We start from the raw sequence: 71181 nt of genomic DNA, 5'->3' as shown, positions 1-71181 counted from the left end.
GTGACTTCAATCCTGGCATTTAAGATGCTAAGCAGGAGACAGAAGTTGGAGGAGATATAAGCATGGCCTTGACTAAAACAATCAAAAATAGTCACAACTGTAAATCTGTGTCTCTTGCAGCTTAAGAACATGTTGCCAATAATTGAGAAACATCCCCAAGAATGTTACCATCAAGACCCTGTCTCCAGACAGATGGTCACGCCTTTAATCCCAGCACTCGGGAGGCAGGGGCAGGCAGATCTCTGAGTTCCAAAGCCAGCCGGGACTACAAAGTGAGTTCCAGGACAGCCAGGGCTACACAGAGAAACTCTGTCTCAAAAAACAAACAAACAAAAAGAAGGAAGGAAGGAAGAAAGAAAGAAAGAAAGGAAGGAAGGAAGGAAGAAAGGAGAAGATGAGGAAGAAGAGATAAAGAGGAGGAATAAAGGGGGATACCCTGTTTCAAAAATGAACAAGACTTGTTTCTAAGATTCCATGGGAGCCCGGACTCCTAACTTTGATAGGGGTCATCCAACACACACAAAGCCTACTCTTACCCTAACCAACCTTTCAAACACCCCCTTAGCCGTTTTTAATTGGATCTTGAGATGACAAACTCTAGAAGCCACAGCTGACGTATTCTGAGTCTCCCGCAGGCTGCACTGCAGACAGACAGCACCTCCACATATAGGTGGTGATGCCAATGGCCCCTTGGATTACTTTCCAGGAGCTTTAAGGTTGCTTGCATTGAAGTGATCTGACTTTTTTTTTAAATCCCTCAGAGGTTCTGGTCTGTGCCCTTTTAATGTTTGAGAGCCCCAAATTCCACATCGATACCATGCTAACCATCGTCTGAACATGAATTTAAACCTCCCTGCTAAGTTAACCCGTGAACAACCCTGACCTCGATTCTCCCCCTCCATGCTTGGCCTCCTTGCAAACAGCTCTGCTGTGAAGCTTGCTGGAGTGACTGTCGGATAACGCAGAGCAGAGCCCACGGGTTGGAGACACTGCTCTAGTCACAGCTGGAATCCCAGCTCTCCTTGCCCAGGGGTAAAAGCTTTAGAGTTATCACAGGGAACCAGAATAACAAAACTGAAAACCTCAGCAGAATATGAGGAACGAGGTGTTGCTGGCAGTGAGTTTCTGGTTCACATGGGTTTGTTGGAGATAATGCTGCTTTAACCTCTTCATAGTTACACAAAAAAAAGTCTCTTAGGCCTCCACATCCCAGCCCCTACCCACCTCCACAGTCACACTTGTCTCAAGTACTATACACTGTGTTATGACAAACGACAATATTCTTGTGTCCGTCTGTTAAAGTGGATTTCAGATTAAATGAACAACAACAGAAAATAACCAAAAATCCTAGGGGTGGAAGACAGGGAGCTTCTAGTCAGAGACTTGGATTAACTCGCTGGTTTCTGCAGCTAGTCCTGGCCTCTGCTCTTCTCCAGGGTCAACAGAAGGAATGAATTTCTACAGCTGGCAACCAAAGAGTCCCTGGGGCCACAACAGGCATTAAGGCCTGAGCAACGGCAGGTGGGCATTTATTTCCGAGACTGAGAAGTGCTTGCACTGGTGTACTCTGACTTGACCTGCAACCTGTGGTAGCTTACTGTTGTTTCCATGATGCTGTCCTGTCATTCACAGTCATTAGATTCCCAGCAAGACTCAGAAACATTAGTAGATCCTCACAACGTTCTTTTATTGGTGAGAAAAAGCTTTAGGAGCTGCCTATGATAAGTAACTTGCTTAAAGTCTATGAGATATCAAACAACAGATGTGACTCCAGTGCTAGTACTTTCAAACCCTGTTATTTTTATTTTTGTACTGATATAAGAAATAACATAAAACTGCCGGGTGTGGTGGTCCACACATTCAACCCCAGTATTTGAGAGGCAGAGGCAGGCAGATCTCTTGAGTTCCAGGACAGCCCGGACTACACAAAAAAGCCAATCTGGAAAAACAAACAATCCCCAAACAAGCAAGAAATAGATCAAGACTGAGTAGCATAGGAGTTTCATATTTTGTTTGTGCTTGCTTTCTCTTTCCTTTTTCTGAAATTGGGAGAAGGGGGCTCATGTAACTCAGGCTAGCCTATATCTTGCTATGTAGTGGAGGGTGACCTTGAACTCCTGATCTGCTTGCTGCTTCTACCTCTTAAGTGCTGTGTTTACAAGCATGTGCCAGTATGGCTGCCTGGTTTGTTTCTTTTTCTTTCTGTCTTTCTTTCTTTCCTTGTTTCTTTTTTTTTTTTTTTAAGATTTTACTTATTTATCATAGATACACAGTGTTTTGCCTTCATGTACACTAGAAGTGGGCACCAGATCTCATTATAGATGGTTGTGAGCCACCATGTGGTTGCTGGGAACTGAACTCAGGACCCTTGGCAATGCTCTCAACCCCTGAGCCATCTCTCCAGCCCTTGGTTTGTTTCTTTTAAGGCAGCGTCTCTACATGCATCCCAGGTTAGCCTCAACAATCTCTAGTCTCAGCTCCTGAGTGCTGGAATTGCAGGCAAATAGCAAAGTGTTTGTCTTATGCTTTAATGTAACCACAATGCAACAGCCTTTGGTTATAAAGTAACATATTCACAGATTCGAAAATTAGGAGCTGACAGGCAGTTGTGACACATGCCTTTAATCCCAGCACTCAGGAGGCAGAAGCAGGAGGATCTCTGTGAGTTTGAGGCCAGCCTGGTTTACAAAGCAGTCCGGGACAGCTAGTACGGCAAGAGAAAACCTGTCTCGAAAAACAAAAAACAAAACAAAAGATCAGGCTGAAGGCAAGCCTGTAGGGCAGTATCTTAATGAGTTATTGATGCGGGAGTGCCCAGTCAGTGGTGGGTGGTACCACTCCTGGATTGGTAGTCCTGGGTTCTACAATAAAGCAGACTGAGCAAGAGTCAAGGCCAGCCTGGTCTGCAAAGGGAGTCCAGGGCAGCCAAGGCTACACAGAGAAACCCTGTCTGGAGTGGGGTGGGGAACGGGGCAGAATTAAGTTTCATATGAAACAGCTTTCTTTAAAAATTCTTAAATAGGTACTTCAATGGCTGGTGTTTGACAGTTTCATAAGACAGTGTCTTTTGTTCTGTTTTTTTCAAGACAGGTTTTCTCTGTGTAGCCTTGGCTGTCCTGTACTCACTTTGTAGACCAGGCTGGCCTTGAACTCACAGAGATCCACCTACCTCTGCCTGAGTGCTATGATCACAGGCGTGCGCCACCTCCTAAGACGGTGTCTTAAACCCAAATGAATAACTGAACAAGTAGACCCTGTCACTACTGTGCATAATTCAGCTAAGTATTTTGTTACAAATAGGACTAGCTTTAGACTGGACAGGGATGCCGAGGTACCCACATTTAATCTATAGGTGCACTACCTGAGTGAACGAATCCTTCTCCATTTTGTAGACATTCACACTCCGTACTTTTCTCTGCATATGTGACTGATTCTCACTAGTTGTTTCACTCAGAACTAAGTGACAGCTGACCTTTGCTTTTCATTTTAGAGATGCCTGGCTTCAGGCTCTCATCTAACCTCATAAAAAACTTGATTACTGTGGCTTCTCTCTTTTTACAGGGCTCCTGGGATAAAGATACTAGAAGTCTTATCTCTGCAGAACTGAAGGCCAGTCACCACGTGCCCTAGGGCTGTAGTAGCAAATGGCTACAAAGTAGGGGATCAATGAAGTACACTTTTCCTTACTGTTTAGGGTTTAGATCTCCAAGCTTCACTAGGCTGAATCCAAAGTGTCCCCAAGACCAGACTTCCTGATGTGGCCTATGGTGGTCACGTACTCAGGCTGTCTCTTTACTCACGAACTGACTAAAATCCACACTACATGGCCAATTTCTGACATTAAATACCACCAAGAATGGACAAACCCAATGCCTGGCTCGACTGGATTATCTACAGTCCGCAGTGTTTATCTTCCTTTTGGGACTTGGCTTTCTGTGTGTCAAAAACAAACAGTTGGACTAGATAATGTTAATTCTAATCCAGTTCTAAAAACAACTTGGTGGGATGGTTGGCTTTGCGGTTTATCAAGAATAGGCACCTAACCTGTCAGGAGCACATCTGATTATAGATATGCCTCCAACTGCCCCATAGCCTGTCTGCGCTCAGCCTCTAACACTTCTCCCCATTTTTGTGTGTGTGTGTGTGTGTGTGTGTTGTCACTTCCTCCAGAGGGGAAGTACCCATTCCAGTAGGCCTCCTGTTAGAGTAGAGGTGGTGGACTACTCATTAACTTTAAGGACACAGAATAGAGCAAATGTACACGCCTGACAGCTCTGCCTCAAAATGCTGTAAAGAGAATATTCTGGAAGAAATGGGGGCCCTGGAGCTTTCTACCTTGTGTTCATACAGTCTAGAAATGATACAATCTAAGGGTCCTGATTGTGTTTTGTCTGCCAGTTAAAGAATTAAAAGGCTAGAAAAATCTGGTGTCGACAATTAGCAACAGGAAATCTCAAGCCCCACAAACAGAATCACCATTTATTGACAGTGAGGAAAAACGTGTGTTGCAGACTCCGAAACAGACAGACTTCTGCAGAGCAAAGACAGGACTCTCTGAAAATAAAGTCTCTTCTTGGGTCTGGGGGTTTTAAGGCCACTGTTTGAACACAGATACATGGGTTGATTGGTCTAAAAACATAAGTGACATGTACTAAAACTTGTCGAATCAGACCATCAGTAGGGGCCCTGCTGGTGGGAGACAAAAGCTGCCAGGCTTTTGTCTCAAGTCTTGAGGTGGAAGAAGAAGCTGGCCATCTTGGAAATGTGGCATCTTTAACGTCTAGCCATGGCACCTTTGTCTACCGACCGGAAGTCTGTCTAACTTTCGTCACGCGACTAAAGGAATCATTTAAATCCTTGAATAAAGGTGGCAAGTTGTCTCAGTGAGTAGAGGTGCTTTCCACCAAGTCTGACAATGGGGGTTCAATCACTAAGACCAACATAGTGGAAGGAAAAAAAATCCCTTCAAGCTGCTCTTTCACCTTCATGTTTGCTGTGGTAGATAATAAAAATCAACTACATGACTAGTTAATGTGTATGGTCAGATTCCCTGTTCTCTGCTACCCCAAAATCTGGCTCCTTGAAGCTCATATTCTCCCTGGTGGTATCCTTTATCATGGCTTCTGCATCTTTTTTGCACCTATTGGTCATTGAAACACTTTCCTAGGAAGTCCTCCATCTACTGAGATCATAGGCTCTTCTTTTGGAGCTTTAGTTTCATTTGATTTAGGCTCTATTTGTGTGTGTGTGTGTGTGTGTGTGTGTGTGTGTGTGTGTGTGTGTGTTATTAAATTCCTGTAGTCTGTTGGTGAATGACTGATGACTGAAGAAATAAAAATAATAGCACCAATTTTGGTGTCAAGACTTAAAAACTGGTATGAAAAGCACACTTGCCAGGACGCTGCACCTAAAGGCACGAGAACAATTTAGGCACAGAACATATGATACTTTAGTGCCCCAGGAAAGACCTTAGTCTTTGTGGTACCGTCTGACTCCTGTCTATCTTAAAGCAGAAAAATGGAACTTTATTATCACTAGGTTTCCTTCCAGACACACACGAACTCAGGCTGTACTAGCAGGCTCCCTGTCTAAAAAGATAAGAAAAGCTAGGTGTGGTGGCTCAGGCCTGTAGTAGCAGCACTTGGGAAGCTGAGACAAAGTGGTTGCAATGAACTCACGGTCAGCCCGGGCCACAGTGTGAGACCTGGTTTCAGTAATAAATAATAACAATAACAGTAGACTATGCAGTGTGTGTGTATGTGTGTGTGTGTGTGTGTGTGTGTGTGTGTGTGTGTGTAGCTCAACTCAGTCACTCACCCCTCAACAGCCTCATTTCCAGGATTCATTTCCACTAATGCTTTTCTATGAATAAAATGTGTCCAGCACCCGGGAGGCAGAGGCAAGTGGATCTGAGTTTGAGGCCAGCCTGATCTACAAGGCAAGTCCAGGACAGCCAAGGCTACACAGAGAAACCCTGTCTCGGAAAACCACAAAAAATTAAAATAAAATAAATAAATAACATAAAATGCATTTTTACGCTTCCTCAAGCTGAATTCTTGTTAATTATAAATAAGCGGATAGTAATTTAGAAACAAAATTTTCTCCATAATAACCTAGAAACAATGTAATGGTTTCCCCAAACAAATTATATCACAGAAAGAATATGAGAGTTACTTTAAAAACAAACCAACAAAGACCCTTGTGGAGTAGGGTCACTAGACTATTACCTTCCATCTTCTGGATTAGTCACAGACTTTTTTTTTTTAATGAAATAAAAAGTAACAGTAGTTTGGTGACTCAACGAGGAGCAAATATATATACAATGCTGAGCCATCTCTTCTGTGGGAGGAATGAAGGTCCTTGTGCTAACAGGTAAGTGGTAAAGGAACTAGGAATGTTTTGTCTATTTTTCAAGACAGGGTTTCTCTGTATAGCTCTGGCTGTCTTAGAACTTGCTGTTTAGACCACACTAGCCTTGAACTTAAGAGCCTCTGCCTCTCAAGTGCTGGGACTATAGGTGTGTACTACTACCATTCCCAGCTAGGAACCAGTAATGTTAAGTACAGGGTTGTCAGCGGGGCGGGGTGGCGTACACTTTTAATCCCAGCACTCGGGAGGCAGAAGCAGACAGATCCTGTGAATTTGAGGCCTACAATGCAATTCCAGGACAACCAAGGCTGCACAGAGAAACCCTGTCTCTAAAAAAACAAACAAATAAACAAAGACACAAACAAACAAACAAAAAAACCCCAGGGTTGTTCATTCTAAGGAAGGGATACATAACCTGTTATCCGCCCAGAAAGCTGGGAGCAGATGTGGCTAATAGCCCGGGTGACCTTTCCCCTTGTGGCCAAGGCCACTTGAGATCCTCCTCCACACCTTTATCATGAGTGCGTCAATCTACAGAATCATTATGGAAAGTGTCACATGTAGTCAATCTATAGAACCCATCTTTATAGAAAATGTCACATGTACTTTACAAAGAGTTTTGATGAAGTCACATCTTAAACTTTATTGTTCACATAGGATTGAGTTATCACCAGGAAAGTTTTCACCAAATTGTACTGAGGTTAAAATATGCCTAAAACTGGTGGTGTGGCTTGAGTCATTTCTGCTCATGTGAAAGAAGCCCCTTATCCATATTCCTGCAAGTAACCCGAATAACTCATTGGTGGCGCACATCTTCAATCCCAGCACTCAGGAGGCAGAGGCAGGCAGATCTGTGGGTTCAAAGCCAGCCTGGTATACAGAGTAAGCTCTAGGACAACCAGCACTACAGAAAAACTCTGTCTTGAAAAACCAAAAATAGAGGCTGGAGAGATGGCTCAGAGGTTACGAGCACTTGGCTGCTTTCCCAAAGGTCCTGAGTTCAGTTCCCAGCAACCACATGGTGGCTCACAACCATTTATAACGAGATCAGGTTTCCTCTTCTGGCATAAAGGTGTTACATGCGGGCAGAATACTGTATACAAAATAAATAAAAAGAAAAAGAAAAAGAAAGAAAAGGAAAAGAAAAACCAAAAATAAAACTCATTGGTTTACCAACTTGGGTAGTATCCACACTTTGGTCTGTGGTGGGTTCCGTATCTGGGGTAATAGCAGGTGTGTGTGTGTGTCACCAGAAGTTTTGTCACACAAGTTCTCTTCCCTGGACTTGTCTCTCCTATGCCTGCCACAGACCATGTGTTAAAGACCTTTTCCTTAGCTAGTGACACTAAGAGATGGTTTAATCAGGAAGGCACACACCTCATAAAGGGGTTAATACGTTGGTGAGTTCATAGCTGGACAAGCAATTAGGAGTTGGCAACCTATTTGAGGAATAAGGTCCCGGGTTATATTCCCTCTCCTCCCTCCTCTTCCCTTTGTTGGTGGCAGTATTTGATTTTTTACCAAGTTCTCATACCATAAAATTCTGCCTAGACACAGCCCTACAAGTATAGAGCCATGTGACAGTAGCCTGAAACCTCAGAAATCATAATAAACTAAAATAAAGCCTCATTGTGAATTTTCTCAGTAACCTGTCAGTGACAAAAAGCTATTGCAATCATGGAGTTTTTGTTTGGGTGGGTTTCAGTCGCCACTCAAGAGGTTTTATTTTGTTTTGAGGGTTTTATTGTGTAGCTCTGATTGGCTTGGAACTCCAAATGCAGAGCAGGCTGACCCCTCAACTCAGAGATCCACCTGCCTTTGTCTCCAGAGTGCCGGGATCACAGCGTGTCCCAACACAGCCAGCTGGAAAACCCAGTTGTAAAAATATCTTGCTTTGGTGACGTCACTAACAAGTATTAAGATGTATCCAATTCTTAGTAGTCCAAGATTAAGGCAACTTTCCTTAAGAAACTAAGCCTTCACAGAGTAATAACCCCAAACTGTGTACTGAGACAAAGAGATTTTTTTTCTCCCTAGAGGGTTTCTCAGAGGATTGAGCTGGAATAAAAAGACCCTTGGGAGGGCCAGAGGGGATCAGAGATGCATGCAGAAGGATCTGTACCAAGGTCGACCTTGGAAGTTTTAACGTGGATGTAAAAACTACAGATCTCATCTTAAAGGCGATAAGAGATGGTTTATTCTGGAGCCATTTTGATTGACCACGGCCTGGGGAACACCGATTTAGGTTACCTCAAATTTTTTGTAAAATGAGAGCAGTGTTTTTTAACGTTGACATAGGAGTAACTACAGCCCCCCTACCCTCCCCTCCGTCCCCCTGCCAAACTACGGCAAACATTTACGATTAGACTCCATAGAGCCCGTGTAATGTCCTCACCCTAAATCTATTTTTGGGACTAGGGATTTTCCAGATTACTGTAAACCCCGGCGAGGTGAGGTCAGGGCCAGGCATGCATTTCCAGGGCTCCACCCCGACACCCACGCACGCTCGGAGCTTTCCGTAAACCCACGCGCTCGACCTCTCCCTAGTTTCTGAAACTGTGCAGCTGCCCTGTTTGAGAATCACTTTTGTTAACACACCGGTGTCGTCGACGGCCGGACGCTCCCCAACACGCAGACCGCGCAGGGGTCTCCGGGGCCGATGCACCTGGAGAGGCTGCGGATTATCCGGTGCCTTAAGTTATATTACCAGCCCCGAACCGTCCAGCAAGCAGCCTCCACGCCCGCCAGACTCCCCAGCCCTAGGCGACCGAAACCCGGAGGAACTAGTTGGCGCGCGCCGAGGTGGGGTGGGGTGGAGTGACGGTGAGGGCGTGGCGGCGTGGTGACGTCAGGGCGGAAGCGCACGCTGCGTGCAGCGGCCTGGAAGCCGGCGGTCACGGGAATATCCGTCGCGCCGAGGACGCTGGTTAGTCTCGTTTTGGGTTCCGGCTGCGTCGGGCGTGCGTGTAAGCTCGCTGGGAACTATGGCGTCCGGGCCTCACCCGACCTCGACCGCTGCCGCCGCCTCCGCCTCGTCCGCCGCCCCGAGCGCGGGCGGCTCCAGCTCGGGCACGACCACCACGACGACGACGACGACCGGAGGGATCCTGATTGGCGACCGCCTGTACTCGGAGGTGTCGCTAACCATCGACCACTCGCTGATTCCGGAGGAGCGGCTCTCGCCTACGCCGTCCATGCAGGACGGCCTCGACCTGCCCAGCGAGACGGACCTGCGCATCTTGGGCTGCGAGCTCATCCAGGCCGCCGGCATTCTCCTCCGCCTGCCGCAGGTGAGAGTCCCGGTTGGGTTACCGGCCTCGGCCGGGTTTCTCGGGAGCCGGCGTCGGGAGCTCGGACGGGGAGGGGTGGGGGATGCGGGGGCCGGCGGCGCCGCTCGGCCGGGGCGGGGGTGGGGGGGTGGGGTGGAGGGAAGGGAAGCGAGCGGCCGCACAAAATGGCGGCGGCGCCTGGTGCGGGCCCGCCTGACCCCGGCGCTTCCGTTCTCCTCTCTTGTCTGCAGGTGGCGATGGCAACGGGGCAGGTGTTGTTTCATCGTTTTTTCTACTCCAAGTCTTTCGTCAAACACAGTTTCGAGGTGAGCGCGGCGGAGGCGGGCGAGAAGGGAATTTCTTCATCCGGAAGCGGGAAGGGAAGGGGGGTAGTAACCAGCTTTTCCAGAAAGCGAGTGTGGTTAGCTTAGGCCTTTGTACCTAGTTCCCCACCCCTAAGGAAATGGGGCCCTTGGAACATGTCTCAAGAGCTAGCAAATGGATTCTGAGCCCACGTGCTCTGTAACCAAGAACTACATTGGCAGGCCACTGCACAACTCTTGTGGGAATGCAGCTTGATTCTGGCCCCAAAGTTAGGAGCAGTTGAGCAAAAAGACGTTAACAGCTGGTAAGCCTGTGCTCAAAAAATGTCAGGCTTGGGTTTATTTCGCCAAAAGCCCCGTTGTATCCTAGACTGTCTCTTTTAAGAATAACAAAACAAAAAGACAAAGTTTTCTTTTTTTTTATTTTAGACTTTGGGCAGTTTTAACTTCATCCTTCACTTTAGCTTTTGTTCTTTGCCGTGCTCTTTCAGATTGTTGCCATGGCCTGTATTAATCTTGCATCAAAGATCGAAGAAGCGCCAAGAAGAATAAGAGATGTGATTAATGTGTTCCACCACCTTCGCCAGTTAAGAGGAAAAAGGTAAGATTGGCCTGTTGACCTTAGTACCTCTTGATACTGCTGTACTGTGCACCAATCATTGAGTCAAAACATCTCCTCCCCTCCCCCCTCAAGTCAGTATGGATGCAAAAGAAAACTGACATTAGGTGGTGAAATTCACATAGGAACACTGAATGAAACTCAAGCTTTAAAAAACAAAACCCTCCATTAACCAGCTATCTAAAGTTTGTAGAGGCAGTTGCTTTGGGGACAATCGTAGCAGTGCTGTGAAGCCAGTCCCTTGGCTTAAGATAAAACAAGAAAGAAAGGCAGTACGTTGGCTCAAGTGGGAGTGTATTCTGTAAGTTACTTTCCCCCTCCCCTTTTTGAAAACCGAAGGGTGGACACGAAGCGCTGTGGTTGAAGTTAATATCGTGGCAAAGTTCTGTAGGTTGTTTCTCTGCTTGGAGCCCCAGTTTCTTCGTCACTTGAGGTTGGCTTTTGTTAGAGTACTTCTCCGCATTGAACTGCGCTATATCGCTTAATACCGGATCTGAAAGGACTGGAGGATGGTAAAGTTGGAAGTCAAAGGGATTGAACAGGTATTTTGTTTTGGTCAGACCACTCTGAGTGAGTGGGTTAGAAGAATAATTCATTGCTGGAGTTGCCTTCAGATAGGGCTCCTTATTTGCTCTTGGAAGGAAATACAGTCTGAAGCAGTCTCCTTGAGGTGTAGTGATCACCTGGTACCTTTATGTGTTCATCTGCGGCAGTACCAAGGCTTGTTGCAGGACTCCCTGTTCTCCAGGTGATTCTAGGACACGCTGATGGATGTTCATGGTGTAGGTTAGTTTCTGAGGGATTGTGAGTTTGAAAGAAAGTTAGCTGTGAAAAGATAAGTTGTTTTGGGAGCTGGGTGTTGCTTAGTCTGAGTATCAGGCACAGGTAGTCTTATTGTGGAGTCTATAAGTTGGTGGTAGTGGGGGTAGCCAGATATGCAAATATTAATGTGAGTTCAAAATGCATAGCATAGTCAAAATTGCTGCCCCAATTTTTATAGCATTTTCCTCCATACTATCTAGCCTCATCTTTTCTCATTGTGTGCCCAGATACAACTTCTTTTGTTTGAAAACACTTAGTTCTTTGTGAAAAAAGTCAAGAAATGGGGAAATTCAAACTAGTGTTTAGTATGGTCTGAGCTTGTATTCTAGATACATGGCTATTTTCCCTTCGAGGTGTTTTTAAATGAAACACTGATAAAATACAGAATTCTTATCTTAGGTCAAAGGACTTTGCTTTAAAAGGACATTTTCTAGTAGTATATGAGTTGTTGAGCCAACTATATCACATGATCTTTTGGCGGTTTTCTTGGGGGCTTAGCTTTCCTTCCTCGGTGTCAGAACAGGATCATCTTAACTGTAAAACTTCGGAGTTTAAAATAATCCAATCTGTCTGACTTGTGTTGGATGTAACTTCATTTTCCGTCATCAATAAAGAGGAAGTGATTTTTGTTTCAATGTTACAACTTTGACTATAGCATAAAAATCTTAAAGAATTAATTGCATGGAAGTGCCCCCCCCTTTTTAAAAGCAGGATATAAGTGTTTCTATGCATATTACAAGTTTACTCAGACATGTAACTTGTATATGTTATTAACTTCAACTCTTTTTTCCCTTGCAACCGACTATACAGCGACCAGCTACATTTACCAAAGCCTGGGTGATGTGGAGTGGTACATAGAGATGAAGCTGTCGTCATGGCAACAGTGAGTGAAGTATCGAAAATCCCCAAGGAGAAGCCAGTGTTCTGAGAATAGGTCACTGGAATCGGGGACTAACAGGTTGGCCACTGGTGAACCATTTAGAGAAAAACAAAAAACAAAAAAAAACTCCTGTTTCTTGTTATAAGCTTTTGTCTTTGCTGTCCAAGTTATTGAGACTTGTAGCGTAGATGTTTTTGCATGGTATGTTTAGAAAGTATTCATAAATGTTATAATCTGATTAGTTTCTTGAATTTTAGTCCAATTTGTGTGAAATAACTAGATTAATGTATAGACTTGACAGTTACAGGGGGCACATTCATGTAGCCTTAAAGTAACTGTTTGTAGTCAGGGCTGCCTACAAATAGTAAAATCAAATGTTTGAAGAAAACAGTAAGTACCAATCAACGTCAGTTCTCAGTTTAACTTGTCCCCCATTAGTTTTTATATTTTGATAATTCTTTAGAAAGGTTGAATTTAAAGGAAAAGGAAAGCTCTTCGTATCAGTAGTTTACAGATTAAATTGGTGGTTTATATGAAATATTGCCAATATGTTAAGGGTCTTTAAAGATGACTGTGTTCATATCTTTTAAGACTTGTGTTAAAAGAAGATAAACTTTTAAAAGATTTAACTATTACTGGTGACTGTTGATGTTATTTTCAATGTATAAAAATAAATTGGAAGGGTCAGGTCAGTACTGGCATTTTATCTACTCATCTGTACTTTATTTCTGTGGTTCTAAGGTAGTGTCATTTTGTTGACATTGAAAGAATGTTCCTATTTACTTCAAAATAAGTATTAGAAATTTCCGTGTATTTGGAAGCAACCTTGTCTCTGTGTGTGTATTTGCCATCTAATTTATAGTGTAGTTCCTTGAGTTACTTTCACAAAGTACCTGTCCTTGGAAGTCATGAGTAGGACTAACCATGTTCAAACGCCCCCAAGTTTTAAGATTTTGTAATTAGTGTGCTATTTCCATCACACTACAGAAAGTAGCCGTCATACAGACTTCTGATGGCCGTAGACCAGGTTTCCTAAAGATTGAAGTTTGTTTTCAGATAAGTCAGTGAGCAAAGAATGGTAAGAAAAGAGCTGTCGGGGGGGAGTTTGCTAGGTGTCCTGAGTTCAGGGTAGATGCGTGTTTCCTCCCTTAGTGTTAAGTGCCAACTCCTGGTCTTTGTGCTGAGTAAGGTTGTTTACCTGATTGGGAGGAAATTCCAGCAAGCCTTGATTCAACTTAATGTGTTGCCAAAAGTACTTTTAACTGATAAATTTGTTACTGTAAAAAACGTTTGCTTAAATGCTTTTTTAGACTCTTCACTCAATGGTTTATGGAGACGTTTTTCTGTGTTTCACCATGGTATAAAATGATTTTGTATTCATTGAGCCTGCTTTGTTTGATTTATAAGGTAAACTACGTTCTGAACAAAGTGAAGAGAGTATGCATTTACAAAGCTAGTAGTGGCATGACTGAGCAAAACCTCGGATGGTTAGGTTGTGTAAGGAATGAGTGGGTTTCTTTCTTGGCCTGTTTTAAAGCAATTGAGAGTTTTGGAATTTTAAGATTCAAGGTCTCACTGTGTGGTAGCTCAAGGTGTTCGCTAATTTATGATCCTTGTGCTCAACCCTGTGACTTTAAAAGAAAAAATAAAAGCCTGTGCCTTTACAGGTTTTTTGGGATTCTGATAGTGTGGAAAATGTGCTTATGGCAGAATAGTAAATCTAAGATACTTGCTTAATCAGAATTAATGATGAATCCTTAAACTTGGCACCAGTTGGTAGCCACAGTTGAAACAAGTGTTCAGCTGTTTGGTTGAACATTTTATATAATTTAAAAATAACTCCATAGAGCAGTTTTCTTAGTAAGAGTTGGTAGGGGCCGGCCGTGGTGGCGCACACCTTTAATCCCAGCACTTGTGAGGCAGAGGCAGGCAGATTGCTGTGAGTTCAAGGCCAGCCTGGTCTACACAGCAAGTCCAGTATAGTCAAGGCTAAACAGAGAAACCCTGTCTCAAAAAACCAAAAAAAAAAAAAAAAAAGTTGGTATAAATTTTAACAGATGAAGTGAGACAGCTTGGCTTTTGTGGACTATTTATATAGGGATTTTTTTAATGGTCCTGTTTACTGTCCGGCTTTCAGGAATTAAGAGCTAAACTGTACTGTGTACAGATAAAACACTGGAGCCTCTTTGACTCCTAATATCAATTGAAGGAGAGCCATCTAATTAGTCTATAGTGGGATTGCCGCCAGTTTTTCTTACGGTGCATATAAAACCTGAAAAATCATAAGCCCTAGCATCTTTAGGAGTATGTTTTCTTATATTGGTGGCTCCTATTTGAGTTGTTTGACTCTTTTTTTTTCCCTGTAACGTGTAATTGGTAGGTATTGTCCTGATAAAACTGATTCAAAATAGGCCATTCCCCACTTAACTAACTGCCTTACCTCTCACGGTTTTTGAAGCTAGTAGGAATTGGACTCAGGGCAGTTTTTCATCATTACTTTATTATTGTTTGTGATGTTACTTCTGCCAGCTATTAGTAGTTTAATACAAAGTTAAAAACAACAGTAAGTGAATTTTGCTTTTAAATGAAAATAAGGAAAATAAAAATAGCTAGTGTTTACTGATAGCCTGCTACCCGGGAGGTAGTTAATATACTTCATTTCAGATTGTTTTTCACTCCTGTGTAAAGTCACGTTTGCCTCAACTCAGCTGATACAGTGGAGGATGTTCATGAACTGTTTATCTTCATGAAGTCACTCGACCTCCACCCCTCTAAATGCTTGGATTATTAATATGAGCTCAATATTATAGATTGGGTTGTTTTATTAACTTTCAAGTGGATATACTTATATAGATTTTTTTTTGTTTTAAGTTACTCTTTTTTCTTTTTTAAAGGTTGTATTTGGGTAGTGTATTCTTCCCTTGAGTATGAGACTTGGCTGAAAATGAACTGAGTATTTGGGAAAGCGTTTTAATGTTACTTTGCCTGTATAGTTATTGTACAGTATTTAATAAAAATGTATATCTTGCTGGTTAAAGGTAAGAATGTATCAGAAAGCATGGCAGATTTCATAGTTTACATTAACATTACTTAACTGCCAGATTGTAAGAAACACCAAATCCTGGTTACACTTGCCTCTGACATGAATAGCTTCAGTGGGTCAGACAGGATGAGCTCTGTAGCAAGACTTCATATTTTTTTAAAAAAGAGACAAACTTATGTAATATACATAGTACCTCTATATTAGTGGTTAGGTATCCCTTCTCCTGATACGAAAAACAACACTGGGGCATTTCTTCACAGGCCTCAAACATGGTGGTGAGAAAAACAACACTGGGGCATTTCTTCACAGGCCTCAAACATGGTCGTGAGTCTTGGCTCCCTCTCTGGCTTTACAGTCTCTTGGGAACTATATTAACTAAGTTACCTAATTCACTCTTGACACCTGTTTTTAAAGATTTATTTCATTTGGCAGTTGAGCTTTTGTTTTTTAGTTTTTTTTTTCATGGAGGGTGCTAGTTAATCAGAAAAATATTTTTTAGTGTATTGTCACAAAAAGGAAGTCATAATTAACTACTGTGTTTATTTTAGCAAAGAGTTTATTCAATTTTTAAAGCCTTTGTTCATATTAGAACTTTATAGTAAATCTTTTCAGGACTGCATTAGTTCTTGTCATTGGGAAGTTTCTGGATGGCTGATGAGGTTTGTTGCCAGAAGTCCAGTATGTAAGTTCAAGAAGAGAAAGTCACATGTGTTTTTTGTTTGTTTTTAAAGCTGTGCTTTTAGGAGTTCTGTCTAGTTGTATATAGTTAGCATAACTTGGACAGCATAAGATTAATGCTTTAACTTGTTAGCAGGAGTTTAAAAAGCTGGTTTCTGTTGCCAATAGTTGGTTGGAAGGGAAAATGGAGATGCCACAAATAAAATTTTTTGGATGTGCAAAACAGTTTTGATTTTATTTCTTACAAACTATAGGACTCCGAGCCCCCTGATCCTTGATCAGAACTACATTAACACCAAAAATCAAGTTATCAAGGCAGAAAGGAGGGTGCTAAAGGAGTTGGGATTTTGTGTTCATGTCAAGCATCCCCATAAGGTGAGTTGTAGAGTCCAGAAATTCGTAAGTATTAGGGCCTTTCCTACAACTGTAAATTCAGTGTGGAGAGTTAACCTTTCTTTTGCTGTTGATATTTGTCAGTAAAATGGGGTGCAACGGGCTTTATTTTTCATGAATTTTTTTTTTTTTTTTTTTTTTTTTTTTTTGCTTAAGTTCTAATTTTTCCACCTAACAAGCGCATATGGAATTCATACCTGTGGAACCTGACACGTTGAAAGTAGTAGCTGCTCACTCACTGTGAACCATTAATAAAAGCTTCCCTCTTGGCTTTTATATTACTTTTCTAAGCAGGGATAGTGGCAGTAGGAGCTGTGAGATAGCTAGCTCTGCTTTTAACTGGATGAGATGACACTGGCTCGTATCGTCAGACTTACAGAATGAATGATGTGTGGATCCAGAAACATTGGGCGTGAACTGAAGTAGTTCTTTATATCTACTTGTGTGTCTTACTGGGAACCAAATGCGAGGCAAGCGTTTCATCACTGAGTTATCATTTGTAGCTTTCACTTACACTTCAGTATGCTAAGCTTTACTGCAGAAATACTGCTCGCCAGTGTATAGCCTCAGCATAAAGTCTTTTATGAATGTCTTGGAAAATTAAACACTGAGTTATTGTCCACCGCTTTTAAAAGCATATTTTTAAAGAACTAAGTAATGTAATAATGAATATTGAGTCTCAAGTATGTTTTAGATTGGTCTGTATTTGCAATTTTATAAGAATTTAACATTTTTCAATTGCTTTTTATTCATTGAACTCTGCTGTGAGAGAACTACCAATATGCTAAGTGCTTTTTTCTCCCTTGTCCTCAGATCATTGTAATGTATTTACAAGTCTTAGAATGTGAACGTAACCAAACCCTGGTTCAAACTGCCTGGTAAGTTCCTTTTTTACAATAATTTTTTAGTCAGGAAAACAGAAGCAGAAATAAAGTAAGTTTCAATTTTCTCTTTTCAAAAATAAAAAAAAATTAGTTTGTTTTGGGGCATTTTGTGTTTTGTTTTTTGTTTATTTTATGTTGTTTTTTTACCAAAAGGTAAATAATGCTTATTTCTGCTTCCTGTTTTCTTGGCTTGACTAATTATTTTTAGTGGAGAACTCAATTTAACTTTGTTCTTTTTTCTACTCTTTAATTAAAGGGTAGTCCATGATGGTAAGTCATAGAACTCTGCCCTCTGCACTTCAGCCCATGACCTCAGGATGGCCTGATTGGCTAGCCTGCTCTCCAGCCAATCCAGTGCAAGCTCTCATCCGAGATTCACTGAAGTGGTCCATATCCATCTGGCAGCATCTTCTAGTTCTGTCGGGGTGTCAAAAGGATTTGTATATTTGCTTCTAGAAGTAACTGTGCATCATGCCTATGTATTTATTGTATACCTGTAACTATCAAAATGAATATTTCATTTTTGATAGATTGTTGTCCAGCCATTATGAATTGTTTTTTTTTTAATTGGGTTCAGTTAAATTTCTACTTGCAGTGTGTATAGCATCCATTATACAAAGGAGGCTACCTTACACTTGGAGCTATAAACGATACCTGTTGCCATTTTAGGTTACTCCAGCTATTGAACTATTACAGGCAATGATAGAAGAAGCAATTATCTTTAAAAAGAAGTTAATGTTATTTAAATATTTTTGACCTTGGACCTTTGAGCTACAGAATGTTTAGACAAGGAAGTTGTAGTCTATGCCATAAATTATATACAACTGCTGATAAACAAGATTAAATAATTCTGGACTTTTCCAGAAGTACATCTTTTGATGTCTGCCATGCTTCTCTTGGATTCAGTAGATACTGGTAACATTAGAAAAGCCACATTGCTTTATAAAATGCATGAGTTTTTAGTGGGTTCTGTGGAGCAAATACAGCAGTTTCTAACAAGTGTAAGGATTTTATAGAAATAATCCATTTAATTTCCAGCTCAGGCTTTTCATCAAATTGTAAAGTTTTTTAAATTAAGGAATATCAATCATGGGGAAGGTTCACTAGAAGTTTGAGAAGTTTATTTAATTGATCTTAGGTCACTGCTTTTACTTGATTGCAACAAGGTATGTAAACAGACATTATGTATTTATTGCTCACTTCTCTACCTAGATTTTTTTTTGAAGTGTTTTTTTTTTAACTGTAAGAGTAACTTGGTGGGTTCTTACTAAACATGCCTTTTTACCCCTGTTCATGGTGTTTTGAATTTTTAAAAAGAACTTATTGACACTGCTTTTCATTATGGATAAAGGAGAGATGGTCAGTAACTAAGGCTTGAAGTATTGTTGGGAGTGGTGAATTCTGAAACTCATGTCAGAATTGACTTCTAAAATGTTGCTTTTTATAACTGTGTTAACAGATTATTTTGGGGGAAGGACTATATGAATAATACAGAATTGCTTAGAAGTGCTGTGGGGGAAGGATTAGAAGTTGTTACACCTGGTATAATTTAAGATGCGAATGTAAGGAGAAGAAAAAAGAATAAAGTAGATTGAGTCTCCATTTTTATGTGTACTTAAGCATTGGTTTGCTCGTGGACCTAAGCTGACAGCTGAAATGTCTTTTAGGAATTACATGAATGACAGCCTTCGGACCAATGTTTTTGTTCGCTTCCAACCAGAGACTATAGCGTGTGCTTGTATCTACCTTGCAGCTAGAGCACTTCAGGTAAGTGTGTGCAGCCTGCTGTGCTTTACAGGGTAAATTCCAAGGGTTTTTAATACTACTGAGACAAGCATAGTTTGAACCATTCTTTTTTTAATTGTTTAGATTCCATTGCCAACTCGGCCCCATTGGTTTCTTCTTTTTGGTACCACAGAAGAGGAGATTCAGGAAATCTGCATAGAGACACTTAGACTTTATACCAGGAAAAAGGTAATTTCAGTTACTCAGGTTGGTGGTGCTGATGTCATTTTCACTATGGAAGGAATACTAACTTAATTTTCATCCAACAGCCTAACTATGAATTGCTGGAAAAAGAAGTAGAAAAAAGAAAAGTCGCCTTACAGGAAGCAAAGTTGAAAGCAAAGGGATTGAATCCTGATGGAACCCCAGCCCTTTCAACTCTTGGTGGATTTTCTCCAGCCTCTAAACCATGTAAGATATGTTCACAGTTGAATGAAATGTGAGCCCTGAAAGTGTGTCCCTGTTAGAAAGTTTGGCATTGGTCAGTTTTGTTTTGTTTGTGACAAATAGGGTTAAGGGTTAGAAGCCTAGTACATTTGGGTTGTGTTAGAAACTTGTTCTCTGCTAAATCCTGTCCTTGTCCATTAAAAGCATCACCGAGAGAAGTAAAAGCTGAGGAGAAGTCACCAGTTTCCATTACTGTGAAGACAGTCAAAAAAGAGCCTGAGGATAGACAGCAGGCTTCCAAGAGCCCTTACAATGGGTAGGTGTCATCGAGGCAACAGGGAGGAGTTGTTATGCCTTTGTGCGCTTCCTAAAACAAGTAATAGAGCTTGCCCGCTTCTTTCTTTTCTAAGTGTGAGGAAGGACAGCAAGAGAAGCAGAAACAGCAGAAGTGCTAGTAGATCAAGGTCGAGAACCAGGTCACGCTCTAGATCACACACCCCACGAAGACAGTGAGTAATGGGCCAGGGTGGTGCAAGCTTAGGACCTGTAAAGATTACTATGGGCTGCTTTCATAGTTAGGTATAAGCATTTGGCGGCTGGTTGGTTGTTCTGGGGTTTTAAGATTTTCTTTCAGTTGTTTTGTTTTAAAAGTAGGTTTTACTATATAGAACTGATTTGCTAGGATTATAAGCATGCTTCAGTATTGGGCTTTTAACATAAAGAGAAAAATCCTAGGGACACACTTTTGCTGTATGTGGTGCTTGAGTTTTGTGTGTGTTTAAACATACATAGGTGTGATTATGTACAGAAGTTAAGAAAAACTTAGAAAAATCAGTTTGCTGCTTTGACTATGTGGGTCCCAGATCAAACTATGGGCTTTGGGCTTGGTGACAGGCACCTTTACCTGCTGAGCCATCTCACCAACTCTAGTTGTGTGCCTTACAGCATTTTTTTCTGGTTGTGGTCCTGTGCCTCACCCCCTTCCCCCCTCCCCCTTTTCTTAAAAAGTGTCTAGAAGATGCCATGGGAGTATGGGTAAACCTATATTGCCAAAGTATTTGTTAGATCCATTTTGTTAGAGATGTGGTACAAAGCCTAAGACTCTTCCAGTCAGCTTTGTAATTGGATCGCAGGTTTCTTGTGACACTTCAGTGGCACTTTGAGCACAGGAGAGATACTCTAGCAGGCAGTTAGTGGTCCACTTCTGGAATACAAAGACTTGTCTAACAATAAAGGTTCAGTTGGGAGATGAGGATGGGGGGAGACTAAGGAACATGGTCAGTTCAGTTCAGGCTGTCACTGCTCAGAGCTGATTGTTGTGAACTTGATTGATCTATTGCAAGTAGACCCTGAACCTAAACTTGACATTTTTATTGTCTAAGTTACAATAACAGGCGAAGTCGATCTGGAACATACAGCTCAAGATCAAGAAGCAGGTCTCGCAGTCACAGTGAAAGCCCTCGAAGACATCATAATCATGGTTCTCCTCACCTTAAGGCTAAACATACCAGAGAAGATTTAAAAAGCTCAAACAGACATGGTCATAAAAGGAAAAAGTCTCGGTCTCGATCTCAGAGCAAGTCTCGGGATCACTCAGATGTTACCAAGAAACACAGGCATGAAAGGGGACATCACAGAGACAGGCGTGAAAGATCTCGCTCTTTTGAGAGGTCCCATAAAGGCAAGCACCATGGTGGCAGTCGCTCAGGACATGGCAGGCATAGGCGCTGACTTTCTCTAACACTGGATGGTTGGTTCCTGGTGTTGCCTATATGCAGTGTGATATATGGACTCAATCAAAACAAAAAGCAAACTGATTAGGAATTGATTTATGAAAATTGTCTAGGTCTCTAGAAACACTGAGGACATTTTCTTTGGAAAAGAACTATGTTAAGGTTTTTTGCACATTAAAATGCCCTAGCAGTATCTAATTGAAAACCATGGTCAGGTTCAATTGTACTTTATTATAGTTGTGTATTGTTTATTGCTATAAGAACTGGAGCGTAAATTCTGTAAAAAATGTATCTTATTTTTATACAGATAAAACTTGCAGACACTGTTCTATTTAAGTGGTTATTTGTTTAAATGATGGTGAATACTTTCTTAACACTGGTTTGTCTGCATGTGTAAAGATTTTTACAAGGAAATAAAATACAATTTTTTTCTAAACTGCTTCAGATACCTTATTTAAATTACTAAGAAGCAAAAAATTTAAAGTCTCTCAACCTATATTATGTAAAGCTTTATGGATGCCGGAAAAGCAAATAGTGCCCTGATAGTGTTAAACGAACCACTAAAATGGAAAACCTGATTTGAGCTTAATGTATCAAGATAGTTTTAAATTAATCTTAACTATTTGTGTGTGCCCTCCCTTCAATCTTAAGTATTTATAATGTGAATTTACCAGTTGAACAAACCAAGATAACAGCACAATGCTAAGACCCAGATACAGACGTTTAAAATGTTTTAGCATCACTGACATTCAGTGGTACAGCTTAATCTAGGCTGTTCTGATTCAGTGAACTCATTAATGGTCACAAAGATGTGATGAAAAGCAATTCATTCACAAATTACTGGGGGAGATGCATTTGCAAAGAAGGGTATCTGGTGTGGTACTTAGATTGGGTTATGTTCAAACACCAAAAGGCTTAGTGTGCATAAAAGGTACAGTCAGTTCTGGGGGTCCCAGCCATTGGGCACATAGCACTGTTCACACTGTGAGCCACCTCACCAGCTTCTACTTAATGTCTAAAAACTTGTAATAATTTTAAAAGTTGTACATAGTTTTTCAAAACCAGCTCTTGTGACTTCCCTTGGCAACCATTGTAGTAGTGATTCTGCCAAGGGTGTGTCCTTAGGGGCTCCTTTGCATAAATCTTAGGACATCTTCCCTCACCCCCACCTTACCTCTTCCCAGCTCCACATCCTTTCTGCCATACATCTACTGCTCCTCTTTGGCAAAAAAGAGCAGGCTTTCCCGGCATGCCAACTGAACATGGCATAAGCATGCACCAAACCAGAATATCAAGGCTGGACTAGGCAACCCATTGGGAGAAAGAGTCCTAAGGAGGCCGAAGAGTCAAAGACACTAACGCTCCTCTGTTAGGAGTCCCATAAAAACCCCAAGTTAAGCCGATCACAGCATGTATGTAGAGGACCTAGCACAGACCCTTACAGGCTCTGATTGCTGCCTCAGCCCCACTGAACCTGGGTGGCCTCCCCTCGCCCACATCCTGTTTCCTTGGGTCCCCCAGAGCTAGGTCTCTGTGTCTTCCCATCAGCTACTGGGCATCCATAAATACAGCAGAATACCAGGAATCTGGAGTCATTTTCTTAGCTTTCCCCGGATGTGCTTGGTTCTACATCCATCCAGTTCCTGGTTATTGACCCTCCAGGCAGTGTCAGAGGTGTGGCCTCCTTGGAGTGGACCTCGATGGCTCAGAGGTTAAGAGCACTGTTTGTCCTAACAAAGATCCTAAGTTCAATTTTCAGCTCACAACTATCTATAATGAGATCTGGTGCCCTCTTCTGGTGTACAGGTGTACATGCTACTGTTCAGTAAATTTAAAAAAAGAACGAACATTGGTTGGCCACTCCCATAAGCTGAGCCACTATTGCCCAACTCATCTTGCAGGGAGGACAGCTTGTAGGTCTTGTGGGTCTTGTGGCTGGGTTGGTGTCCCAGTTCCGCCACTGAAAGCCTTGCCTGGTTACAGAAGATGGCCAGCTCAGCTCCATATCCTCCATTACCTCCTGGCTTGATCACCCTCATAGGTTCTAGGACGTTTCCACTGCACTAGGTTTTCTTATCATCCCCCAAGTGCCCCCAGTTCCAGTCCTCTTCAGACGTCTCCATCCTTCTCTCCCTGACCTGACCCCTCTTAGTCCCATCTGCACCTGCAAAATCTATCCTCTGCCCCCTTCCTAGGGAGATCATGCGTTTCCCCCTCTGGGTCTGTGGATTGTTGTGTGATTGTCCTGAACAGCTAATACCCACTAATAAGTGAGTCATCATGTTTGTCTTTCTGGGTTTGGGTTACATGACTCAGGTTCTATCCACTTAACCAGCAAATTTCATTATGCCTTTTTGTTTTGTTTTTCTTCAAGACACAGTTTCTCTGGGTAGCCTTGGCTATCCTAGACTTGCTTTGTAGACCAAGCAAACCTCAAACTCACAGCAATCCACCTGCCTCTGCCTCCCGAGTACTGGGATTAAAAGCGTGTATCACCACGCCTAGCTGATGCCATTTATTTTAAACACCTAAATAATACTCCATTGTGTAGATGTACCACATTTTCTTTACCCATTCTTTGGTTGAGATACATCTAGGTTGTTTCCAGCTTCTGGCTATAATGAATAAAGCCTCTGTGTACATAGTTGAGTAAGTGTCCTTGTGGTAGAATGGATCTTCTTTTGGGTATATGCGCAAGACTGGTGCAGCTGGGTCTTGAGGTAGATCTATTCCCAATTTGAGACTCCTGTGTTGAGGATTCTCAAGATCTGTACCACTTTTAAAATTGGATTAGTTCTTCATGTATTTTGGATATTAGTCCTCGGTCCAATGTGGAGTTGGTGAAAGTCTTTTCCCATTCTCTGTGCTACCATTTTGTTGTATTGTTGGTGTCCTTTGCCTTAGAGAAGCTTTTCAGTTTCATAAGGTCCCATTTATTGCTTGTTGACCTTAGCACCTGTGCTATCAGTTCAGGAAGTTGCCTCCTGTGCTGATGGCATTCAAGAAAAGCCATACTCTTATTTTGAGCAGAGTGCATGCAGAACTGTGGGTGGAGCTTGCTTGTATCAAAATCTGTACCTGAGTTTAGAGTACATATGTATGTACACAAACACACACACATCGGGTGGAGTGGGTATATTCTTGGTCACGTATTTTACTTTGGTCAATATAATACATTACAGCAATCCTTGGGGCCAGGGATGCTGGGAAGTAAATCCAGAACTTCCTACACCCAAGCAAGCGCTCTTATGACTGAGCTACAAGCTCAGTCCTAAAAGAATCCTTGTGTTCCATTAATAGTGAACTTTATTTAAAAAAAAAAAAAAAAAGGAAACAAAGCAAGTTGCTTAATGCATGCAGTGCCAGCATGCAGGAGAAACCTACAGACTAGAACTCTTGAGTGGTGGCTCGGAACATAGGGTCACACAGCATCCTCACTAAAGAACAGGAGGCTTTTAGAGGTGGGGGGGTAGTGGAGTAGGGGAAGGAACATCAGGTTTAACTTTTGGCTTCCACTGGTGGGGCCTTATGAGAAGTGAGTATGGAAATAAGTGGGGGGGGGGGGCTTGTGGGGTCCCCTGGGACTGCATCTGAACTGCTAGGAGGTCCTCTTTAGTCACTGATTTCTGTCCCTTCTTTTAGACATGGGAGTACAGACCCCTTTATAATTTTATGTCCTGAGTTTTATTTATTTTGGTTTTTCAAGAGTTTCTCTGTGTAGCTGTGGCTGTCCTGGAACTTACTCTGTAGACCAGGCTAGCCTCGAACTCCTAAAGTTCTCCCTGCCTCTGTATTGGGATTAAAGGCGTTTGCTACCACTGCCCCAGTGGTAGAGTTTGTTTAGTAGAGTTTGTTTTTGTTTTTTGTTTTTTACTGCTTCTTCACAACTGCCTCAGCTCAAAAGCATTTATATTAAGGAGACATATCTTGGAATGATATATTCTGGCTTTCTGCACATTGCCCAACCACTGAAGAATTGCCAACATGCAAGAGACAAGAATTCTTTCAGGATATACCTGATGAAGAAAAGCCACCTCACATCCTGTTTGCATATTAATTATAACCCACAGCCCTAACAGCATTCTGGACATTCTGTTCTTCCTTTTCCTGAGGATCTCCAGGCACTCAGGGTAAGTCCTTCCTAGCTCCGTGTTCCTGTGTTCATTTAAGAGTGAGGGAATCATAAGCGGGCTCTCAGTGCTTAGGGTCAGTGTAATGACCACAAACTGCAATCTATCACCATCACGTGTTCTACTTTCTATTTCGAGTTGATCTTTCTACAAGTCTACTGGTTTCCCCAGCCAGTTCAACTTCTCTTCATTTGGTTTGTTAGCAGTGAAAATGGCTTTTTTTTCCTCCTAGAATATTTCTTCTTAAGATCCTGTATAGAAGCCTGGCTTGGTAGCGCACACCTTTAATCCCAGCACTCGGGAGGCAGAGGCAAGCAGATTCCATGAGTTTGAAGCGAGTCTGGTCAACAGAGTGAGTTCCAGGACAGGCACAAAGGCTACACAAAGAAACCCTGTCTTGAAAAAACAACCACTCCCACCGCCTCCCCCCAAAATCCTGTAATTTTCTGTCAACATATCCAAATTCCTGCTTTTTGCCATTTACCTCAGCAAGCATCTGTATTAAGTTATCTTTCTTTTTTTGAATGAGCTTTTTCTGCTTGTAGACCTGATTTTGATAGTCTAGAAACCTCTCAAGCGTTCTTTTTTCCCTATAATTTCTGACTCTGTTTTCCTGGAGTCCTTGTAGGCAATGCTTAGCCCGGAATCTGACTGGAGTTACCTCAGAGACTGTTTCAGAACTAATTCCCTAAATCACATATGTTCTTATCAAAGACATCTAGTTTATCGCCAGTCATTGTGAGAAATGCTCAGAGGGTCCAGATGCCTTCTCTAAACCTGACAGGAAGCACATCTGCCCACAGCCCTATGCTGCTTCATAGCTGCTGGTTTGTTTGTTTAATGTAGCCCTGGATCAAATTCTGCCAGCCTTCCTGTGCTGGAGTAGCATGCACACATCACAACACCAAGTTAAGACGAACACTTTAACACTCGTTTCACATGTGTGACTTTAAAGGATTTGTGCCATCAGTGTGTTTCTCTAGTGCGTGTAACTAGATCTCTTAGGCGCTTCAGTACTGGCCTGGAAGGGGTCATCACACGGCTTTAGAGGTCATGATAGCTCTGCTCCACATGGATGGGACTTGGTTACTGTTTTCAGACTCGTCTCAAACATAACCAGTTTACATGTGGGCAATCTTATTTCATTGAGAGTGCAATAGAAATTTGTTATAAGTACCTTTGCCACTAGAGGTCACCATTAGGCTGAGTTTCAAACCTGCTGAACCACAAAGCCTTGCTCTGAGCACAGTAGGAAACTATTTCCAAAGAAACACAAGTGTCTTTAGACATGTCTGTCTAATCGTTTGCTAAATTCTTCTAGCTGAAGATACACTTGTGGCCCTTTTTAATATAAGCAGTGTGTGCCTGATGGCACTCCATTTCACATATAACTTTTTTACTCTTCCCTCCTCGTTTTATTATTTACTGCATCGTTGAGAATTGAACTCAAGGCCTTATGCATGCTAAACAAGCACTCTGCCAGGGAGCCGTGTCTCCAGCCCTTTTTGCGTATCTTTCCAAACCCCTCTTATAGAGGAGAAATCCCTAAGATTGTATTGTGACACCTCTAGTGCCAGCCACTCTGAAACCCCAGTTAGCGAGCCACCAACATCATCACTTCTGGGAACCAAACTTGGATCTTCTCCAGCCCCAGGGCATCTGATGTTTTCTGAGGGCACCCGTGTTCGTGTGTACATACCCACATGCTGCACACACATAATTTTTAAAAAGCTTTATCTTATAATTTAGTGATTTATTTTTAACTTATGCACATTGATGTTTTGTGTAAGTATGAGGGTGTGAGGGTGTTGGATCCCCTAGAACTGGGGTTACAGACACATTTGAGCTGCCATGTGGGTGCAGGGAATTGAACCCCGGGAACCCTGGAAAAGCTGTCAAGGCTCTTAACTGCTGAGCCATCTCTCCAGCCTCTCAAAAAAAAAAAATTTTTTTTTTTAATTTTTTAAATCCAATTTGTTGCAGAGTCCAGATTCTGAGCCACTATACTACATATCAACCTACTGGCTTTACTAGAGTCCCCTTATAATCTGCCTTTCCATTTCCTTTTTTTTTTTTTTAAGATTTATTTACTTTATTTATTGCATATGAGTACTTTACAGAATAGGGCAGCAGATCTCATTATAGATAGTTGTGAGCCACCATGTGGTTGCTGGGAATTGAACTCAGGACCTCTTGAAGAGCAGATGGCACTCTTAACCACTGAGCCATCTCTCCAGCCCTGCCTTTCCATTTCCAATCCAAGTTTGCCAAGCTCTTTAGGAAGAGTCTTTATAACAAGGCTGAAAACTGTCAGTGGCCTTTTGGAGCTCAGTAATAGATACTGCTCCCGGCCTAAACTAGTCCTTTGAGCCATGCAAAGGCCTGTCTCTGAGCACAGCCTCTCCTCTAGGTGTCCAGGTCTTGAGATAGCCCATCCAGTGTTGGGCTTTACAGACTGGAGGACAACAGCTTTCCGTGCTCAGTCACTTGCTTTGGGAACGGCTCAAGTTAATTCCCTAGCTACCTGACAGGGTGTGATGCTCCTGCAGGAAGTAGCTATGGGAGTCGTGAGGGAGGAAGCAAAAGGGGCGTGGCTCTAGTTGGGCTGATCTTCATTAGAAAGCAGCTGTCCTACTTGGTTTGGCTGTGTGACACGGTTTCTTCGTCTGTGGATTAGCTAAGATAATGTTCCCTTTTTATGATTGTGGAGTTAGCAATGTGCGTAGAGACACTGAGCACAGGAGGAGGTGCTCTGTCCTGTCGTCACTTTTTTTTTTAATTTTATTTTATTAATTTATTCATATTACATCTCAATGGTTATCCCCTCCCTTGTCTCCTCCCATTCCTCCCTCCCTCCCATTTTCCCCTTATTCCCCTCCCCTATGACTGTGCCTGAGGGGGATTACCTCCCCCTGTATATGCTCATAGGGTACCAAGTCTCTTCTTGGTAGCCTGCTATCCTTCCTCTGAGTGCCACCAGGTCTCCTCATTCAGGGGACGTGGTCAAATATGAGGCACCAGAGTACGCGTGAAAGTCATACCCCACTCTCACTTCTTGAAGTCTCAGCCTCATTGCCAGCAACGAGAAACGCGGCCTTCCGCCATCATGTGCTAAGTGCAGTATTATTCATTGAGTATTTAAAAATTGTTGCTCCATGTCAGTGAGCATTGCATCTTGTGTTAGTGTAGTATGTGCTTGCTAGGCAACCGTCCAGGTCTGAAAATGCCGAGGTGAAGGAAAGCCCACTAGGGATTTGCTGCAAACTAGAACTTTCTGGAAAGGCCTAATATCCTGTGTTAAAGCAATCTGATCAACAGTGTCCCAAATGAGAGAATAAAGTCAAACACACCACCTGAAGCCTTTTTACCCCAAGGAACACATCTCATGACATTTAGTGCCAGGATCCCTCGGACCATGTGGGACCTTGTGACCAGACCCTCCCCTGGGTAGGCACCCAGGGCACTGGAGACAGCCTGATGTGCCTCTTATCACCTGGTGTCGGTGCAGGATTTCCCCGGCTATCTAGTGGCTGCAGATTTGTTCTTGGGTGAAGGAAAGGGGAGAAAATGGGTTGGAAGAAACAAAACCATCTGTTGAATTCACTATTTGCCACAAGTCATGAGTTCCATCTATGCAAGTATTTTTAGTCCAATGAAGAAAGTAATTTTAGAGTTTCAGAAAAATCGTCCCAGAAAATCACGATGACAGAACGACACTGCACACCAGCAAAATAATACTCTTTAATTTGCAAAAACAAATTGAGGTTTGGGTTTCTTGGTTTTTTGTTTGTTTGTTTTGTTTTGTTTTAGTTGAGGGGGGGGACTGTTAGAAAATTTTAAAAATGTACTTTACTAACGAAATACTCCTTCCCCCAAACAGAAAAAAGACCTCCCCTCTTATCTGGGTTCAGAACTGGCAAGCAACCCTGTGTGAGCACTTCATAAATATTCATGGCAGAGGGAACTGTCAACAGAGCAAAGGAACCATTTGCCAGTGCAAGAAGCCTTTTTGAAATGCCAGTGACTGAAGCGGGGTGGGGGTTGGGGGTGTCTCTCTGATGATTCTCTGCAAATCTTGTAATTAGCTCAGCTGGTTTCACAGAAGAAATGAAACAAGGACACCGGATTAATCGATCCTGGGGCTGTGACTGTGCATACAAAGAGTGGAGCCCTCTGTACTGGGTGTGTTTGGGGGGGGGGTGGTATTTAAGCAACCGTTCCTCAAACTTCCAGCAAGTGAGATTCAGCAGCGTCACCTTGTGGAAAAGCACCTCACCTCCTTGCCCTCTGTGTTGGCTCCAAGGCTGTGCCTGAAAGCAGAAAGGGTTAAAGTTGGAGTGGGTGCAGAGGCCGTCCCAGTGGAGACTGTCAATCCAGCTGAGGGGCATTAGGAGGGAACGTGGTGAAACCAATGCTTTGGTCTGTTGCCAGGTCAAGGTCTGCTTGTTTTGGCCTGGCTGTCCTCAGCCTTGGTCCATGTGATCCAGATAAACAAAAAAATGAGTGTACTTCAGCCACCGTTGTCATCTTGCCTGGGGCAGTAACGCCAGGTCGTGGCTTAGGTCTACCAATATGGTTTGGAGACCTTCCACCAAGAGACCTGTGCTAGCTATGTGTCACTTTCCCAAAACTTTTTTTTTTTCTTTCTGGGTTCCAAGAAACACTTTCCACTTGGTGGTGGTTGACTTGGCCAGGGCAGGGGTGGGACAGTCGCTACTTAGATGTGGGCCTGAGCTATCCTAGGCCTAGCATAGAACAACCCTGCTACTCTACATCAACCCCCAACAGACCTCCCACTCCTACACAAACACACACACACACACACACACACACACAGAGCAAGAGAGAGAGAGAGAGAGAGAGAGAGACAGACAGACAGATAGATGGATAGACAGATAGAGAGGACTACTCTGACAGTTTAGTCCTGTCTTCATATGAAAGTCCAGGCTTTCAGGCTACGTCCATATATAAAGGCTGTTCATTGATTTAAGTCCCCTAAACACACACACACACACACACACACACACACACACACACACACACACATACACACACACCATAGATCTTTCTGGAGGGAGGCAAGGGGTAGCTGACTCCTCAAAAGGGAGAAGGTGCTGACATGAGTCCTTGCTTCGTGCCAGATGTTCTAAACATTCAATCTCAGTTAATCCCACTCTTGGGCCTAGAAGGAAGATCTCCACTCTCACGTGCCAGGATTGTGTCAGCATCAAGAACAGGACACCGCTGAGGCTGGTGGTGGTCACGGAGAAAGCTGCCTCAGTTGGCCTGGCTTTAGGGATCATCAGCTGTGAGCTGTCTCTATTATTGTACCCAAGGGCAGCCTCACTAGACCCAAGCCTTGTGTCTGAGAGACAGGGTTGGCACCATGTTTTTTTCCGGCTCCCGAGGTCTAGCTCTTCAGATGGCTGGTAATGCCATTGTCAAGGTAATCGACGCCTGGAATGGCCTGAGTGTCACAGTGAAGCTGATCGCTTGGAACATACATACCCAAGCTGAGTGCTATATTTTGCTGCTTCCCTCACCATCAGTGTCCCCCAAGCAACCACGGAGAGACAGAAACATTCAAAATGGTTAAACCCAGTGGAAATGCCACTTTTGAGGAGGTTATCAACATTGCTGGACATGCACAGCACTTATTGGTCCTTAGAGAGCTTTCTTAAGTTATTTAAGATGGATGTGGTGGTGCATGCCTTTAGTATGAGCACACGGGAGGCAGAGGCGTATCTCTGTGAGTTTGAGGACAGCCTGGTCTACAAAGTGAGTCCAGGACAGCCAGGGCTGTTATACCAAGAAACCCTCTCTCAAACAAAACAAAACAAAAAGAAATCCTAGGCCCAGCCTAGTTCAGACTCTGTAAAGTCAATGGTTGCCCCCCTCATGATGTCAGAGATGACATCAACAAGTGGAAGAAACAGCTAGTTTACAAAGTATAAGAGAAATGATTTCAATAAAAGATCATCTAACAGCCGGAGGAGGAGGAGGAGGAGAGGACACTTCTATCAGATTTCAGAGCAGGACTACTCACTCTGGCTCTGACTAGTTATGACTATCCCACTGGCCACACGGAACTGGGCCATTGCAAGCGTCACATGAGATCAGAGATAGGGAAGGTGTGTAGACTGGTTCCACAGAGAGTTGCATTATATTCAAGTTGGCTGTTCTGTGACAGGCTTAGCTGAGACCCTATGCACAGACAGAAATCCCCCTGCTTCACAACCAAGGCTCCCTCCTTCCCCCACTGACTCTCTAAACAGTGTGAAGAATCATCACCTCTTAGGGATGGTTGTGTTTTATTCATGGTTCATGGCCAGCACCTCCAAAGCCAGTTTTACAGCACTGTATGGGGCAGAAATCAGGGAATTCCCTGAGCCTTTTTGGACCTCTGCAATTGTGTCCCTTGCACTGAATATTGCCAGCTCCCAGCCCAGGGCCTGACTGTTTTGCAGATGCTGGTGAATTGGACATAGAGCAGTGGCCCTGGCGTTCACCAACCTGCTCTCAGTCTCTCCTCCTATCCCATCCCTACCCTATAATTTGGGTAGCTCCGTCCCCTTTAAGATATAGCACAAGTGGATTTTATATTGTTTTGGGCCTTTGTTTTTTAAAAAAGTTTTATTGGCCTCATTTAAAAAATTTTATGTGTCTATATACTACATGCATTGCAGTCCCTGGGGAGGCCAGGAGAGGGCGTTGGATCCCCTGGAACTGGACGTAGAGAAGGCTGCGGGTGCTGGGGATCAGACCCAATCCTCTGGAAGAGCAAGTGCAGTCTCCCTGAAGAGGAGCTAGTGCTTTTAACTGCCGAGCTATCTCTCCATCCTTGCAGAGGTGGGATTTAAACCCAAAACCACCTAGCCCCCACAGCCTGGGCTTTCTCCACTCTTATCTCGGTAGATTAGCCCACAGCCACCCACACACCTGCGGTGGACAGACCCATGCTGCCACAGGGATGACGTGGTCATGACTTGGCCTTTGACTACAAGAAAGGAAGGGACTGAGAAATTGGGACAAAGGGCAAGTCTGGGTACAGTCACACTTATGCACAATTAAATTATCTGATGGACTGAGTTGCACATCTATTCAGTGAAAACAAGACACGTCCTTGCCTAAGACACTATTAGGGCCTGCCTTTACCCCCAAGCAGAAGTGTCCAGAAGTGTCCTTGGTCAGACCCACTGTCATTTCCAGGGTGGACCATTTTCTGGAGCTCACGTCCCTCCTCACCTTTGTGATCTTGTGAAAGCCTGTTACCCTGTCTGAACTCAGTGTACTGACACCTACAGCACAGCAAACCATCCTACCCTGCAAGGTTTTCCTGAGCGTTCTGAACCAGTGCCTGTGAAAAGGCCAGTGCCTAGCACCTGGATGTTTGTGAAATTTGTGTTTTCCTGGACTGAGTTAAAAAAAAAAAAAAAAAGAAAAAGAAAAAGCAAATGACTTCACTAAATGCTTCTCAGAGAGGCAGCAGCTGCAGGAAGGCTCTCTATGTGCTTACTGGAAGGATTATGACTCACATTCAGGGGTCTACAGCCCATGCCGTCACGGTCCACATGCACCCGGGATGATTGTGAACCGACTTTGTTTGGCAATTGTTTTTCTCTGGTTGGCTTGACCTCGCAGTGAACTTTGTAGATAATGTTGTGCGGGAGTTCTCAAGGAACCCAATCCTGGAACAGGTAATGGCTTGTTAAGATGGTTGTGCACGCCTTTAATCCCAGCACTCCAGAGACAGAGGCAGGTGATTCGCTGTGAGTTCAAGGCCAGCCTGGTCTACAAAGTGAGTCCAAGACAGCCAAGGCTACACAATGATGCCTTCGGGAATCTCTGAGGCCTCTGAGCCCGCCTACCTCCTCTCTGCCAGCCCCTCTCATATTGTTCAGTGCTGAGCTTGCCAGTAGTATGAAAGCCACACAATACTTGGCACCAAGTTGACAAAATTCTCTCTAGATCTGTTATGGGTATCTAGGAACCCATGATGCCATCTGTTCAGGACAGGCAGGGACCTGAAGGACAATGTCCACAGCAGTCATTAGTCCAGGAACAGGATTTAAAAGGAAACTACTCAAATCTGGGAATCAAACGAAGGACAAGGAGAAAAATGAGGTGACTGTTCCACACACACTGGTGTACACGCTTCTCCAGACTGAGGCAGGAGACAGCAAGTTCAAAACCCACATGAGCCAGGTGGTGGCGGTGGCATGTGCTTTCAAGACGAGCACTCAGGAGGCAGATGCAAGTTAATCTCTCTGAGTTCGAGGCCAGCCTGTAGTAGACTGAGTTCTAGGACAACCAGGCCTGTCGCACAGAGAAACCCTGTCTTGAAAATCAGAAGAAAACAAAACAAAAGCTCCGAAGGTCAGAGGGCATGAGTTTTCAGTTACACTCGCCGACACTAGAGGGCGACTGTTGACCAGATTTTTTTTTTTAATTTTGTTTTTTATTTTTTATTTCACTGGCATGAGGGACCAGGCTGTTAATTTGTGTTTGCTCTCCACCCTGCAGCCTATACTCATCAACATAGCAAATGGAGTGACGGCATGTACGGTTGGAGTACCTGGTTAGAGCCGCTGTTCGCTCCCCAGCGTGTGATTGTCAGGTTCACATGAGACAGTCCTACCTGGAGGCTGTGAGCAGTCAGTGAGATCACGTCCGAGGGAGCTCTCACAGGGAGCCCAGCAGCCCGTTGGCCATGCAGTTCTCTGGTCTACAAGAACTTCTCTCCAGACGACGGGAGCCTCAAAGGCAACAAAGAAAAAGATGCACGCCCGAGTGCTTTGTATTCCTGAGTGACTTGAAAGGATTTGAAAGTGCGGAGGGACGTCTGTCAAGTACTTGGATTTCTTCCCTGTTCTTTCATCTTGTCTTGGGGGAACATGACCCCTGCGGGGGAAACCTTGGCAAGTGGCCACTGCCAGGTGTCATACAGGTTCTCCAAGCTTAACCTAGAGGTAGCAGTCCTAGGCTTAAGAACACCTGATGTGCTTCGAGACCTTTTTGTGCCATCAAAGAAAATTGGACATGCTTTATGACTATCTTGTTGGTCTCGTTATTGTTATTATTTTTATTATCTGTTATTATTTTTCACACTGGATTTAAATGTTCTTATGATTTTAATCGAAAATTCAACAGAAATTAATCGGGTGCAGTTTGGCCACTAGGGGGCAGCATGACGTCACAGATGCTTACTGGTAGTTGGGCGGAGGGTGATTGGTAAACTGTAAGGAACGACAGGGGACTCCTCCTCTGACTCACAAAGGACTTTGGCCTCTCTCAGCGTTTCCTCACAGTGTTGAGTTTGCTTCTCACATCAGACCCAGGAAACTAGCGGGTGGGGCAGGAGTTATTGCCCCACTTCGAGGGCCAAAGAACGGAGGATTACCCTGGGAGGGTCAGTGTCATATGAGGTCACAGAGTGGCAGAGGCGGAGCCCACCAGGATCTCGACTCCTCCTGGGAAACTCCTCCCTCCAAGCCTCAGATAAACTGGGTAATGTGAAGTAGACTCAGGGCAGAAACCAGCGGGAGTTTTTGTAATGTCGCCCAGTTCAGTCCTTCCACACCCACGAGCAGGCAGTAGCTTCTAGGGCCCCACGGCTTAGTTCTGCCCTGTACGCGTCACCAGAGGAGACTGTATTTTAGACTCAGACCTAGACCCCCTTTCTCTGCCTCCCTCGGGGGGCCAAACATGTCTTTGTTCACCCTTTCTCTGACCCTGCACAAGTGGGAGACACACTCAGTCCCCTCCCTCAGGAACTGAACACAAAGGGCAATTCACTGTGCTGAGGGTGTTGGGAGAAATACATGGGCTGAACGATCAGGAAAGGCGAATTACGACGAAGAAAAAGGACAGAAAACAAACAAAACGCAGGCACGCAATGATCTGACTTTGGGGAAGCCAAGTTGTTTTTCCCCCTGCCCCCTAGGAGGAAGACCGGGGTGCTGCTCCAACAGGCTGTTCCCCTCTCTCCCTCCCTCCCTCCCCCTCCCCCCCTTCCTAGACCCTTCCCCGCTCTCTCTCTTTCCTCCCTTTCCCTCCCTCTCTCCCACCTCCCCCCACCTCCTTGTCCCGATCTCCCCCTCCCCACCTTTCCTCCCTTTCCCTCAGCTGCACACCCTCAGGTGATAGGAACGCTAGCAAGAAGGCGAAGTCCAGGCTGGGGTCTGGCCACTGTGCCACTGCGGCAAACTATCTTACCACACAGATACTTGTGTTTAGTTTCCTTCGGAGAAGATGGAGGGGATGCATAAACCTACAAGAAAAAGAAAAGCTAGAGCTTCTCTCCTGGATGAGGAAAGCTATTGCTCACTTCCTTAGGGGAATACATAAAACGTCGACTAACTCTGAATGGATCCAGCAAGAAGCAACCTGGCCTGGTGTGTCTTTTAATCTTTTGTTATTTTTTTTTTTAATTATTTTTAATTTTGTTGTGAGGGTGTGCTGTGTGCATGGATGGCTGTGTACCACATGCACGTCAGTGCCCTGGGGGCCCCTGAAACTGGAGTTAAAGATGGTTGTGAGCCACCATAGGGGTGGGTGCTGGGAATCGAACCTGGGTCCTCTGCATCCAACACGTGTCTGTAACCACTGAATTATCTCTCCTGCCCTGTTTCATTCTTTTTTTTTTTTTTTTTTTTTTTTTTAACCAGGAGCCAAAAAAAAAAAAATTCCGAGAGGAAGGAGGCGGTTGCAAAGTGGAGCCAGGCCTGAGGCAGGTAGAGGTGCTTCTCATAGAGGCCCAGGAAAGTGAGACAGGGAGATGGTGTCCCGAAAGAATGCTGCCAACCATCCTCTAGGGTCAGAGGTCACAGTCACCCACGGCCCCCGCCCCTCCTCAGGGTCACTGAGAATGACCCAGGGCTGGTCTGACCAAGCAGGCCGAACTGGGAGAGAAACTGTCACAGAGATCCCAAGCAGGTGACACAGTTCAGTTCCCTGCCTCCACAGGGCCACCACCGCCCTCAGGAGGACTGGTGAGTGCGGTTCCAGATCGGGAGGAGAAGAACTTAGAAATCAGATCATGCAAAAGAAATGCCCTTGGCAGACTGCCTGGGCATTCCAGAGGCTGTGGGTTCAGAACCTTCCTGTGAGGGAAGGCAAGCAGGCAGGCACTAGCCCAGCTTTCTGCAGCTGAGTCAGCTTCTAAGTGACGACTACAGAGGAAGACAGCTCGCTAGAGTTAAAAGGGGGTTTGAAGATGATGTCTGGACTCCTTGTATTGGCACTGCAAAGAACCCAGGAGGAGTTTGATGAATGCTCTTGGAAGGCAGAAACAGAAAGCTGTGCCCCTCCCTTTTTTTTTCGTGACTTGCAGCCTAGAGCTCTTGATAGTAAGCAACGAGTGCTCCCTCCAAACTGAAGGTGAAGGTGACCAGAAGTGTCCTGCAGAGACTGGAGCACCTTCCCAAGGTTGAAGGCAGAAAGTCAACCTAAGCTCTGACCCTGACCAGGACTGATAGAGTGGGGCCTCTCAACACCAGAATGTATCACAGCAGCTAGAAAAACAAAGCGCACCAGCCTGTGAGGTCTCACAGAGGAGAAGGCTGGTGGCAGAACATCGGAGACACCATGTCTGAGGTTCCTTTTGTCCCTAGAGGGGTCTGTGACAGTTCCCTCAGAGTCACTGCTCCAAGGAGATCGGAGAGGATGGATGAGACGAACAGGCCTGGGAAGGTCCGGCCATGACCCCTCCTCAGGCAGCTCTGACTCACAGGCCACTTTCTGCCTTGCTGGCTGCCAGTCGCTGAAGAACTTGTATTCAGACCTCTCTGTGGACTCTGATGAAGCACGGGTGGATAGACAGCTCATTACCTGGCTGGGAGCGTCTTTCTTGCTGTGCCACCCACCCGAGCGTTTCCGTCCCTCCTCTGCCTTTTGGAAAGCAGAAGCCAACTGCCTGCCTTCCTCACAGGCTCCCAAATGTGAACCCCCAGGCCTGCCTCTGCCTGGGGTGGCATGGGAACTTTTAGAAGCACCCCTCTGTATAAGTTTTTTTTTCTTTTTTTCTTTTTATATAATGGCCCATCAGTTAGTTACTTTTTCACTACTGTGACAAAACACTTGAGAAAAAAAGCAAAGAAAGGAAGAGTGTTGGCGCTATTTTTATAGCTATTTTAGATTCTTATACATTGACCTTTCTAACACCCCAACACCAGGAAGGAGAAACAAAGTTAGAGGGGGGAGAAGGGGAGTAGGTCTCTTTTTAAGCTACTTCCTGCTGGTTAGGGTTGTAGGGTTCCCTGGGGAAATTTCTGTAGTCAGGGTATCTCCAATTTCTTGTCATCAAACTACGATAAGAATAACCAGGAGCAGCAGCAGAGGGGAGCAGCAGCTGCCTCTTCTTCCTTGGAGTGCGCCCCCACTGGCCCCTCTTGGGGCTTTGGCATTTATCCCCTCTCAAGAGTTCCCAGAATCAAACTATCTGAGGCTGACATAAATCACTCCCCTGCTAGTGCAGGAGACAATCGTAGTTAACAGATGTGGACACCCTGAAGCAGCCCCATATCCTACACCTGGGATTAAAACAAAAACAGAGTCACATAACGTAACTTTTTTTTATTTTTTTAAGAAATCAAAACTCTACAGAAGGGTTTATTTTTGGCTTACAGTTTGAGGGGATACAATCCACCATGGTGGCAAAGAGACTGTAAAGAATGGCTCTTATTGGGCATGGTGCCACCGGCACTGTCACTTGAGAGACAGAGGCAGGCAGATCTCTGTGAGTTCAAGGTCAGCTTTAGCTACATAGTAAGTTCCAGCCCACCCAGCACTATATAAAGAGACCTTGTCTCAAAAACCAAACAGGAGTGGCGGCCAGCTGTGTGGCAGCTGAAGTGTGAGGCAGCTGGTCACATTGCACTCGTAGTCAGAAAGCAGAGCTGGCAGGAAGCTGGAGCTCACGTTTTCTCCTTTGCACTGGTTCCAGGAACAGGTTTCTGTGCTATGCTGTCACCTACATGCAGGGAAGGTCCCCACCTTCCAGTTGAACTGCTCTAGGATCACCTACACAGACACACCTACAGGAACATCTCGGGCCATGATCCCAAACCCCATCAAGGTGACAAACTGAGATCAGGCACCACATAATCTCTTCACACGGTCACTTCCTTCCAGCAGCTAGTCTCTTTGGGTGGAGTCTCCTCCTTGAAAGGACCTCTCTGTGGTCAGCTTCACCCAGCCCCAGAGAACCTCTCTTCTCACTTTCAATTTCTCTGTACCCAGCAGGTCCAGGGTTCCACTTTTAGATTTTCCCAAGTTAGCTTCCTTGTCATGATCAGCCCAGGCTACTGCAGCCAGCTCAACCCTTTTCAACTGCCTGTGGCTAAACACAGTAGCTCCCAGCAGACAGAGGACGTGAGGCTGTGTTACCTTCACGACAAGGCAGCTGGGTCATCTTAAAATGTCCCTGACTTTAAGGCTCACTTAGGAGAAAACGAGATAATGCAATGGTGTGAAGATTCAAGGTAGCAGCCTGTGGTGGGGTGTGTGTCTGCAACCCCAGTGCTTGGGAGGTTGAAGAAGTACTCAAGGCTAGTCTGGACCACGTGGAGAGACCCCCACACCCCTGAGCACAGTAGTTAGCTGAAGAGTTGGGATCAGATTATTTTTGTTTGTAGCATTTATTTATTTTTATGTATCTGCATGTACACCTGCATACTAGAAGAGGGCATCAGATCACATTATAGATGGTTGTGAGCCACCATGTGGTGCTCTTAACCACTCAGCCATCTCCTCAGCTCCAGAATCAGATTCTACAAAACCAGTTGCTAGTTCCAGAAACACTCAGGATCAAGGGCTGTTGGAGGGTGAGACTCTGACTTCCCTCCACCTGTATCCAGTTGATGGTGGGGTGAGGAAGTGCTCCCCCCAACCTCAAGATTTGTTTCCTTATTTATACAGGCCAGAAGAGAGCACCAGATCTCATTATAGACAGTTGTGAGCCACCATGTGGTTGCTGGGAATTGAACTCAGGACCTTTGGAAGTACAGCCAGTGTTCTTAACCTCCGAACTCTCTCTCCATCCCAAGGAAAGTCTCTTGAATACTGAGACCAATCCAGTTAACTTGAAAGCTCCCAGTTTCACAACTTAAAGTATTCACTACGTTAATTAGCAAAACCTCTGGTGTACCTCAGAGATAATGATGCTCCCTAGAGTGCGGTTTGTTTTATTTTGTGGTTTTTGGTTTTTGTTGTTGTTGTTGTTGTTGTTTTGTTTTGTTTTGTTTGACACAAGGCTTCCCCTGGCTGCTTGCTTGGTCACTATATAGACAAGCTGATTTGAAGCTCACAGAGATTCATCTGCCTCTTGGAATAGAAGCATGTACTTTAATCCCATGTGGGCAAGGGTGCATCTTAAACACACCACAGCCTAGGCTGAAGCATTTTGAACAGCCTATGAGTTTCTAGGGACACAGGCCAAGCCCTCCTGAGAACCCCAAACTCTGCTTCTGTCCTCTGAGAGCCAGTGTTCAGTGTCGAGGACTCTGCAAAACCAGCTAAGAGGCAAGATGGCATCTCCCCTCTTGGATCTCTTTGGTTGGATGGAGTGAGGCATATTCTCTACACACTGTTAGTTCCCATTTAAAAAAAAATCCACTGGACATGGTGGCGCATACCGTTAATCCCAGCACTCTGGAGGCAGAGACAGGCAGATCACTGTGAGTTCGAGGCCAGCCTGGTCTACAAAGCGAGTCCAAGACAGCCAAGGCTAACACAGAGAAACCCTGGTTCGAAAAACCAAATAACAAACAAAAATCCTACCACTCAAGCCCTCTCCCACGCCCCATCCTTCCCTCCACAGCCTCATGCCTATGGCGTTAGGCTGGGAGGTATTGACCTGGCTTTTATGGTCATTGACTAACGTGTTCTGAATGGATGTGTTATAGAGTTCAAGACCGCCAGGAAAAGACCATCAGACTCAGTTTAAGTTATAACTAGCCAAATTTACTAAAGCTACCAGCGAGGGGCCACAGTCTCTATCCCAAATCAAAGACGTGATGCCTAGAGGCGGATGAAGGAAGGGCTTTTAGATTTGTTTCGCTCTTTCGTTTTGTTTTGTTGGTTGGTTTTCAAGACAGGGTTTCTCTGTGTAGCCCTACCTGTCCTGGAACTCTGTCTCTAGACCAGGGAGGTCTTGAACTCAGAGATCTGCCTGCCTCTGCCTCCCGAGTGCTTGAATTAAAGGTGTGTACTACCCCTGCCCAGCATGAAGGAAGGGCTTTTAAAGACAAAAACCACAAGAGCTTTTTTGTTCTGCCAAGATTAGGTAGTCAAGGTGACTTCAAAATAGTCCTTGATGATTCTTTTTTGGTTCATAAGCGTGATGATTGGGTACTCATGCCTTTGCGTGACATGTGCCGCCCATTAAACCTTGTTACGACGTGGGCACATTACCCGCCTGACGTGAAAAAAAAAAAAGTCCTTGAACATCTCTGCATAAGCAGGTTTCAGAAGCCAAGTCAGCACTTGGTCTCGTGCTAACAAGCCCACTCCTGCCCTCCTTCCTCCATTCCCCTTTCCTTCCCCACTGCTGGCCCAGACTTTGTTTTTCTCTCGTGTTAATACAGATGCACCACTGGTGGTTCTAGCTGAAGTTTGCAGGCCGTGAGGACACTTTGTGCCTTCCATGTGACTTTGCATGGCTCCGTCTGACTCCAGATGGCATGCCAACACTCCTAGAGTGTCAGTACCTGTTTTTTTGCTCTCTTTCTTATGGAGTAACTCCCCACGGTGCCCTGCTCCTCAGCACTGGGGCTCAGTCCTGGCCACTTCTGCCAGCCATCACTTCTGTCTTTTGAAAATAGTGTTTGCATTAAGCTTTGCCTTAGTGTGTCTCCAGATGGTATGGAATTTATAAACAGAGATGTTTCTCCGATGTCGCACAATCTACCCTTTGTCTGACTGTCGAATGATGCCAAGTAGTCCCTAGTGGAATGAATGCAGTCTGTGTTGTGTTTTGTTCTTTATTACTGTTTTAATTGCCCACAGGAAAAGCATTCATGTTTTCCTCATTTGGGCTGTATGTAAACACCCATTAGAAAAACCTACACTAAAACTTTATAATATTTAAAACTATTTTCTCCTAGATAACTTTGTATTGGCCTTAAGCAAGGGAACAAGCTATGGACTCATCAAGAGCCAGAAAAAGAAAGAGAAAAAAAGCAGAGGAGAGAATCAAGACGGAAGGGGAAGCAGAAAAGGGGGCAGGGCAGGTAAACAGGGAGACGGATGAAGCCAGAAGGACGCAAGTCCAGAGTAAGAGAAATGTTCCACTCAGTCTTGGCATGTATGCATTCAAGATGAGCTTGGGCTACAGAGAAAGTTCCAAGACCAACCTGGGCTATGATTGAAACCCTGACTCAAAACCTCAGTAGTAGTTAGTTAATTAACTAACTAACTGAGCCTTGGCAACCAAGACAAAAAAGGAAACAAGGCACATGCTTGTCTGAGATAAGATATTAAGATATTAATAGGGGGTTTTAATTTCATCTGATCCCTCAAAACTGAGAGCAACAGGTAGCACTGCCCGCTGCACATTCTACTTAGGGGGCCAGGATCATCTGTGATGACTAAAGAAACTCTATTTTGTGCTAGGCATCCATCTTGGTACATGTCTGACTGAAATTCCTGGAAGATGAGTTCCTGACCACCCTGGCTCCTTGGCCCCACCCAGAAATGTACAGCCACCACCATCCGCTTGTTATGACGTGACTAAGCGCCTGATTTGGCTTCTGTAACCTGCTATGCAGGCATTCAGGGACTATTTTGAGGTCATCTTGACTACCTAATCTTGGCAGAATGAAAAATGGATTCATGGCACGAACACGGCAAATGTCTATGATAGTTTTACAGAGAATTTACAGAAGCAGAACATAATGGCTTGAGGCCAGTGGCAGAGCTACCCCCAAGAGAAGACAAATCAGGAGTCTTGGCCTTTCTGGGAAACTTCAACTCAGAGGAGCTCAGTATTGTGAGCTCCTGGCTTTATGACACAGGAAATGTACAATTTGGTGGTCTTAGTGCGATGTCCTTCGACATTTAACATGTTTTGCTGAAATTATGGTTTTTCTTGGTGCTAGCCCAGATTAGAGTGATGGACGTCCAGCATATCCTGGCTCTAGGGGAACCAGACACTCTCTCTATGATCAAATATCTCTGTAGGCTCCTGTCTGACTTTGGACCTTATATTTGAGAGGAAGTAGTCTCACAGCGCCTTGCCTTCCCTTAGAACAACGGTTCTCGAATCTTAATGGATGTACATGCACAGATGCCCCTAGGTATCTGGTTAAGTAGGTCTGGGGTGGGGCCTAGGGATTTGTGTTCCCAGGTCTTTGAAGCTGCTGATCTAAGGACTTAGAAAAGCCACCACAACCGACCGATCAGCAAGGATGCTTCGAGAGTCAGAATGCCTACGGGTGGGGCAGAATCATCAGCATGTTTCAGAGTTCAGTGATTCCAGAGATCAGATCTACCATTCCACGTGAGGGGTTTCCAAGTGATAGGGGAAATAAAAGTAACACTGCTTGGTCACGAAGTATCTATCCTGCAATGAAGTAAAGGTGAAAAAATAGTGTATGATTGGATAATGATAGCTAATATTTGCTAACTGCTTGTCATCCTGTAAGTTTCTCCTTTCAACAGTTGCAAGTGCTTTTTAGGTGATGAAACGGGTGCCCCATGAAGTTAAGAAATTTGCCCAAGGTCAGGTACAAGTGACAAGGCTGGGATTTGAATCCAGGTTCTCTGGCCAAAGAGTTCCTTTAGATGCCTCCACTACAGGATCCTAAATACCCAGGATTCAAGAGCAATATATAATTAATAGAATATATTAATATAACACTATATAAATATAATGCAGTACATAATATAATTATATAATACTTGTATAATAATATATATTTGTTTGTTTTTCGAGATAGGGTTTCTCTGCGTAACCCTGGCTGTTCTGTTTTTGTTTTTGGTTTTTTGAGACAGGGTCTCTCTGTGTAGCCTTGGCTGTCCTGGACTCGCTTTTTAGACCAGGCTGGCCCTGAACTCACAGCAATCGCCTGCCTTTGCCTCCCGAGTGCTGGGATTAAAGGCGTGCGCCACCATACCTGGCTGTGTAGCTTAGTCTTGCCAGGTTCTTACTATGTAGCCCTGGCTGCCTTTGAACTCATGGTCCTTCAGCCTCACTCTCCTAAATGCTGGGATTACAGGCATGAGCCACCACACCCGGCCTGCAGGCACTCTTTATGAACGTGACGTTGGTCCCATTATCTGTTATGCTGGGCTAGAACCTCAGAGTGTCCTATCTAATGGTTGCTATGGCTTGAATTTCCCTCCACAACTTATTTGGAAACTAAATCCCCAGTGCCGCTGAGCTAGGAATCGGTTGAGTCACAAGGGAGCTCTGAGGGGCCGAGGGAGTGGGCACTCTTTGCACTTCATTGATTTTCCACCTCTTGAGGATGTAGTTTTCCAGGCTTCGACGTTGAAGCTAATACTTGACCCTCACCAGAAACAAAGCCTGCATGTATTTTGGTCTTGTAGTATTACACACATTTACTGTTTCTAAGTCCCCCAGACTGTGGCATTCTGTTATAGCAGCAGCAGCAAATGGCTATGTAAGTGTCAAACAACCTGGGCAAATCCTTCATCATCCCTTCTGGGCCTGTTTTCTCATGGAAGTTGGGAATAAAAGTGCCTTCCTCAGAGGATGGCTAGGAAGGCTAAAAAAGCAATTTGCCAAATCGTAGGCGCAGTGCCTTAGCACAAAGCCACGGTTCAAGAAATGCCCATCTCTTCCCTTCTTCTCTTTCAAAACCAAAAGGTTTTCAGAATCTATAAGTTCCCCCAGTGGATTCTTGAGGGTCTTTTCAAATACAGCTCTCCTCATGATTGACAGGTACCGTGACTGCAGCTATAAATGCCTAGGGGATGAAGCTTTCCTGCGGGACAGGAAGAGGCATAGACGTTAGGCTTCAGGAACAAAGAGTTCAACCCATGACACTTAATATGAAGCAAATCTGAGTGAGGGAATCTAAGGAGTGACTCACACGCGCTCGGTGCCCACAGCAGCCGCACTGCAGTACACCAAGGGACAGGGCTAGGGTGGGGCTTTCAGAGCCGGAAGGTGCGCTGCCAGTGAGTCAGCGGTTGCTAACAAAAGAAAGCAGGCACAGTGAGTGACTCAGAGCAGTAGTACATTTGACTAAGATACGCTTTTTGGAGAGGCAGACAGAGGGCTGGAACGCTTTGGCTGGGACCTTGTGGAGTTTGGGGTAGGCTAAGGTGCTTTGCAGTCAAGTGGCTACCATCTGAACAGAGTTGGCTGATGGCGCAGACGCTCGAGGCAGCGGACTGGGGAGACCTTCAGGCACGTAGGATAGAGAGTTTTTTATACCCGTTCACTTCTTGAAAAATTTACAGAGGACCATAAAAGAAGATATATGTACCTTAAAACAAGCTGGGATAAATAATGAAGGAAGAGAAAAAAAAATACCCGGTGGTGGGTGAGAGAAGGGGCCATTGGATGAAAATGTGCCAAAAAGCTGTGCTTGAGGGGATTCTTGAAACTGAGCCAAAAAAAAAAAATTCCTGGCAGATTTTATGTTAAGTTTTTATATTAAGAAACACAACAGATGTCTATGATCATTTTACAGAGAATTTAAAGTATTCCTTCACCTCACTATTTCTTAAAGTAACTGTGAAGGTTAAGCAGTGTTAACCTGACTGGGGTTGAAACCACCCAGGAAACTCCTTTGAGTATGTCTATGGTTCTATGAGTTTGTTTCCAGAGAGATTTCCTCAGGTGAAAAGACCCACCCAAAATTCAAGAAGCATCATTCCCTGGACTATAGAAAAAAGAAAAATAGGAGGGCTGGAGAGATGGCCCAGTGGTTAAGGGCACCACCTGCTGCTCTTCCAGAGGTCCTGAGTTCAGTTCCCAGCAACTACATGGTGGCTCACAACCATCTATAATGTTATCTGATGCCATCTTCTGCAGATAAAACACTCATATACAATAAAAGTAAATAAATCTTTAAAAAAAAAAAGTAAGAAAAATAGAGAAAGTGGGCTATTAGGGCATTCCTCTCGCTGCCCAGCTGTAGCTGTATGCCTCAGCCATGGTGATTTCCCCAGCTGTAGCTGTATGCCTCAGCTATGGTGATTTCCCCACTAGGATGGCGTCACTTCAAACAGTAAGCCAAAATCAGCCCTTCCTTTCCTAAGGTGCTTTTCTTACCTGTTTTCACAAAACCAAGAAAGGAACACGGTAACTTTGACTCAAAGCACGGAGGTCCAAAGCCAAGTACACTGGGAAAGTGCCTCTGTTGAGCACTGGATTACCTAACCACGGAGGAGAACAGCTCCCCTCCAGCAAGGAAAACACTAAAACTTCAAAGTGCTGGTGTTTTTGGCAAGGTGTAACCCGCTTCAGAGAGCAAGGATAGATTTTAAAGGACACTTTGGTAATACCCGTCTAAGCTACTGTTCTTTTGCTGTGAAGAGACACCACGAGCTGGGTGTGGTATAGCACACACCTTTAATCCCAGCATTTGGGAGGCAGAGGCAGGCCGATTGCTATGAGTTTGAGGCCAGCCTGGTCTACAGAGTGACCAGGACAGCCAAGGCTACACAAAGAAACCCTGTCTCGAAAAAACAAAACAAAACAAACAAAAAAGAGACACCACGACCAAGACAACTTATAAAGAAAGGCATTTAGTTGTGGAACTATACGCAATTTCAGAGGGCGATGATCACCGTGGTGAGAAACATGGCAGCAGACAGGCAGGCATGGTGTGGAGCACTAGCTGAGGGCTCACATCTTTGTCCACAAGATGGAGGCACAGAGAGTGGGCCAGACCAGGCCTAGCTGGACTTTTGAAACCTCAAACCCCACCCCCAGTGACATATTCCCTCCAACAAGGCTACACCTCCTAATCCTTCCCAAACAGTCCACCAACTGGGAACCAAAGATTCAAATCTGTGAGCCTACGGGGCCTTCTCATTCAAACCACCACAGTGCCTCAGGAAGACTGTTCTATGTGAGCACATTGGTGTGTACTCAACATCTCATAGCTCAAAACCATCCTTTGGATGGAAAGATAAGAGCAGGCCTGTGATTCTTTGGGTAGGCCTGGTGGCACTCAGAGGAAGGATAGCAGGCTACCAAGAAGAGACTTGGTACCCTATGAGCATATACAGGGGGAGGAGGTCCTCCTCAGTCACAGTCATAGGGGAGGGGAGTAAGGGGAAAATGGGAGGGAGGGAGGGAGGAATGGGAGGATACAAGGGATGGGATAACAATTGAGATGTAATATGAATAAATTAATAAAATACATTTAAAAATAAAAAAATTTAAAAAGTAAGAAAGAAAGGTTTTTTAAAAAGGCATTTGTACAAACTGCAAGAGGATTTTTCAAGTCTAGGGAAATAAAATCCTCAATTATGGGTTATATTCTTTAAAAGAACAGCTAGAACATTTGATTTTTAAAAAAGGTTTATTTAATTTTGTGTGTGTGTGTGTTCATGTGCATATGTGAATGCAGGTGACTACAGAAGCCAAAAGAAAATACTGGATCTCCTGGAGTAGAAACAGTTTAATCACTGAGCTATCTCTTTAGTCCCATCTTTTGGGTTTTGATTATTTTTTAAAAACATCTGTTTTATAACAGTTAAAAAAAAAAGTACCTGTTCTGAGTTTAGAAAAAGCAGAGACAGAAATTAAGAATGAAAACCACCATTAAATTTATAATTTTAGATTTGTATTTATTTATTTCAATTTATTTTATTTGTGTATCTGAGTGTTTTACCCACACATATGTATGCATGTGCATGAAGTATATGTGTGGTACCTGTGGAGGTCAGAAGACGGCATCAGGGGCCCTGGAACGGTAGTTATAGATTAATGAAAGCCACCATGTGGGTCCTGGGAACTGAACCTAGGTATTCTGCAAGAGCAAAAAGGTCTCTTAACTAGTGAGCCTCCCTCAGTCTCTATGTTCATCATCATCATCTTCTTCTTCATCATCTACATCATCACTAAATGCATTAGTCCTTCTTCTTACAGCTATAGAAAGCATTTGTGTGCCCAGGATTTAGTAGTGACTGGTTTAGGTATGTCCCGAGTCACCGGTTTCCTACCCATTCATTAGCTGTCAGGAGCTTCAGCCTCCCTTCTAAACTAACACAGGAGGCTCAGCCCAAGGCAGTGGCATCCCTGAGAGGTTGCCGGTCTCCTGAATCAAAGGTGTCTGCTCATTCTCAAGAAGGCTGTGGAGATCACCGCCTGCAATCATCCTGCTGTTGCTCACGTGGCTGAGCAGAGCTTGTTTGGAAAAGGGTAGGTTTCAATCTGTCAGGTAAGGAAAATAAAGAACCAAAGAACAGCAGCAGCAGCAGCAGCAGAGAGATGGCCAGAAGGAACAGTGAGGAAGGACTGCATCTGTCTGCAGGCTTGCCAGAAGATCAGTCCCAGGGGGTACCCTAAGGCAGGATAAGGCCTGGTGGCTGGAAACCGTCTCAGCAAGTGTGCAAACCACTCCTGGCTGTAGCTCACAACTCTCCTTGACCCCAGTGGCTGTGGTGAGTCCAGGTTGCCAGTTCTCAGGAAGGATAGGTCAAAAGAGATTGAGGTGTGGGACTAGAGTGACTTGGGACCCAAAGTCCCTTTGTCCTATGTCAGCCTGAGAGACAGAAGGCGTGAGCAGCTGACTGCGGTATAGAGATGTGTGGGGAAAACCTGAGGAAAACTGCCATGCACACCAAAAGCAAACCAGAATTTGTGTCTTACGTGTATTTTCATGTATGTTGTGTGTGTTTTCATGCACAAGTCCAGAGGGCAGAAGGTGACAACAGACATCTTGCTCTATTGCCCTGGACCATATTTCTTTGAGATAAAGATGGCCGCTGAGCCTGAAGCTGGCCATTTTTCAACTGGGCTGGCTGGCAGTAAACCCCATCCAGCGGTCTGTTTCAGAGTCTCTGTCTGCCCCGCCTCTCAATGCTGGGGCTACAGGCTCAAGCATCTTCTTCATGCGCTAGGGATCTGAATGTGGCTCCTCGTGCTTGGGCAGTGAGCTCCGTCTCCCCAGCCTCTGTACTTTCCTTTTTTACCACGATACTAAGAATGGCTGCAGGCGTCTTTTAAAAGCTTAGTATTAAATATTACATATCTTTCCTCCTTTTAATTTTACATTACTTTCCCAAGAATAAAAAATTAAAATTCAATCCACTTGAACCCTGAGTGTTCCTCCATGATGAGCCAGGCTAAAAGTCGGTCATTGTATTCTTCTTACTGCGTAAGCCCATCAAGGCCCTAGAAAAAAATAAGGCCAGGTCACGACTGTTTTTGAAAAGTGTGCACCTCCCCCAAAACAAAACAAAACAGATTGGAAAGGAAGGATAGGGGCAAGAAAGAAATATTTCCTTTAGAGAAAAACAAACAAACAAGATTTCTGAGGCATCCTAGGTCACCGTTTTGCTGTTCCCAAATGGTTGGAGAAATGGGTAAAAGCTAATGTGAGCTTGAGGGTCTTCTCTGCGAGGGAGCAGTGGTTGCCTTGCTAAGATGGGGCCTGCTGAAAAGGGTGTGGCTGTGCTGACTACTCTCCACCTCCCTTGTGGGAATGGAAGCAGAAAGCAAGCAACACTTGACCAGAATTAACTTCTTTAAAAAGATTTCACCAATAGACAGACATCTCAGATTCTTTCTCTGTAGCAGAGACTTAAAAAAAAAAAAGATTTCTTTATTTGTATTTTGTGTCTGAGAGTTTGCCTACATGTGTGTATGTGTACACACATACATCTCTTGCATGCCTGGTACCCTCAGAGGCCAGGAGTAGACACTGATTCTCAGGAACTGAAGTTGTAGGTGGTGGTGACATTATAGCTAACATGTCGCTGCTGGGAACCAGACACGGGTCCTCTGCAAGGGGAACAAGTGCTCTTAAGCACTAAGCATCTCCTCAGCCCCAAATATGTTATCCGTAAAGCCTCTTGGGATATTCTTCTGTCTTCCAGGTAGCGATGCTCAAAGGACAGAGTTGTCAGCACAGTGACCTTCTGGCTCATAACAGAAACCCTGAAGCCAGGAGACCCACAGAAGTAGACAAAAACTGCTACTACTAACCACCAGGATGTGGAAAATCTGATGAGACAGGTACCACATGACAAGTTTTCCAGAAAAGACACACTCTGGAATCCGAGCAGCATAAATGCAACTCCAATGATGTGCAATCAGGCCTTCTGGCCCACTAGCATGTAGCCTTTACAATGCTCTCAGTGATAGTACAGTGAACACGGGTCATAATGTCATCCAGGCAAAGTCCCTTGGACATTCTTGAACAAAGCAGACAGAAGATATTAAGCAGGGAAATAAGTACTGTTGTCAGGAATGTTGTCTGTAGCTGGGGGTTGGTGGTGGTGGTGGTGGCACACACACTTAATCCCAGCTCTTGGGAGCCAGAGGCTGGCACAACTCTGTGAGTTCAAAGCCAGCCTGGTCTGCAAAATGAGTCCAGGACAGCCAAGGCTACACAGGGAAACCCTGTCTCAAAACAAGAAAACAAAACAAAAGTCTTGTCTGCCAGTGTTTAAGATTAACAAACATGTCACACTGTGCAACAGGGATACAGAAAGGCAAATCCCAAGACATAGAATTAGGACAGTGGGTGGCACACGCCTTTAATCCCAGCACTCGGGAGGCAGAGGCAGGTAGATCGCTGTGAGTTCGAGGCCAGCCTGGTCTACAAAGCGAGTCTAGGACAACCAAGGCTACACAGAGAGATCCTGTCTCAAAAAACCAAAAACCAAACCAAACAAAGAATTAGACCAGTTGGTGACATGGGCCTGTGGAGATCAGAAGAAGGACAAAATAGACCCAGGGGACAAGGGGCCTCGGAATTATAAAACAATCCCAGAGTAGTCTAGTTTGAGAAAAATCTGAGAGAATTTCTCTGAATGCTAGGAGGTGTGGAAGATACCAGAAAGGCTGAGCACCATACCTCAAAAGAACAGACCCCCAATACCTTTTCCATTAAAGAGGTTAGGACATAACACCTTCAGTGTCGGCACAAGCAGGAGTCCAGTGGAGGGACAGAATGCTATCCAGTAGACAAGGCCAGATGTCACCACTTTCTGTGCAGGTGTCTAAGGTGCTTGGATCAAGTCTAGAGGAGGGCACAGGTGGCCTGTGGACATTGTCCTTTAGCCAGTCAGGAAGCACACCAGACAGGATGCATGCACGTCACATCACCTCTTCCTCCGGAGGCATTCGCCCAGCTCTGGCTGGGTTGGCAGTCACCTGATTGCCTATGCTCCTTTCCCAGTGGGAGTTCCCATGAGCGAGCTCCCCGGTGCCAGTTTCTGTTCTGGACAGGAGCTTCATTGTTCTGTGTCACCACAAATACTTTGTGGGGAGACATCTAGCCAGTATCACCACACCTGGCAGCTGTCACATGGGGAACAGGTTGGGGTCGTGGAACTCCAAGGCAGGCCCAGAGGGCAGGCAGGCTGTGCTGAAGGCCTCAGTGTGGGGGCTGCAAGCTAAAACACTGGATGCCTGTGGCTGGGATCTCAGCACCCTCCCTCAACCCACCTGAAAAGCACTCACTGTGCCAGCCCCAGAAGCTTTGGAGGTTCCAGAGAAACAATATGACCACACATTGAAAATGGCAATTCTGGAGCCAGGCGTTGTGGCGCACGCTTTTAATCCCAGCACTCGGGGAGTTAGAGGCTGGTGGATCGCTGTGAGTTTGAGGCCAGCCTGGTCTACAAAGCGAGTCCAGGACAGCCAAGGCTACACAGAGAAACTCTGTTTCGGAAAAACAAAAACAAAAACAAAAACAAAAAACAGAAAAAAAAAAAAAAAGAAAAGAAAATGGTAATTCTGGTTGTTAACTCAGTTGTGAATACCATTTCTTTCTTCAATCCTTTATCCATGAGATTCTATTTGATACGGGACCTAGAAGATATGAGACCCATAAGCAAGAAGTCACCACTCCCTTACTAGGATTCTAACTTTAATTCGTATTTGTTTCTGTTGTAGTTTGAACGTAATTGGCCCCTATTGGCCCGCAGGGAGTGGCCCTATTAGGAGGTATGGACTTGTTGGAGGAAGTGTGTCATTGTGGGAGTGGCTAGGAAGTTTTATATGCTCAAGCTATGCCTGTAATGGAAGGTTGGTTTCTTTGTGAACTCAGTCATGTTATGTATATATGTTTTTGTTTTAATCCCAAGTGTGGAGTTTTAGTTTGGGCTTTAGTTTGTCCACAGCTGATAAGTGGCATGAAGGGGGCCGTGGACTAGGACTCTGAGGAAGATAAATAGGAGAAAACAGAGAAAGTGGAGTATGGTGGTGATGTGAGGCACGTACCCATTTGGAGAGACCAGAGACCGGTATGGTGGATGGAGATAAACATTTCAGCACAGTGGCTCGGAGGAGAATGTTGGCTACATTTGCTGTTTACAGAGATTGGTATTGTCCCCAAAGAACCCAACTGACCTTAAACAGCCAGGAAAAGTAAAGGTCTGTGCTCCCTCTCCCCACTTTCTCATACCCAGGGTTAAAGGGTTGGTGAAAGAGAAGCAGAGGTTTCAATACCCCAAATAAAATAGAATTAAACAAAGCAAAACAAGCTTCGAGCCGGGTGTGATGGTGCACACCTTTAATCCCAGCACTCGGGGAGGCAGAGGCAGGTGGATTTCTGTGAGTTCAAGGCCAGCCTGGTCTACAAAGCACTTACAGGACAGCCAAGACTACACAGAGACACCCTATCTCGAGGAGGGGGGGGGGAAGGGGGGGAAACAACAACGACAACAACAACAACAAACAACGTCAACATACGCCCAGTGTGGCCCAGTTATTTTTGCTGCCTGTAGATCAAGATTTAGCTCTTTTAGCTCCTTTTTTGGCACCATGTCTGCCTGCATGCCTCCATGTTTTCCGCCATGATGATAATGGACTAGAGTTCTGAAACTGTAAACCAGCCCCCAATTAAATGTTCCCCTTTCTAAGAGTTGCTGTGGTCAAGCTGGCCCCAAAGTCCTGAGAGTGGGAGAGCTGTCCCTGCCTCTCAGTGGCTATAGCAATTGGGAGAGTTGGCCCTGATGGTGAAGGCACAGGTGAGGCAGCCCCTGTGGGAGCAGGAGAGCTGTTCCAGCCTCTTGCTGGCTGCCGCACTGGGTGAGCTAGCCCAGACAGTGTCCTACGAGAATAACTATATAAGAAACCCAGAGCCATGGGGCCATTCACACCTTTAATCCCAGCATTCGGGATGCAGAGGCAAGATCTCTGTGAGTTTGAGGCCAGCCTAGTCTACAAAGAGAGTTGCAGGTAAGCCAGGGCTATTACATGGAGAAACTCTGTCTCAAAAAAATAAAACATAACATAACAAAACAAAAAACTGAGAGAGAGAGAGAGAGAGAGAGAGAGAAAGAGAGAGAGAGAGAGAGAGAGAGGGAGGGGGAGAGAGAGAGAGAGAGAGAGAGAGAGAGAGAGAGAGAGGGAGGGGGAGAGAGAGAGAGAGAATTACAGTGGTTTAAATTTAAAAGCCACTTTCCTTTTTTTTTTTTAACTATTTACTTATTTATTATATATACAATGTTCTGCCTGCAAGTGTACCTGTCTGCCAGAAGAGGACACCAGATCGCATTCTAGATGGTTATGAGCCACCATGTGGTTGCTGGGAATTGAACTCAGGACCTCTGCAAGAACAGTGCTCTTAATTTCTGGCCCTTAAAAGCCACTTTCAAAAGGCAGGCTGAAATTCAAAAAGTGAAAGTCCTTTGTGATCTATGGATAAATAGACTTAAACTTTGAATGTATATATAAAGAGAGAGGAGAATATAGTATATTTATCCACACATACTAAATTATATTTATTTTATTTTATTTTATTTTTTGGTTTTTCAAGATAAGGTTTCTCTGTGTAGCCATGGCTGTCCTGGACTCACTTTGTAGACCAGGCTGGCCTCGAACTAATAATGATCTGCCTGCCTCTGCCTCTGGAGTGCTGGGATTAAAGGCATGTACTACCACGCCTGGCTTAGTTTCAAATTTTCAAAAGAATTTTTAAAAAAAAATCAATTGAAAGATAATGCTTTTGCTTTTTCTGTTGCCAAAAAACATTTTGCCCTAGGAAAGAAGGAACCTGCCAAAAAAGGAACTAATCCCCGTCCCCCACCCGCAGAGTTAGGGTTGGGGCAAAGTTTATATTTCAGGAGAATAAAAGCATCCAACTAAGGAATCTGGAGAGTACTGGACAAATGAAACATCTGAAGAAAAAGAAAGGATTATTAAGAGAAAATGTCCCAAGAAAAAGAGTAAATTGACCTAGTGGTACCGCCCACCTCCAGCTGGTCTCTGCTGCCCTCTACAGAGGAAGGGGCAAATGGCCTTTATGTGGCTCCAATTCAATAAAAATTAAAGCTGGCTTTGGAGTGGGAGCCTGGCTCTCTTCTTCTCTAAATCCACACATGCTTGTTAAAGGAAAATACAAAATCTCTGTCTCATCTCAGAGGAGCCACCTGGTATGGGACAGGGGGAAAATTATTCTATTGTCACTAATCTTTATTATTATTATTATTATTGTTATTATTATTATTATTACTATTATTATTACTATTACTATTATTATTATTGAGCTTCCTGTATGGGTTTTTAGGTTTGAGTTTGGAGTAGGAAACTAGAAACAAAATTTGTGTACCCTGGATGGATTTACTAGATTATGGTCCTCAAACCTTTCAGAGATCTTCTCAATATGGCATTTAAAATGTCTAAGTTTTCTACAGTAAACTATGACCATTCCTAACAGTAAATCTTGAGGGCTCCAAGAAGATGATGGGGCCCTGCAATGACGAATCCACCTGGATTGTGAGCACTAACCACTGGGAGAAACTGCCCCATGCCCCTCCTGCCGCTAGCTTCTGGGCAAACAGTGGACACCTTTAGGTTGACTGTTGTGTTCTGCCTAGGCAGCATTGCCACTAAGCTGACAACCACCACCCAAAGATCAGCTTTGGACTACAAACTGCTCAGGACATTCAAATTGCTGAGATCATATGAGACTGACATGAACATTCCACAGAACTTTGAATTCAAAAAAGACTTAATCCGAAAACTGCCAAATACAACCAAGCAGGACACTGTAGAAACCTTGGCAGAAATAGCTTTATTCTTGTAAGTAGTTTTACTGTGTTAATAGTTAAAACCTTTTCTTTTTATTTAGGCCAAAAGGGGGAAATGTTGCAGGACATTTGATCATACTATGAACCCCGAGATTGTTTTATTTACTGGAAAAACCTAGCACACACCTTTAGTCCAAGACAGGATTAAATAAATTTAAACTAAGCTGGGCGGAGTGGCATTCACCTTTAATCCCACCACTTGGGAGGCAGAGGCAGGAAGATCTCTGTGAGTTCCAGGCCAGCCTGGTCTACAGAGTGAGCCCGGGACAGCCAAGGATACAGAGAGAAACCTTATCTCAGACAACAGAACCAAAAACAAAACTAACCCACCTCAAACTAAATGTCCCCTTCTTCTACTTCCTGTGTGTCTCTCTGCCCATCCCCCTCAATTCCTTTCACTCTATAGTTTTTCCTCTACGTTCACTCCCTGTCAACTGGTTGCTTACTTTGCCTCTTGACCTGTGGTTGACTTTATTGAATCCTGCCTTGGATTAAAGGTGTGTAAGAGATTTTGAGATGTCGTTGAGGACCAAGGTCAGCTAGGCGCTTTCTCTGCCTCTCTGAGCTAGCAGGCTTTCACCTCAGCATCTGGCTCCCCAGTCTTTATTGGTAAAATCAAACGACTGAGATTTTGTTAAAACTAACAGTCCCAAATGTTTAGAGACCTTCATTGCTAGCTTGTGTTTAAGCAGAAAGTTCGGGGACTATCAGGCAGAGTGACACCTACAAATTTCAAGGGAAGTTGAGGTTTCTTAAGGAGTTAATGACCCCAGAGTTTACAGAGTTCTGGCGACTCCAGCACTGCAAAGAGTCTTGGAAATGTCCATCCAAACACCTGAAGAAACTGAACCAGTAAAGCTAATATAGTTCCCCCGACCCCCATGCATAGTGGCGCACACCTTTAATCCCGAGTGAGAGGCAGAGGCAGGCAGATCGCTGTTGAGTTCGAGGCCAAGCTGGTCTACAAAGCAAGTCCGAACAGCCAAGGTTACACAGAGAAACCCTGTCTAGAAAAACCAACCAACTAACCAAACAAACAAAAAACCAAAACCAAACCAAAACAAAAAAACCCAAAAGCTAGTATTAGTTCTTAATACTGGCTGCATATGATAATTACTTATAGAGATTTTGTTTGTTTGATTTTGGTTTTGAGACAGTCTCATGTAACCCAGGTTTGCCTCGAACTCCATTACGTAGCCAAGGATGACTTTGAACTCATGATCCCTCTGCTGTGACCTCCCAAGTGCTGACCTTACAACCGGGCACTTCTGCATCCAGCCACTTGCAGGGAATTTTAAGAATCTAGACTCAAGGCTCATAGGCACAGATGTAAGGAGTCTGAGGCAAGAGCGATTAGCACTGGTACACGGAAGTTCTCAGGTGCTACTGAGAAGAAGAAGCATCGAAGCCGGCCGTGGTGGCGCACGCCTTCAATCGCAGCACTTTAGAGTCAGAGGCAGGCATATAGCTGTGAGTCCGAGGCCAGCCTGATCTACAAAGTGAGTCCAAGACAGTCAAGGTTACACAGGGAAACCTTGTCTCGAAAAACAAAACAAAACAAAACAAAACAAAAAGCATCAAGGAGCACGGGTATATAAGGAAATAGGGAGGCTTAAGAGCCATTAATACCCGATCAAATCTTACTGCTGCCATTTGTTGGCTACGGGATTTCAAAGTTCCTAATGGTCTCTCTGTTCCCTACTCCTCACTTGTCAATCACAAAGGGTTAAACTGCACAAGAGTTAACTATCATGGCATATGTAATGTTTCTGTCAAGGTTCCTGGCACCAAAGGTTTGGCATTTACAAATAACGTATTCATTAGTACAATGTGCCAAAGGTTAAAGAAAGTCACCAGAGCCATTCTGCATCATGTGCAGGCTCCAAGTAAATGTTTGTTGACATGCCTTGTCACATAGACTTGAGGCGTGAACATCCACGGTATAGCATGCTATTTAAGCTTGAGCAACATTCACATTAGTGAGTGGGTTAGTTGTTTGTTTGTTTGTTTTTGTTTTTTGTTTTTTTGTTTTTTGTTTTCTCTAATGTGACTAAATGGCTGGTGAAGAGTCACTCTGGCTCATTGTTGCTTGGCAGGGACATCATGGTAGCTGGGGCTCCACTGGTTAGAGACAGGAACTTTCGACATATATGTCACATTTCCCTGGATCAAGTAGCAGAGATATCTGGGCCTTAACCTCGGTCTTACCCCTATGGACCTACGTTTGCTAGCTGGGTTTCTGGTCCAAAATATTCCGCAGCCTCCCAAAACAAACACCACTAACTGGAAAGCAAGTGTTCAAACACTTGGACCTTCAGGAACGTGTCACATTCAAACGCTAGCAGTGAGATTGCTCAGAGTCCATGTTGCTGAAGTATCAGACCAAAAGGCTTCCTGGGCATCTTTGTCATTTATCACAAGTACTGATTTACATTTAGTTCTCAGCTAAAAAGACATCTGTTTTCATTCTGATTAAACAACCAGGAATTCCTGCTTTAAAGACAGAGACATTGGCAAAAACAATTTTCTGAAAATGTTTTTAAAATTAAAAAAAAAATTATAGTAACTTAGGGATATATCATTTAAAGCCCCCTCCCATTTTCTTTTTGATAAAGGATTTCTATACATAATCCTGGCTGTCTCACAACTTACTATGTAGATTGGGCTGGCGTTGAACTCAGAGGATCCACTTGCTTCTGCCTCCTGAGTGCTGGGATTAAAGGTGTGCTTCACCTCACCCTGCTCCTGTTTTTGTTGTTGTTTGGTTTTTGTTTTTGGGTTTGTTTGTTTGGTTTGGTTTTTCAAGACAGGGTTTCTCTGTGAAGCCTCGGCTATCCTGGACTCACTTTATAGACCAGGGTGGCCTCGAACTCACAGCGATCCACCTGCCTCCCAAGTGCTGGGATTAAAGGTGTGTGCCACCACACCCGGCTTGTTTGCTTGTTTTAATTGACCATATTGTTAAGTCCTTTCCAAAATAATCTAGTACTATTTCATTTTTTGTTGACCTTCCCTGAAATATCTTAAGCTTTATATTTTATGTGCCTTATGGCCGAAGAATGAGTGAAAGCCAGATTTCATTTCAGAAAGCATGGGCCTTGGGTCTGGCTCTGTTGCCCGCTCTGTTGTCCAGGTCTGTACCCTGAGTCTTTACTAATTTGTCTGGTGGTTTCTTTGTGTATATGACACAGGCCCTTTATGGAATGGGTTGACACAAGTCCAGAACCTTGATGCTGACCCATGAGATTTTAAGAATTTATTACGTACCTGCTATTTGTTCAGCCCTCTGTAGGAAGTCTAGTTGGAATTAGAGAGCCCTGGCTACTTAGGAAGTAGCTTGAGGTTTCACTAGATGAGATAAACCTCACCTAGAGGAATAACTAGGGACCATTTTCTCCTTAAGGGCTGCGATAAATCTAGCCTGAGTGACTCATGCACGAAATAAATGGAAATGTTTAAGAGATGACAATCACAGAGAAATGGAAGGGAGCTGAAATCCAATTTCCTGTCCCTCAGTGTTCTATTTCTCTTTAGTCTTGGACACAAAGTCCTGGATAGGAACAACCTGAAACAAAACTATTGGAAGCTAGCAGGAGCCAGGCGGTTTCCTACCAGCGCGTTCCAGCCGTGGAACTGGCTGAGTTCTGAATCTCCATCCTCCCACCCAGTTTCCAGCAGCCTTTTGCAAGCCCCAGGCTTTCCCCTGGGCCTTGGACTGTGTGCCTCAGACAGCCTGGCTAAGGCCCACACTGGGTAAAGGGTTCACGGTAGGCACAGCGTCCACATGGTGGTCCCGGAACTGTTGGGGAGGATGTTTCAGCTGAGCCATCCCATAGATGGCCTCTGAAAGGCCAAATCCTGAGTCATAAGGCTTGGGGCCTGGGGTGGGAATGTGTGGTGTCTGTGTGTGGGAAGGAGCTTTTATAATGCTAGTGGGCATTTTTGGTCTAACCCTTACTGCACAAGAACTTTAATTACCATCCATTTGTTCCATCCTCTTCCAGCATCAGGAGAGGAACCATCTATCCCAACCTCAAATGTTAACTAACTAACCAACTAGCTAGCTAGCTAACTAACTAACTAGAAATGCTATCTGGATTATGAGGTTTAAAAGAGGAGGGCTGAGAGGCCCCAGCAAAAGAGTTTAACAAGAGGTGCCTGTAAAAGGGTTGGTTCGGAAACTCTTGCTGCATTGGGAAATGACTTCCTTCACAATGGAAGGAAAATTGAGCAGGGCGTGGAGGGTTTCATTGGTTTTTTTTTTCTCATATGAGTTCTGCAGCACAGGAGAGAGAGAGAGAGAGAGAGAGAGAGAGAGAGAGAGAGAGAGAGAGAGAGAGAGAGAGAGAGAGAGAATGTCTCCCTCAGCCCTGCTGACTCACTGTGTGTGTTCTTGTACACACCGTTCACCTCCCCGGTCTTGGTTTTCTCCATCTATAAAATGAAGTGTTGGACCAGGGAAGTTAGAAGCTCGTTCCTGGCTGGGACATCCCGATTCTCTGCAAACCATTGTCAGCTTTGCTGAACTATGCATCGCTCCACCCAGAGAGAGCTAACTTTGTGCAAGAGACGAGTTAACACGCCCTGCTTGACTCTGATTAAGTGGAGCTCAGCACCTCACTGCACCGGTGCTGCCAGCGGGATGATTCTCTGCCTGAGGGAAGCCGGAGCTATTTTGAGGCAGGGCTGATTAGAGATAAGGTGTTGCATTTCTTTGCCAGGCCCTGGCCCTGACTCACCCAAACTTCTTGGGTTTAAGGCTTAACCCTTGGTGAGTGTGTGCACATAAGCTAACCTCTCTCCTTGCTTATGAAAATGATACCCCCTACCCTACGCCTCGGGCTCCAGCTCTGTCTGCCGATTAAGAAGAGCTTTGACCTCTCCTGGCTTAGAGAGCACCTCTGCGGTGCAGCCCTTGCTTATAACCTCCCTCTTTGACATCTTCACGTCTTTGTTCTTTCCTGTTACAAAGTCTTCTGAGTTGTACAAAGGGGATCAACTAGGTAATCCTCTTAAGTAAATCCATCCACCCTGTTGGGAGGGGTACGGGGGTGTCACAAGATGCTTGAAAGGGGCAAAATTCTTCCGCATGCAAAGGCCAGAACATGGATTATCAAAAGACCACTAGATTTATGTTATTTTGAAAGCCAACAAAATTAAATTAAGGAGCAGCTAACCCACCATTGAAATTCGAAAGCTTAAAAACAAAACAAACAAACAAAAAAACAATATGGTTTTAGAAGATACAATGTGATAAGTCCTTCTTTGGGTTGTTCCCACTATTTACAGTCTTGGTATGTTGTCTTTGACTGGAAACTTGACAGGATGGGGACCATGGCTTGGACTGCCCTGGTTTTGTACACAGTTGCTTTGGTCCCACCCAACAAGCACAATGCTGAGGGAATTATTTTTTAATTGACTCTGATTTCAAAGACATTTCAGAGAGTTCACACCTTTAAAAACAGTGTGCACCTCAGCCCTTTCTAGTGAGAACAATCATAGCTCTGTTTGCTTTGGAAAAGGCTTAACAACAACAACAACAACAACAACAACAACAACAACAACAAGTATTCTTGAGGAACACACCCCAATGTTATAATTAATTAATTAATTACTTTACCTACTATCTGCAGTCTCCCCTCCCTCCTCTCCTCCAAGGTCCCCCCCATACCCCCTCCCCCAGCTTCCCATCTACCCTTCCTCCACTTCTCTTCAGAAAAGGGGAGGCCTCCCATGGACATCAAACAACCCCGGCATATCTAGTTGCAGTAAGCCTAGGTGCATTTTCCCAGTAGGAGGAAAAGGTTCCAAAGGCAGGCAACAGAGTCAGAGGCAGCCCCTGCTCCTGCTGTTAGGAGTCCCACATGAAGACCAAGCTGCACATCAATTACATATGTGCAGAAGGCTAGGTCAGTCCCACGTATGAGCCTTGGTTGGCAGTTCAGTCTGTGTGAGCTTCTGTGGGTGCAGGTGGTGGACAAAGCTGCTAAGGTCAAAGTCTGGCATTACCAGAGAAGCCCCTGAGGTTGGTGCTAAATGACAGACTCCCTTCCTCAGCCAGGTTCCCTCCTCTCCTCCTGATCTGGGGAAACCCCAGATCCACTAAGGTGTGGTCACATAGTCCTCAGGGATATTACAGGCTCAATCGTTTCCTGATAAGAAACCCAAACCCATCTCTGGGCCTGGTGGCACATGCCTATTAATCTCGGGGAGGCAGAGGCAGGCGGCTCACTACGAGTTTGAGGCTAGCCTGGTCTACAAAGCGAGTCCAGTTCAGCCAAGATAACACAGAGAAATCCTGTCTCAAAAAACTAAAATACCTTGCACTGGGACAGAGGGGAGGACATCCTATTTGGACTCTAGATGAAAGAAACATGGGAGAATAGCAAAGTAGAAGGATCCAGAGAATCCTAGAAACCTACAAGAAGAACATTATGAGAGCAGATTTGGGCCCAGGGGTCCCGCTCAAACTAAGGCACCAGCCAAGGACAATACAGGCGGTAAACTTTAAACCCCTACCCAGATCTAGCCAATGGACAGGACACCCTCCACAGTTGAGTGGAGAGTGGGGTCTGACTTTCACACGTACTCTGGTGCCCCATATTTGACCATGTCCCCTGGAGGGGGAGACCTGGTGGCACTCAGAGGAAGGATAGCAGGCTACCAAGAAGAGACTTGATACCCTATGAGCATTTACAGGGGGAGGAAGTCCCCCTCAGTCACAGGCATAGGGGAGGGGAGTAAGGGGAAAATGGGAGGGAGGGAGGAATGAGAGGATACAAGGGAGGGGATAACCATTGAGATATAATATGAATAAATTAATAAAATAAAATAAAAAACTAAAATAAAAATAAATAATAATAAAAAAATAATAAAAGAGAGAAAGAAAAAAGAAACCCAAACTCATTCAATGTGCACTGGGGGATTCCAGGAAGTACCCTCCCCTGTGCTAATGAGATGTCTTGGTGTTTTAGCTTTCATCCAGTGACCGTCTTCTGAACCTCTATTCATACCTGGGGTTCTTCCTCCACTCCCTGCTGCTGCCCATAGGATAATTAAGTACTCTGTTCTCCTTCTTACGACAAAACTGTGCCAGTGCATGTAAATGAAGTATCCCTGGCACTCCTGGCCTCAGCCAATCAGACACATTCTCCCTGAAACCCCTCCCCCTGCCCAAGGTTTATAATGTCCCCAATTTTCGAAATAAACTCTCTCACTCCATTCCACCACCATGATGATCTGAGAATCTTTTTTTATTCTGGAGCCCCAGGCTGCGGGGTCAGGCAGCCACGTGCTGCTGGGCGCTGCAAGTTTCCACCATTGATCTGCACATCAGTTCAGATCGCTGTGCCGCTGCCTGGTCCATTGCCTGCCCATCTGCTCAGCCCATTGCAATGCTCATCTGTGAAGGCCAGCGGTGGGCTGTTCTTGAAGTGACCATCTGTCTGCCTGAACCAAACCAGGCTCCTGCCACTGCCTTTTGGCTTCTTTGTAAAGAGAACCAGCCCAGAGTAGGCTAGAAGAGACTAAATCCTAGTTTGGGCCTTGTCCTTACCACCTGTGAACCTTTGAAAGATCATTTCTTTGGGCCATGTTTCCTTCACCTCTAACATAAGAGAACTGTATAAAGTGATCTTTAAGTCTCTCCAAATCCCTGACATGTTGGGATTGAAGCATTTTCATAGTTGGAAGGGATTTTAAAAGGTGAGGTTGGGCCAGGTGCCATGGCAGATTCTTGTAACCCCAACATTGCATGGTGGGGACAGGTGGACCTCTGGAGCCACAAAAAGCAAAAAACAAAACAAAACAAAAAGCTGAAGCCAGAGTAAACTCCCAGCTTTTGGGCCACTCTTATCCTGAAGGGAAAAATTTATTACTTTGCTTTCTCTAAGGCTCGGTCTTTTTTCATTTGTTTTTTTATTTTGTTTCTTTGAGACATGGTTTCTCTGAGTATCACTGGCCGTCCTGGACTTACTTTGTAGACCAGGCTGACCTCGAACTTACAGAAATCTGCCTGCCCAAAGGCATGAGCTGCCATGCAGAGCTAAGGCTCAGTCTTATCTTTCTCCTAAATGTTCACATTTTTGTTTGTGCCATCCAGCCTAACTGAAAAGGCAAGCTTCTAATTCTGGGAAAGGCTCTGTCTCAAGGTAATCAGGCACAGGCAGAACTGTCAGCCTTACCATGCACATGTGGGGGGTGCAGGCATGCTCAAAGGCACAGGTACCCACACATGTGCATAAGCACACACACATCTATACACACTCCTGCATGCATGCACACACACACATATACACACTGAAAAAGTAAACCTTAATGATGATTTCTTTAACACAGATTTCTTATTAGTAGTAGACAAGCTTAAGCTGTGCAGCTTTGGCAATAGCTCTGCAGTAGCGGTGGGCATGGGGCATGATGGGAGGAGGGCGCCTACTTTAGCCTACAGTGGAGATGGGGGGACAAAGCTGGATCCCTAGAAAATGTCCTGGTCTCTTCCTTCACATCACTGTCCACAAAGGCTTCCCGGAAGCAACACAGGCCTAGTCACAGGTGCACACAGCAGGATCCACAGGGACACCTGTGAAAGATGGGTATAAGTCTTACCTTTTGGTTTTTATAATTGGTTCATAATTGTTCTTCTATAGATATAATAACATACAGTAAGAACAATTATGAACCAATTATAAAAACCAATCGGTAGACCATATGTGTGTGTGTGTGTGTGTGTGTGTGTGTGTGTGTGTGTGTGTGTGTATATATATATATATTCATTCTACTCAAATGGCATTTGGCAATCTCGAAAAGGTGCAAGAGAGGAGGAGAATGGATGGATTTCAGAGAAGATATAAGTACCCGGATCCTTGCATAGGAGGAAGGTAAAATTGATAGTAGGATAATAGATTTGTTATTATGTTTACCTCTGTGCTTAATTCTGAATGAATCATAGTCTCAACATGTGGTTATTTCAGGTAAATTATTAATTAATGAATAAATAAGGTTTTACTAAGTGTAAGACTGAATGTTAGTTATTATATTCATAAACAGAGGAGCCTTCCAAAAGCGCTTTGAGGTTGCAGCCTTTGGTCAAACACCTACCCAGCATTTGGAACAGAGGGAAAGTTTCTCCATTTAGTGAGAAGCCCCAGTAACCTGGCAAATAGGAAAAATTCCAGGCAAGCAGATGTCTCAGAGGGTACAGCACTTGCCACCAAGCCCGAAGGGGTTGATAGCTGGATCCTACACGTTGGAATGAAAGAAAAGGAGTCCTACAAGTTGTCCTTTGATCACCACATGCGTGTAGTGGCGCTTGTGCCCCAACAAATGGACAAATAAATGTAACGAGAAACAAAGATTTCCCCCATATTCCCACAAAAGAGCCCACCTGAAGTGCTTAGCATTCCCAGGGCTGTCCCTAGGTCAAGCCTCCTCAGAGCCAGGCCTGTCTTGTGTGCATTGTGGCTAATACCCCGTAGTAAGGGACGGGGGCAGAAAATGTCCTTTGTTTCCTGCTGCGTCCCATTACTTCAGAGGTTCTTGTGTTGCCCAGACTTCTCCTGTGGAATCTTTGGAATGGCTCCCTTTCTCTCTCTCTCTCTCTCTCTCTCTCTCTCTCTCTCTCTCTCTCTCTCTCTCTCTCTCTCTCGCTCTCTCTCTCTCTCTCTTCCCAGCCCTCATAGCCTGTGTATGTTGTTAAAACAATGAAGTATTTTGCTTCTCCTCTGCTGCTGCCACCACCGCAGCCACCACGCCAGCCTTAGCTTTCTCAGCTGCCAGAGCTGCCTACGCTGTGCACACAGCCCCCACAAAGTCCCTTCTTTCCAGCTCTTGAGGCCCCACCTTCTTTCTGCTTGTGACCACTTCGGGAGGTGCCCTGGGACCAGCACCCTCAGACAGGTTGACATCTAGGCCAAACAGTCTTCTTTGCCTGAGGAAGAAAACAGTGCAGGAAGTGCACTGAGCGTGTGAGGAAGCCTCACGAAGTGCAAGCATTTGCTCTTAGTCCCGTTTGCTTTATTATTTAAAACACTCCCGGTTGCAGGAAAAGTTGAACATTCATGAAACAGAGGAAAATAAGGGCCCTCATGTGTTTGTCACCCAGCTGTGACGATTGCCAGCTCGTGGCCTGTCCTGTTTGTCCTCTGCAATATTTATGTCATGCCTGCTCCCCACACATTTCCTTCAACAACTGATTTTAGAGCCACTGCCAGGGAATCCATTTTAAGTCTTAAAATTTTAGTTATTATCCAGTAACTAATATTGGTATTACTTGAATTATAAAAGAGAAATCTTTATCTTGACCCTTTTCTTACAAAAAGACAGTATTGTATAACTCCCCTGATTTAGAAGTAGAGTCACCTTTACCTTGGGCTTGGCTACAGGAATTTCTTTGGCCAAAGGGACTTTGGCAAGCAGTGCCCAAGGACAGTCGAAAGTGTTTTCATTGAGTTTATTGCCTGTCTCTGGAAGCACTCCGGTTGCCATATGAAGAGTGTGGAACACAGAGGGAGGCCCTAGCCAACCCGGAAACCCATAGAAATGCGATCTGGATAAACAGTGCTATTGTGAGCTGCTCCTTTAGGTGTGAGCTGGGATGTAGCATCCTCCCAACTCCGACATCCAGCTGGCATTCTTTCTTGTTGGATGGATACTGTATAAGTATTGGTAAAACCTGAATTATAAAGGTACAAAAAGGTTTTTTTTAAATGCCAATCCCTTACAAAAAGGCAATATTTTATATCTCCCCCCCAATTAAAAAGTAGAGTCATTTCTGTATCTTCACCTTGGGCTTTGCTACAGGAATTTCATATCTATTTTCAATATAGCCTGTTTGTGCATCCTTCTAAACAAGGTTGTACACGCACACATATTCTCCTTCCCCCACTTGGCCCAAACCTTCTATTAAAAAATGACAACACATAAATCCTGAACCCAAGTGCATTTGTTTGCGATAGGAATATATGTTGGAGATTGCCCCTGTATACCATTACGTGCAGTGACCATAAATTATTTAAATCAGTCCTAATCGACAGGCATTTAGACTGTTCCCACTCTTCCGCCATTGCATGCAGCGCTGTGATCCATTATTCAACACACACATGTGGGGTTCAGGGGGGTGACTCCCCAGCTGTGTCTCACAAGGGTCAGTACAGCAAGGCTGGGCAAAGCCCTTCCCAGTAGGAGAGCGACACTTTTTTTTTTCCCGGGGCCACAGCTTCCCACAGCACTGCTCCTTATACCTTTGGCTGACAGGGCCACAGCCATATTCCCCTGGAAAAGCCCTTGTGAGACTGTGTGTCTCACCCAGGGATGAGCCTAGGGCCACAGGTGCCTGCCGGCTCCCTGGCTCAGTTTCCACTGTGGGGTAGTCTAATCCCTGCCTCTGCCTTCTGAACTTGGAGAATTGTGGTTCAGGAGGTCAGTCAAATGAGTTACGCTTCACTGACAGACACTAACAAGTCCAGTAAAGGCAAGGGTCCTTGTGCAAACCAACAAGTGGCTGGAGCTGACCCCAGCAGGACAAGGAGGACTCTGTAGATGGAGCTCTAATTTTATACTCACTAGCTCCACCCACCCCCGGCCATTAACCCTGTGCTCAACTCAAGCTGACAAATCTAAACAAATCAGAGGTGCAGAACCCAGAAGATGCTCCTTGGAGGTATACATTAAAGTTGACATAGAACAGCTGCTCCAGTGCCCAGGTACCCAGGGAGGAAGGGGACATGTCCACTTCTTTGCTTCCCAGTGAGGTCTCTCTCTTCCCACTTCATTCCCACTTTTGGGGAGAGGCGTTTTGAAACAGGGTTTCTCTGTGTAGCCCTGGCTGTCTTCGTGCTTGCTCTGTAGACCAGGCTGACCTTGGACCCACAGAGATTCATCTGCCTCTGCCTCCCAAGTGCTGGGATTAAAAGTGTGTGACATCAACGCCCAACTATTCTTTTGGGGGGGGCAGGTAGTGCCATTTTTCTACAGATTGGGCTCAGCGGGGTCTCCAGTCTGCATGCTCCTCGGCTGTCTCCTTCACCAGCATCCCACATAGCCATAGGCCAGGGAGAGCTGCTGTCCCTACAAAGTCTGCTCTCTTTCTGCTGCCCAGCTGAGCTTGGCATGTGCTCTGTTCTGTGTCAACAGTCATTTGAACCTCACCCTTCCTCCCCTCCCCTGGGCCTCAGGGCTTGGCTTTCGCAGATCTGTGCGGTCATTCCTCATTTGGCAAATGACCACCATGCTAGGTCTCAGAGGTGCCTGGCCCTCTGCCACCATAGAGGAAGAGGTCTGGGTGTGGGGGGGATCCAGGCTCGGAGCTCCCAGAATAGGGAAACCGATGGAGCCAGCTCTGTCCACACCTGATAAGGCTGACGCCAGAGGTGAGGTCAGAACCCAGCAAGCCCCCTGGCAGGCCCAAGGGAGAGATAACCTAAGGATGCTCTGGGTCCTCTGTGGACCTCAGGAAGGAAAATACCTGCACAAACAGAAAAGCACACTGCGGTAAAGAGAGGCGGAAGAGGGTGTGGGGGAACAGGCCTGTGAGTGGCCACCTGGGCTGGAGCCCTGCAATGTCACTGCTTTTATCTCCAAAGGGGCAGACACGGGTGGAGGGGGGGAGGACTTTATCTCTTGGCGGTTATACCTCAGATGCCAGAGTCCTGCAGAGTGTACCTTGTGGGTTTATTTACTCCCTGACTAGATCCCTCAGCCTTAGGAGGGATGGAAGAGAGAAGCTAGAGGGTAGCGGAACGGAAGCTTTCTCACACCACTCACCAATCTTCCTCCCAAGAATAGATTGTTAGTAAATATCGTGGATTTTAAAAAGCCAGCAACACGACTCTACATTGTGGCTGGGGTTTAGTTTGCACCATAACCATGGCTATTATCGATTGAGCTACAGCAGTGCATGGCAGACTTCGTGCATATGGTACCTAATTGAACCTCTCTGCAGGGTAGGCGTCGCCTCCATCAAACCTCATCGCACCGCAGGCTCTGCCTCTATTAAATGAGGGAGGAAGAAAATGAAGTCTCAGGGAAGCCGGGGACTGTGCTCAAGGTCATATAGCTTCCAAGAAGTCAAGCTTGAATTTATATCTCCAAGACTCCAGAATCCAAGATCTTTCCTGCTGGTATCCTGAGGCTGCTTCTGGGCTGAGACGGTCAGAAGGCAAACCCTGGCCAAGGACCAGAACAGGCTTTTCTAGTCACATCTGTTGGCCTAGGGGCTTGTGACCACGTACTGCACAAGGCTTTCTCTGGAGGGCATGCAGAGAGAAGGCAATCACAGTCCACGGTGACTAAGCAGGGGCCCAGGGCAGATGAATCGCTGGGTTTGCAAACACTAGCCTTTCTCAAGACGACTTCCCATCACTTCTACTTCTCCAGTATGCATTGCACGCATGGCGTATACACACACTCACACAAATGCAATACAAGATTTTAATAACATTTTCCAGATTAATGGTTTTCACTTTGAAAAAGGATCTTAAGCCGGGTGGTGGTGGCGCACGCCTTTAATCCCAGCACACGGGAGGCAGAGGCAGGTGGATCACTGTGAGTTCGAGGCCAGCCTGGTCTACCAAATGAGTCCAGGACAGCCAAGGCTACACAGAGAAACCCTGTCTTGAAAAAACAAACAAACAAAAGAAAGAAAGAAAGAAAAAGAAAAAGAAAGAAAGAAAAGAAAAAAGAAAAAGGATTTTAAATGTGACGAACAGCAAAGCCCAGTGTGTACTCAGCACGTACCTTTTTTTTTTTTTTGGTAAGTTGTCTTTATAACTGAGACTGTAGGCAGGCTCCATGAAAAAGCATTAGCTCCTTTTAACCAAGGAGAAAGCCCCATTAAGAAAGCCGGTGATTTACTGCACAAACCCACAGGGAAGTGTGGGATGGGAGTTAATAAAAAAGATTGTCTAATTCTCTGTCTTTCCCAGGCTGTTTTCCAAGGCATGATGTGGAATCCTGCTGTTTCTGCATCATATAAATCAATGATAATCTTTAACTCAGTGAGGGGCCGGTGTGACGGGGCTGTACTTTGCATCCGTGGCACCGCTAAGATCAGCTTCCCTAGAGGCTTTTCACCAGAGGCCCTGGACCTGCCAGATTGCTTGCTGGGCCTCAAATACTGCATGCATGTGGGGACCCTGGCTTGGTTGTTTCCAGGAAGCCTCTTTCCCTAAGTCACAGTGACATTTCCGAGTCACACCGAGGAAAAGGGCTCCACATTCCTATTAATGGTCACGGGCCAGGTCTGGCCTGTGCACTGTGCACTGTGCACTTCTGGCATCAATTCTACCATGGTGGAAGCAGGGAGAACTGAGGATGGAACGGGGAGAGTGCGCTGCACGTGCCTTCCGAGGCCTGATGCTTTGTTTTCCCCTTCCTGTTTCTTCCTCTGCAGCAGCTTTTGGCAAGAGAAATTTTTTTTTTGCCCCCAAACTTATGTTAACTCATTCATTTGGTTACTCCTTTCTTTATTCATCTGCTGTGTGAGCGACAAAAATGGAGCCTTTGTTGTGAGGTAAATGTGGAGGAGCTGTGAGATTTAAACTTGGCATGTAAAATAATGGGTTTCATTATGATATCTTCATATTTGTCTATAATTGGACTTTGCTCATATTTACCCTGCCGTTAACCCCTGTTGTTTCTTCTACTGGTCTCTTTCTTCCATCCAAACATTCTCCTTTCTCCTTTCATATTTTGTATTTATTGGATTTGGATTTTTTAAGAGCTGGATGCAGGAGGAAAAAAAAAAAAGAAAACTCAACATGAATTGAAATTCTGCTGACACCTGCAAATGCTAAGCTGATACCGTAGGTGGCCGGTCTGTGGGCGCCTTCTCTTTTAATATACGTTTTTAAATTTTCCTTCAGTCAGACAGATTAATATTTGTATAAATGAGTTATTCAGAAGGCAACTACACGATGAATGTGCGCTAAGTGCAGAGAGAGGCACAGGCGACATTCTGGAAGGCAGAGAGGAGTCTGACCCAGGCAGAGCTGCAAAGGGTTTTGCACAGGTCATTGTCGGGTCATTCAGGAAGTTGGAGTGTGATGTGGCCTGTGAAATCATCTGCTTAGCACCCCTCTCTCCTCTTCTAAAAACCTGTCCTCCACCATCCAAGTACCAGCCAGAGCTGATCCTGCTCAGCTTCCGAGGCGCCAAAAGACTGGGAACATTCAGGCTGATACAGCTGTAGACCGAGTCATTTCTTTCACCATTCTGTGGCCTACAAAGGGCCTGGCTCCTAAGACCTCACTGCCTAGCATTAGGCCAGCCCTGGACATTCAGACTCTCATCTAGAGCTTGCTTTCTTTCTTTCTTTTTTTTTTAATTTTTTAATTTGTTATAACTTAATTCAGCTTACAACCTGAATGTTATCCCTTTGCTTGTACCTCCCCATTCCTATGATCCTCCCCTCTTCTTCCCTCGTCCCCTCCCCTAGACATCTGACAGAAGGTGACCCCCTCTTCCAACCTATGGCCACAGAAAATCATGTCTCATTCACACAGCCTGCTTCCCCTTCCTCTGTGTGCCACTGGGCCTCCCCACCAAGGAGAAGAGATCAAATCAGGGGTGAGAGGGGTGGGGTGGGGAGGGGCACCAGAGTTCATGTCAGAGGCAATCCCTGCTCCCCCAACAACTATGGAGAACGCTCTGTCCATTGGCTAGATCTGAACAGGGGGTCTAGGTTTACTGCATGCATTGTCCTTAGTTGGTGCAACAGTTTGTATAGGCTCCCCCTAGGTACAAATCTGCTGGCTTTAATGGTCTCCTTTTGGGGTTCCTGGACCCTTTGGTTCCTTCTATCTCCCCATTCTTTCAGAAAATTGAGAATAATGCTACCTCAAGACTCAGCTGTGCCACTCCTGGGCATGTACCCAAAAGATGCTCCACCATACAGCAAGGGCATTTGATGAACTATGTTCATAGCAGCCTTACTCCTAATAGCCAGAATCTGGAAACAACCTAGATGTCCCTCAACCTAAAAAAATAGATAATGAAATTGTGGTGCATTTACACAATGGAATACTATTCAGCTATTAAAAAACAAGGAAATCTTGAAATTTGCAGGCAAATGGATGGAACTAGAAATGATCATCCTGAGTGAACTAACCCAGACTCGGAAAGACACACATGGTATATACTCACTTATAAGTAGATATTAGCTCAACATAGATGTCCTCTGAGAGACTCTGCCCAGCAGGGGATTGGGACAGATGCTAGAGCTTTCATTTCTTTTCTCTTTTATATTTGTTTTATTTTATTGTGTATACTTTGCCTGCATGTGTGCATGCATAGAATGCAGGCCTAGAATGTTTTTAGCCTCTGAGACTTACTTCTGAATAAGCTCATCCTTTCTAGTTCTTTCTGAACTCTGGCTGGCTGGTCAACTCAGTTGTTTTGGCTCAAACTCTTCTCTAAACTGACTGATTCAAACTGGCTTCTGTTGGACTCTGACTAAATTGCTGCTTGGCCTTATGCTGACTTTGGCAACCTGTTCTAATCTTCTGGCGCCTTCTCATTCTCTGGCTTGTTCTGTCTTCACCTGGATTTAGCTCGTTCTCTCTGCCAACATATCTCTGTACAACTGTCCTGGTAAAATTGCCGTCTCTCTTCCTCTCTCTCTGCATTGCTCTCTCTTAAGTTGCCTCTCCTTTTCTCTCTGTCGTCATGAGAGTTGGGCATAT

At 44.7% G+C, this 71181-nt stretch overlaps 1 protein-coding gene and 1 long non-coding RNA gene across 4 annotated transcripts; one reads left to right on the top strand and one right to left on the bottom strand.

The window, feature by feature from the left end:
* The first annotated feature begins 8706 nt into the window (after positions 1-8706).
* Positions 8707-21621, top strand: CCNL1 (cyclin L1). Of its 3 annotated transcripts, XM_084769658.1 has the most exons (11): positions 8711-9659; positions 9890-9964; positions 10453-10562; positions 16258-16378; positions 17210-17274; positions 18948-19047; positions 19150-19254; positions 19335-19476; positions 19657-19768; positions 19863-19961; positions 20835-21621. In XM_084769658.1, the coding sequence occupies exons 1-11, from the start codon at positions 9354-9356 to the stop codon at positions 21181-21183; spliced, it is 1584 nt and encodes a 527-aa protein (XP_084625784.1). In that variant the 5' UTR covers positions 8711-9353; the 3' UTR covers positions 21184-21621. The 3 variants fall into 3 exon arrangements, with proteins under 3 accessions (XP_084625785.1, XP_084625784.1, XP_084625786.1); XM_084769659.1 differs by lacking the exon at positions 19863-19961 and having other exon boundaries at positions 8707-9659; XM_084769660.1 differs by lacking the exons at positions 8711-9659; positions 9890-9964 and adding an exon at positions 12213-12285.
* A 25439-nt stretch (positions 21622-47060) lies between these two features.
* Positions 47061-51151, bottom strand: LOC311590228. The gene is made up of 3 exons (XR_014776801.1): positions 50347-51151; positions 49449-49657; positions 47061-48635 (listed from the first exon to the last, which is right to left on the bottom strand). It is a non-coding gene; the product is annotated as an uncharacterized lncRNA (long non-coding RNA).
* Positions 51152-71181: the final 20030 nt, after the last annotated feature.

This window comes from Acomys minous (assembly GCF_964271855.1).
Source record: "Acomys minous genome assembly, chromosome: 19".
Taxonomy (NCBI): domain Eukaryota; kingdom Metazoa; phylum Chordata; class Mammalia; order Rodentia; family Muridae; genus Acomys; species Acomys minous.
The sequence above is the reverse complement of the archived record's forward strand: the minus strand, read 5'-3'. Positions and strand labels throughout refer to the sequence as shown.

Excerpts from the sequence above, each read along its gene's own strand:
- CCNL1 (XM_084769658.1), top strand. The coding sequence starts at position 9,354 with ATGGCGTCCGGGCCTCACCCGACCTCGACCGCTGCCGCCGCCTCCGCC. Across the intron at positions 9,965-10,452 it reads TCGTCAAACACAGTTTCGAG|ATTGTTGCCATGGCCTGTAT; the intron begins GTGAGCGCGGCG and ends GTGCTCTTTCAG. Across the intron at positions 19,962-20,834 it reads TCACACACCCCACGAAGACA|TTACAATAACAGGCGAAGTC; the intron begins GTGAGTAATGGG and ends TTATTGTCTAAG.